Source organism: Sminthopsis crassicaudata, chromosome 5 (genome assembly GCF_048593235.1).
Source record: "Sminthopsis crassicaudata isolate SCR6 chromosome 5, ASM4859323v1, whole genome shotgun sequence".
Taxonomy (NCBI): Eukaryota; Metazoa; Chordata; class Mammalia; order Dasyuromorphia; family Dasyuridae; genus Sminthopsis; species Sminthopsis crassicaudata.
The window spans coordinates 299,394,868-299,445,588 of record NC_133621.1 but is presented as its reverse complement, the minus strand read 5'-3'; the positions used below and the strand labels follow the sequence as shown (position 1 = coordinate 299,445,588).

The 50,721-nt window shown below is 53.5% G+C and overlaps 3 protein-coding genes across 13 annotated transcripts; 1 reads left to right on the top strand and 2 right to left on the bottom strand.

The window, feature by feature from the left end:
* Positions 1-3,426: 3,426 nt before the first annotated feature.
* Positions 3,427-12,378, bottom strand: POLR2F (RNA polymerase II, I and III subunit F). The gene is made up of 5 exons (XM_074271686.1): positions 12,008-12,378; positions 11,147-11,216; positions 10,649-10,779; positions 5,529-5,600; positions 3,427-5,242 (listed from the first exon to the last, which is right to left on the bottom strand). The coding sequence occupies exons 1-5, from the start codon at positions 12,025-12,027 to the stop codon at positions 5,152-5,154; spliced, it is 384 nt and encodes a 127-aa protein (XP_074127787.1). The 5' UTR covers positions 12,028-12,378; the 3' UTR covers positions 3,427-5,151.
* Positions 12,377-17,627, top strand: C5H22orf23 (chromosome 5 C22orf23 homolog). 10 transcript variants are annotated; one of them, XM_074271684.1, is made up of 7 exons: positions 12,377-12,512; positions 13,635-13,743; positions 13,834-13,896; positions 16,017-16,193; positions 16,608-16,748; positions 16,998-17,098; positions 17,190-17,627. In XM_074271684.1, the coding sequence occupies exons 2-7, from the start codon at positions 13,644-13,646 to the stop codon at positions 17,265-17,267; spliced, it is 660 nt and encodes a 219-aa protein (XP_074127785.1). In that variant the 5' UTR covers positions 12,377-12,512; positions 13,635-13,643; the 3' UTR covers positions 17,268-17,627. The 10 variants fall into 10 exon arrangements, with proteins under 10 accessions (XP_074127785.1, XP_074127778.1, XP_074127786.1 ...); XM_074271685.1 differs by having other exon boundaries at positions 12,416-12,639; XM_074271681.1 differs by lacking the exon at positions 12,377-12,512 and adding an exon at positions 12,833-13,147.
* A 1,830-nt stretch (positions 17,628-19,457) lies between these two features.
* Positions 19,458-37,560, bottom strand: MICALL1 (MICAL like 1). 2 transcript variants are annotated; one of them, XM_074271673.1, is made up of 16 exons: positions 37,332-37,560; positions 32,814-32,862; positions 32,195-32,336; positions 31,488-31,582; positions 30,879-31,024; positions 30,191-30,609; positions 29,675-29,738; positions 29,066-29,427; positions 28,262-28,638; positions 27,489-27,656; positions 26,821-26,947; positions 26,481-26,571; positions 24,930-25,003; positions 24,100-24,214; positions 21,134-21,180; positions 19,458-20,543 (listed from the first exon to the last, which is right to left on the bottom strand). In XM_074271673.1, the coding sequence occupies exons 1-16, from the start codon at positions 37,475-37,477 to the stop codon at positions 20,422-20,424; spliced, it is 2,544 nt and encodes an 847-aa protein (XP_074127774.1). In that variant the 5' UTR covers positions 37,478-37,560; the 3' UTR covers positions 19,458-20,421. The 2 variants fall into 2 exon arrangements, with proteins under 2 accessions (XP_074127774.1, XP_074127775.1); XM_074271674.1 differs by having other exon boundaries at positions 27,489-27,623; positions 37,332-37,559.
* Between the last annotated feature and the right edge of the window lie 13,161 nt (positions 37,561-50,721).

Here is a 50,721-nt window from a genome sequence, read left to right as displayed (position 1 = left end):
TTCTTTCTTTCTTTCTTTGTTTCTTCTTTCCTTCTTTTTGGAGGCAATGTGATCTGCCCAAAGTCACACAGCTAGTAAAGGGGCCAGTTTAGAATTCAGGTTTCCCTGACTCCAAGGCTGGAATCCACCCTAACCACAGTGCCATTAGCTGCCTCTCCTTCCTCTGCCTTTAACAGTGCATAAAACTTTTCTCCTGGAATTTATCTTGCAAACAGATTGGTTTGGGTGCAGCTTAGGAAGTGTCTGTAGCATCAAAACGAAGAAAATACCCATTTGATAAGCTGGTATTTCATTTGCATTGGTTAATTATCCACATGAGTCAGGATAAAAGACAATAAATTGGGACAGCTAGGTGGCGCAGTGGATAGAGCACAAGCCTTGAGTTCAGGAGGACCCAAGTTCAAATCTGGTCTCAGACACTTAACACTTCCTAGCTGTGTGACCCTGGGCAAGTCACTTAACCCCAGCCTCAGGAAAAAGAAAAAAAAAAAAAAAAAGAGAAGAGAGACAATAAATCAGCTCCCTCTTCTCCAGAAGAGCCCTTCAAAGATGAGAAGATGGAGATCCCACCTCATTCACTCCCCATCTTGGGGATAAACTATCCCAATTTTTTGTAGCTATAGCAACTTATCTTGGGGATAAACTATCCCAATTTTTTGTAGCTATAGCAACTTATCTACATAACACTATAGTTTTAGGAAACCCCACCAAAAAATACTCCAATTAATGCTATCTCCAGTTTACAGGGGAGGAAACTGAGACTTGAAGTTAACCTGTTTGCTCAACTGAGACTCGAAATGAGGTCCAACATGTTCATCCTCCCCTGCATCCTAGGGTGAAATTTTCAACCCCTGCTCTGACAGCCTTATCCCCCTGCTCTGGGTTTGGGTCAGTTCTGACACAAGGATATGGAGTCAGGAAGAACTGAACTCAAATCCAACCTCAGACACTAGCTGTGGGATCCTGGGCAAATCACTTTACTTCAAGCTGCCTCAGTTTCCCCAACATAAAACAGGGATAAGAATAGCACCTACCTCTCAGGAGGGTTGTTGGGAAGATCAAATGAGATATTTGTACAGTTCTTAGCATATGGTAGGCATTTAATAAATGTTTGCTTTCTTCCTCCCTATTAGAGAGCTCATTCCAGGTTAGTATTGATCCATAAATATTTAAAACCGGAAGGAATCTAGCTCAACCACCCTGCTTTGTAGATGAAGAAATCAACCAATTAATAAGCATTTATTAAGCACCTATTATATGCCAGGCTCAGTACTAGAAATCAGCGATAGAAGGATAAAAATTAAAAAGTCCTTACCTTCAAGGAGTTTACAATCAACCAAGGGGAGTAATTCATAAATAGAGAAATATCCTGCAAAGCAACTAAGATAATTTTGTACTGGGGGTGGGACAGCTAAATGGTCCAGTAGTTAGAGTGTTAAACTCAGTCAGGAAGATCTGAATTCAAGATTAAGAGCCTTACTAAGGCTTTTACTAAGGAAGAGAGCCTTGCCCCAGTTGATAAAATGATCAAAAGATATGCTCTGTGTCCAAAAGGTTAGAAATTCATTTGTTCTCTTTGACCTAATAATACTATTAGGCATGAATACCAAGAGATTAAAAAAGAAAAAAGGAAACTGACCTATCTGTACAAGAAATATTCACAGCAGCTCTCTTCTTAGGCAAAAAAAATTGGAAATCGAGGGGATGTCTATCAATTGAAAATGTAGTACGTATTTGTGATGGATTATTGTTCTATGGGAAATAATGAGCAGGATGTTCTCAGAAAAAAAAAAAAAAAAACCTGGAAAGTCCTATATGAACATAACTCAGGTAAAATGAAATATCCCGTATACAGAGTAAGAGCGATGTTTTGGGATGACCACCTGTAAGTGACTTTGCTGTTCTCAGCAGTACAATCATCCATGACTATTCTGAAGGACGAAAAATCCTCTCTGTACCCAGAGAAAGAACTGAATGTATCTGAATACAGATTGAAGCATTCTCTTTTTTTCTTTATTTTTCCTGAAGGTTTTTATTTTCATTAGGGTGGGAGATCCATGTTTCCTTTCACAACATGACTTTTATGGAAATGTTTTGCATAATTTCACATATGGTTTCTTAATTATGGGTGGGGATAAGGGATAGAAGCTATAACTCAAAATTTATTTTTTTTATATTTATAATTTTTTCACAGTATATATGCATGAGTAATTTTTTATTTATAATATTATCCCTTGTATTCATTTTTCCAAATTATCCCCTCCCTCCCTCTACTCCCTCCCCCCGATGACAGGTAATCCCATACATTTCACATGTGTTACAGTATAACCTAGATACAATATATGTGTGTAAATACCATTTTCTTGTTGCACATTAATTATTAGCTTCCGAAGGTAGAAGTAACCTGGGTAGATAGACAGTAGTGTTAACAATTTACATTCACTTCCCAGTGTTCCTTCTCTGGGTGTAATTATCTCTGTCCATCATTGATCAACTGAAAGTGATAACTCAAAAATTTAAACAAACCATTGTAAAAAAAATTTTTTAAGTGTAACTGGGGAAAAATATTCAATAAACCAAACACAAAAATAAAGCCCATGGCCTTCAGCATCAGAACAAGCTGCCCTGGTAAAGAGATAAAGGACCGGGCCTATGTCCGTGAGCAGCCTCTCCCTAGCATTGTCACGGATCCATCCCCTTCTTCCTGCTGTGGTGTGAGGACCATCGTGATCCCGGCACCCTCCCCTTCTGGCACCCGAGACCAGATGTCCCTCTGGCTTGAACTTCTCCTGCCTCCGTGGGATTCATGAATTTCAGGCACTAGCTTCTCCTCTGAGCCAATTAAACTTTGTCACACTAAAGGATTATACCTTTACTAATTACCGAGTTTTGATTCTTTGGTGGAACTCTTAAAATCTCACACCCGTGGGGCTGGACTGGGACACTATATAAACGTACTATCACCTAACCCACATTTATCCACATGGACTCTGTAATAAACCTAAGACAGGCTACATCTATCATCTAACAGCCCAATAGAACATTATAGGGGACTCCACTAAGTATATGTTCATAATGAATCCATGCCGGCTCCCAATGACCGCTGCTTTCTTGAACCATCATGAATGTCACCTAGAATCTTGCTGAGTGATTAGTATTAAGCCTGTTGGTCTGTACTTTCTGAAATCCACTTTTTTTTTTCCATCTTCTTGAAAAATCAGACCATTACTCCATCCCGAATGCTTTAATGTCTCTCTTGGGCTCCATGATTTAATTACTGGCAATCATATTTTCAGTCTTGAACACGGTAATTATGCTATCCTGCTCGACTTTTCAGGCAGAGCACTTTCAAAGTCACGTAAACAAGCATTTAATAAAGGGATTTAAGTGTTGGAAGTGTTCCACCATAAGAACAAACTGTAGCAATTTAAACGTTTTGTTTAAATTTATTGAGAAATAAAATAGACAAAGCTTCTCAGATCCCATCTAAATTAACTGTGTTTCTCCCCCCAGTGAGATGGGGTAGGATGAGCCAGAAGTCCAAGTTTGCTGGTCTGGGCGAGACTGGAGGTGGCTGAGGACACGGGGTGAAGGAGAGGGACAAGAATGAGGCAAACAAAAAGTAAAGACCTGTCCCCGGGGACGAGGGGGTGGGGGTGGAGAAGGGGCTCCAGCGAGTTTCACAGGAGAGAAGAGTGAGCGAGTCTCAGATGAGAGGGTGAAGGGACCGTGGGCCAGACCCCAGAGGAGAGCCGACAGTGGCAGGGTCAGGAGATGCTCGGGCCACCACAGAAACAAGGTGGAGGGAGGACGGCAGTCTGACTTTCTGCTGGCCCCCTGAGGGTTAACCTCCCTCCCCATCTCCTCCAACCATCCCACCCCCCTGCCACCCCAACCCCACCTCCCTTTAATCACATCTGATACTGAGCAGCCCAGCAGGGAACAAAGAGGCCATTTAAAGAAATGGGGCAGAGAAAATGACCCCCGCACTCCGGGGCGGCGGCCCGGGATGCCTGCACAAAGGCGGCATTTCAGGACTGAAATTTCAGCGCCCGATGTGATTAAAGGATTCCATGAGCTTGGGGCGGAGGTGGAGAGTGGGTGATGGGGGGGGGAGGGCCAGAAAGGGCACAGCTTAGCTCCACAGATTAACCCTCTCCCACCTGGACAGCTATTGGCCGTCCCCCTCAGCCCAGGCAGGGGTGCCGACAACCTGGGATGGCTCATCCCTTCCCTGCCCATCCTGCTAGAGGCAGGCTGGGGTCCTTCCAGCTCCTGGGGTGAAACGAAGTTTGAGGGGACAGCCAAAAGGACCCAGGGATCCCCTCTGAGGCAGGGAGGGAGTGGGCTCAGTCACTCCTCATTACCTCTGGGGGAGATCACAGACATGGCCCTAGGAGCTGCAAAGGGAAGGCCCGCCTGACAATATAGAGGTTCCCTTCTGAGTCAGGAGCAAGGCCGGCACTCGGGGTCTACCCGTCCCGCCTTGGCCCAGAGAAGGTGCAAAGAGAAAGGGGAGGGCCGGAGGGGTGTGGCCAGGGCCCAAGGCCCGAGGGGGGGTACCTGGGGAAAGCGGGTGTCAGACCCTCTGCTGGGCAGCTGATTTGTCCAGGGCTCCCAACAGGGCCAGGTGGGGCTGGGGGAGGAGGGGGAAGGCTGACTCCAGTCCTGTGCTTCCTGCTGGTACACCGCTCCTGAAAGGGGATCCCGATGGGTGATAAGGGGCTTGGGGCAGGTCCTCAGGAAACAATGGGTGGCTTGATGAGACCTGCTCTGTGATACTCCTGAGAAGCCCCCGAAGTCAGTCCCCATCGGAGGAAATTGGAGGTTTCCATGGCAACCAGCTCCCTGGGCACAAAGGCCAGTCTGTGTGCTGGGGAGGCAGCTGAAGTGTCTCCCTCCCTGCAGCAGCCACGGTCTCTTGTGAGCTGGGCTGGGGGGGGGGGGGGGTGTGCAGGGGGCTGCAGAGGTTCTTAGAGAGCTGCTGGGGGGGCCAAGCCAGAGCCTGGCACCAGCTCCCAGGAGCCGGGCAGTGGCACCCAAAGGGGGAGGCAGCTGGAGTATGGAGAGCAGGAGAGGGTGAATAGGCTTTATTATCCATATAGAAAAACAAAGAGAACAGAAAAACTGCCAGCAGGCCGGGGCCAGGGCTCAGTCGGTGATGATGAGCTCGTCCACACCCCAGTCTTCATAGCTCCCATCGGGCAGGTAGCGGCGGATGATGATGGGGATTTTTCGAGCTCTGTGGGCAGAAGGAGAGGCTTGAGAGACAGCAAGCCTCCATGGGCACCTTCATGGGCAAAGGCAGGCACAGAAGGGTGCAGAACGAAAAGGTCTGCTTATCAAAGTGAAGAGGGGAGGCCGAGAACCTAGGAGGTTCGGAAAGGAGGCTCGAAAGCCCCTTCCTTGGAGGCAGCTTGGCCATGTAGAGGGCCTCTATGTGGGGTAGCCAAGAAGGCCGGGGGTACGGGGGGAGGGGGGGAAGAGGCAGGGCAGGAAGGTGAATGTGGGGCTCTCAGATAACTCACTTGAGCTCTTTCATGGCGATGAGCAGTGGGTCAGTCTCCCCTTCCAACTCCACCATCACAGGGGCGCACATTCTGCAGGAACAAAGGGACAACATGGGCACACTCCCTTTGAGGGAGGGAAGAAGAATGGGATGGGTTGGAAGGACAGCAGCGTGCAGAGACAGCTCTGGACATGAAGAGTCTGGATCCCTGAGCTGGCAAGGAGTAAGGAGCAAACCACTGGGCTCCCTGGCCTCAGGCCCTCAGATGAGGACTCTTTTTTTTTTTTTTTTTTTTTTAATAGTCATACTTTATTTTATGGTTCCAAGTGGATTAACCAAGTTTCATAATAATTATTCGATGATATTGATGAATATTGATAAGTGATTATTCAAAAGATTTGAATCTGAATGCCTTTTTGCCCTTTAAAAAAATATCATAAATCCAGGACGATTATCCACTCCTAAGGATACTCTAAGGAATTTTCAGATGAGGACTCTTAAATGCTCCACGGCCTCTCCCAGCTGGGACCGGATGTTCTAGAGCGGTTCTCAGGTCTGAATTCTGGGTGAACCCTCCCAGCTCAGCTGTTCTTCATGGCCCTGCTCTGACATTCTGTATTTGCTGATGAGAGAGATGACATAGGAAAGACCCTTCCACTGTACCCTGAGATATGGGCAGGGTTTGGGAAGATCAATCCAGGCCCGTGGACAACAGGAACAAGTTCATACTCCGATAAGGAAGTTAGCTCTGAAGGTTAAGGGTCTTGCCTAGGATGACCGAGCTCTGGGTGGCCTACACCCACATCTCTGGGGCTGGCCGGGCCTCTGGATTCCAAACCTCTTAGCCAATCCCTTCCTTCCCCCTTTCAGCCTCAGCCCCACACTTGACATCCTATTCCACAATGAATTCCAAATGGACACTCGACCTGAATATTACAGATCACACCATTAGCAAATCAAAAGCAGCACGGCTTCATCAGTCCTAGTCAGGGCCAGGAGAGCCCTCTCCAGGAATCCTGCCCGAGCCTCAGTTTGTTCATCCATCAAATGGAGGGCAGAACACCAGGGCCAGCTCCTTTGCTGAGCTGCCGAGGCCCCTACTTTATAGGGATGATCAAATGAAACTCATATCAATAGCACTAGAGACCATTAATGCCAGAGAGACCCTGGAATTGATCCAGTCGGGACTCCTCATTTCACTGAAGAGGAAGTTAGGGGTGGAGAGAGGAAGTCACCTGCCCAGGGTCACCAGGACTCGGATTCCCTTGGATCCCACACAAAGGCCGGTACAATCCACCCTTGTCAAAGCCGCCGGACACTTCCAGGGAGCCTTCTCTTACAGGGAGGGGAGGGGCCTTCTGTGGGCGTCCTCACCTCAGCTCTCACTCCACCAGATCACAGGAAACCTCAGCTGGAAGTAACCTCAGGAGACATCAGTCCAGCCAGGCCACAGCAAAGCCAAGAGGCCCCATGGCCCACGCTGAGTCAGCCCCAGGGCCTGGCTGGAGGAGAATGCAGGGGCCTGAACAAAATGCTCTGCGTGGTCCTGTCCAAGGCTGACCATGAGAAAAGCCTCAGGAGAATGGCTCTGGGTGCACTATCCCCTCAAAATTAGTGCCTGGAGAAACCACCTTCCTTCACACCCTAAGGGAGGCAGAGGAAAGGGACTCCCTCTGCTGGATGATGTAATTACCCAGCAGAGCTGTTGTGAGGGAAAACAGACAGGTGAATGAATGCTGGAGAAGCCTTTCTGCCTCAAGAGAGACTGACAACAGGCCCGGGGTCACCTGGGAAAGATGCCGCCCATTTCTTGTCTCTACCAGCTGTGTCAGGGCAGGGGCAGACCCTGTCTGGCCCAAGCAGGCTGTCCCTCTGAAGCTGTCTTCCCTGGAGAGGAAAGCTCGTGGTGAGGAAGATAATGGCTCAGGCTTCATCTTACAAAAGGTTCTCACTCAGTCTTCCATCTGATTATTACTAATGAACTTGGTGGCCTTTGAAATGGGGCCCGTAGGACTATTTCCCTTTTGGTGAAATGAGCGGTTGGGCTGGACCCCGAGGCCAGGGCCCTGGGGAGCTCTGACCCTCTGTCCTCTAAGGCTCTGCCTCGGCCACTCAGGCCAGGTGGGATGCTTCTCCAGGCCTTGGGTCGCGAGAGGAGTGGACGGGCCAAGAGCTGGGGTCCCATTCATACCGACCCCCCTCCCTCCGGGCTTTATTCATGAGGAGAGGTGCATGAGGTCTGTGAGGATACTTTTACAGGAGTGACAGCTGACTCTGTCCTGTAGGTCTCCCAGAGCAGAAACCATCCAATTCCTAAAAATCGGCTCCAGCCGCCTCTCAGCTTGTGATTTAGGCTAGCAAACAGGGGGACTACTTAAAAGGCCTTGATCCCAGGGATTCACGAAATAAAACCCTTAGAGGCACTAGTCTAACTACCCCCTCCTGTGAGATTTTCTACTTGGAAGCATCTGGACCCTGAAATGATCTCCGAGATCTCTTCTAGCTCTAAGTACTCAAGGCACAGAGGGAGGAGCCTGCAGTACGGGGATGTGGCCAGCAGGTGGCGTGGCACAGCCCACGTGGCCTTGGCGCTAGTGACCAGCAGATGGCGAGGCTGCAGCAGGAGCAGTCCTTGACCACCAGCCCTGCCAGCTTGGCCACTTTCCTGCCAAACCTCACCCAGGGCGGCTGTTAACCTTGAGAAGGGCTCACGAGCACACTGGGGCCCACTGTTCTGCTTCTACTTGAATTCCAAAATTAAATGTCAGTTTAAGCTAAGCTTGCTCGTGCCCTGATGGAGAACTTAGGGATCCTTCAATCAGCCTCTTCTGTGAACTCCCCCTACGTGGAAGGCCCTGTGCTGAATCCCTAAAAGGACACAAAGATGTTTAAAACAGAAGCTGTGGCTTCAAGGAGCCTGGAAAAATCTACGAGAAGAGGTGCTCAGCAAAGAATGATCTCCAATAACAGGAACCCCTGGAGCCCGTCCAGCCCTTTCGAAGTCATGAAGTCCTACTTTCACATACATTTCAGACAATCTCCCTTGCTGGAAGGAAAGGCCCGTCCTCCAGTCCACCCTGAGCAGGGTTCTCTCTGGCCTGAACCTACAAACCTCCAGGTGGAAACTCCTTCAGTAGAAAATTCTCCCTCTACTGAAAGCAGCAACGTGACTGTAGGAGCTCATAAGTCAGAAGACTTGGGTGTGAATCTCGCCCAATGATTACTATCCATTCCAACAAGTCTCTGGGCTGAGAAAAAGAAGGAGCAATTGGCCCCTGAGGTTCTTCAGAGCCTGACCTTTGTCCAACTCTTGATTTTACAGGAGTGCAAAGAGCCCCAGAGGCCCCTGGGCCCAAGGAGGAGCTGGGATCAGAGCTCCCCAGCCCCTGCTTCCTTCCCTGATGCTCCATACCCTGCCATCCTCCCTTTATTGAGCCAAAGTCTGCCTCTCTCTGTCACTGATTCTTCCTCGCACCACTACAAATTTTCCTTAGCCCTGTTCCTTCAAACAGATCATCCTGCACTTGCTTGTCAAAACTCTTCCTAAAACGTAGCCTCCGAATGCAGATGTGGCAGGCCCTGGGCAGAGGCTGCCGGACTAACCGTGTGCTCCCCCGGCTGGGGGCTCCCCCGCTGCCCTGATGCCACACCGGTAATGCCAGTGAAATCAGCGCGTTAATGAAATTGCTACCTCCCCATTTGTTCTAATGGCGTGGCTTAGCCACGGCCTCTCAGTCGGCTCGTGTTTAGCGCCAAGTCTGAACTTGCACACGGCGGGGAACATTCATTTCTTTCCATTTTGTCTGGTTAGCCACAGCCCATGGGAACACCGTCCCTCCCAGAAGTGTCACCTCCACCCCAGCCGCTGATAGAAAGGCCCAACAGAACACAGCCAGGAACGGACTGCTAGGCACTTCTGTCAGACCCAGAAGAGAAAGTTCCTGCCCCCCAAATCTCGGGACTGCCCAATCATTTAACATTAATCGCTGGTGATTTTACCGGTGGCAGTGACGTGAAAGAAGAGGCTAAAACATCTATTTTTCCCTACCCCCGCCAAGGACCCTGGGTCACGCCCACCTGACGGCCTACTGAAACCTTCCTTCAGTGCCGTCTCCTCCATTCAAACGTGAGCTCCTTCAGGACGGGGCTGACATTTCTACATGTCCCAAATGATTTGTTCAAAGAGCCGAACGAATGCTTCATTCACTCATTTCTACCACTTAGGTTCTGGGACACCCAGACTTCCCTTCGTCCCCTCTTCTCATCTTGGGAGATCCCAAATCAAACCCTAAAAGGAAAGCAATCTCTTCCTCAATGAATTTGTGCTCCTGGCTCTTTGCTGCATCTCTTTAATGCCCTAATACTGCTCATACCACTTCTCTGTGCACCCGCTCCACTTCTCACCACAGGCTCTTGCCATTCGAAAAATCTAACACTCTTAGCACCAGAGACATGAAGGGGAGGATCCCCAGACTGGAGGCTTAGGGGAGGGACTTTCAAGTCATCTTATCCATGAAATCCAGAGGAACAAAATGACTTTCAAGAAGTCAAACTGAGCCCTGGGCTTTGGATTTCTGCGTGACTTTCGCAGCTAGGGGGCACTGCAGTGGACAGAACATAGAGACTGGAGTGAGGCTGACCCGAGTTCAAATTTGGCCTCAGACACTTAGTAGCTGTGTCACCCTGGGCAAGTCACTTCACCCCGCACGCCTCAGTTCCTTTTCTAGAGTATGAGCCGAAGAAGGAAACGGACAACCGCTGCAGCATCTCTGCCAAGAACAGCCCAAATGGGGTCGTGAAGAGTCGGACGTGACTGAACAACAGTGAAACCTTTGATGTAACTGGGTCAATTTCCCAAGACCTCCGAGGTGTAGGAAGTCCTATCACAAATGCAGATTTCAGCCCATTAAGAGGTGAGTGGATCAGATCTGAGGCAGCGGTCACCAAGAGGATATCACAGAGTGACAGGCTTGGATGAAGGCTGTGAGGCTGCCCTTGGACCCAAGTTGTCCTGGCTCTCAAACTCATCATTTTCGCTATTCTGCCTGCTGCTTTTTAGAGAAGATACCTACAAAGTCTGCTGAAATGAGCTGTCGATGGAAGTGTTGGGGGAGGGGCGGGAAGGGGGTCCCCACTTACGCAATCTGAAGGGCCCGTGTGCCCAGGACCCGGGCTCGCTCGTACTTGGTCATGTAGGGAGTAGTGATCCTCTTCTGGTTTGCTTGCTGCCGTTCCCCAGAGGGGAGGATCTCCACATTCTCCTGGCCCTCCTAGAAAAGGAGAGGACACTGGGAAGTTTCCTTCTGGCTCAGAGTAACTTCCACCAGACACAATGGGGAAGTACAACTACAGGTTCTCCCAACAGAGGTCTTGGAGCACGGTTCCCACTTCCAAGTGTCAGAGTCAGTTTGGGGGAACAGAAGTTTAAAAGACTTTGCCTGCCAGGCCGAAATTCGGTGGACGGAAACACAGGCTCGTGGGGAAGCCCCCGTGGAGCTGCCTCATCCTTCTCCATCCCAGGAGTCCACAGTTTGACCGTGGCTCTCGCTGTGCTCCCAGGGGAGGAGAAGAGCCACGAGCTACCAGAGTGACAGGCTGCTCTGCACCCGGGGCTGGGGCAGTGAGAGAAGCACAGACCTCCTCGGGGTTCTCCAGGTCATCGAGGCCCTCGTCTTCCTCCACGTCATCGAAGTCATCTCCATCGTAACTGGACAGGAAGAAAGCACCAGCACCGTGACCCGGGGCTCGGAGAGCTCCCCGCGTCCAGCCTGGCGCAAACCGGAGAAGCTGGGGTCCGCCCTCACCGTACAGAGAGGCCCGTCTCTCCCCGCGTCTGTCCGAGTCTGACCTCGGGATCCCCAGTGCCGGCACGCGCTGTGCGCCAAAAGCCGTGCAGAGCACCGGGAACCGAGAGACCGCAGCCGCCCCGCCAGAGGCAGCGAGCAGGGCCAACAAGGGGAAAACCCCCGCAAGGTCATCTACGGGTCAGGGGCAGGGGCAGGACCGGAACCCGGGTTTTTCTAGAACATAATGCTCTCTGCCCGGATCTCTTTTCACCCATTTCTTTTAACTCTGAGCCCCCATCTCCTGGCCTCAGCCATCCTCCATCCTTCTCTTCTACTGACCCCTCGCCCTATCTCTCCCTTTCCTTCTCTGTCTCCTAGTCCTGCCCCCCCATCCCTCTCTCTACCTGTCCCCCTTAATTCCACCCCTCTATCCCCCTCCCCCTTCATTCCTCATGTCTATCTCTCTTAGCCCCGCCCCTCCATCCCCTCCACTTCCGTTCCTTCTGTACCTATCCCCGCTCTCCCCGCCCCTCCATCTCCCCTTTCTACCTAGCCCGTTAGTCCTGCCCCTCCATCCCATTCCCCCATTTCCTTCATTCTACATGCTTATCTCCCTTAGTCCCGCCCCCCATCCCCTCCACTTCCGTTCCTTCTCTACCTATCCCCGCTCTCCCCGCCCCTCCATGCCCCCGGCTCACTTTCCCGCACTCACTTGTCCTCGTTGTCAGACATGCCTGCGGATGCTCGGGCTTGGGCCGGATGGCCGCCTTGGCCAGGAGGAGCGGTCTGGAGACAGCGCCTTCTTCTCAGCACCCACTAGCCCCAGCCCCCGGCACTGTGTCGGGCGCTACCCAGACTCGCGCCTCCGCGACCAGCCTCACGACTGCGAGCGCCCACTTCCGGGTTAGCTCTTCCAGAATCGGCTGCGCCTGTGCAGTGACCACAACGTATACGCAATTTCCGGGACTAAAGTAGGGGCGGAACCTGGAGCTTCCGCCCAGAGAAAGGGCGGTAAAAAGCCGAGGGGTGGAGCCTGGTGCTAGGAGGGGGCGTGGGGCCGCCGTCGTTATGGCAACGGAGGAGCCGGAGAGCTCTGAGCTTGGCGCGCGGCCGTTCCCTCGGTAGACGGAGGTGAAGACGGAAGCAGAGCCGGAAGCAGAGCCGAGAGCGCTTGAGGAGAGGGCGCCGAGATTGTCCCGCTGCAGCGGCAGAGCCCGGTGCGCGTACTTTGCAACGGAGGCACTACTGAGAGTTACAAAGGGGAGGGAAAGTCAGAAGAGCGGATCTGGAGGGGGAGGAGCGGGTGTTGCCATGACACTTGGAGGCGGGGCCTAGAATCGGGAGGTGGGATACGTAAGCGTCGGTGAGGGGCGGGGCCTAAGGGGAGGGGTGTGGCTGAGGAGGAGGTGCCAGAGGCGGGTTCGTGAGAGGCGGACTCGGCCATTGCCATGGTAGCGGGGGCGGAGCTCAGCTCTCCTGAGGAGAGCTTGGAGCCCGAGCAGTTGTCTTGGCAGGGTAGGCGGGGCCTGCCCTTGCCGCATCGTTGCCATGGTAGCCCGAGGCGCCGGCTGCTCTGAGCCCCATGGATCCAGCTGCAGGACCGGAGTGGTCCGGAGCCCGTCCCTGGGGAAGAAGGAAAGCCCAGGGGCGGGTGGCCGTGGAGGGCTTGTCACTTGGCTCTTCCCCGACAAGGCCAGCCTGTCGCGATAGTTCTGCCAGCATAAGCGGGAAGTTTGGTCTGCCCTAGTGATTGCCTCTCCTCGTCGCCGCGAGTGCTCCGGGCACCTCTGGAGAGCGCGAGATGTTTCCCATCAGGCCTGGCCTGGGAAAGGCTGAAGCTAGACTGCTAGGGGTCAGAAGGAGGCCACGCCCCCCACTAGGAAACCCCCCATCTCTACATCTCGCACCTCCGAAAGCTGCCCCAGAGCAGAATGGGGGGCCCTGGGAAGTAGCGAGTGCCCTGTCACTGGAGGTCTGCGAGAAGAGTCTGAACGGCTGCGGTTCCAAACGGTGGAGAGATAGTTTCCATTTCCGGACCTATGCTGTGTGATCTCCTTCATCCCCGATTCAGTGATGAGTGATCCTCCAGCTTCCGGTGTCTAGTTAGAGGGAGTCCCAATGCGCATCCATCCCCCCTAGTTCCGCCAGACTCCCTCTGGCAGCCCGCAGAAGCAGCGTCCGTCCCCATAGTAACCTCCTAATGCAGGACGGCTAGCCCTTCCTCTCCCGGGAGCTCCACTCCAGCCGACACCTCCAGCCCTTTCCCACGCCATGGCTCAGCGTGAGCCCTTCCCCTCCCCCTTCCAGCTCCAGCTCCATACTTTGTTTTCCACCCCCAGGGTTTTGCCATGGCAGCAAAGGGGAAATCAGGAGCGGTGGCCAAAGGTACTGGCTTTTGGCAAGCCCCCCAGACTACCTACACCCCGGAGACCTGCCAGTTGCTGAAAGGTCAGTGGAAGGACTGCCAGCGGAAGGGCCGGTCAGGAAGGAGCCCGCGGCCGGAAGCCCCGGCCCTCACTACAACTGTTTGTCTTGCAGTGATGATGGAGGAGTCCAAACTTACCAATTTCCAGCAGCGGCAGCTCATGGATTCGGTGAAAAGTAATTGGAAGCGCCGCTCCTCCTCCTCCCCACCCCTCATTCCGATGGCACAGTCCGTCGCTTCTCCCTCCGGCCCGATCCCTGCTGCTGTGGCGTCTTTATATTACCGTGTGCCACCTGTGCACGCCCCATTTCCCCACCTGTGACTAGTCCTTACGGTCTCTTTTGGTGGTGGGGACTCCCTTCCCTTCACAGACTCATTTGCTTAGTTTCGCTGGGATGTTTGGGAGAGAAATCTCATTTTTTTAAGAAATTTTTTTTTTTGTCTATACATGGGCTTTTTTTTTTTTACATTTTCCTTATGAATCATGGTTGGGAAAGAAAAATCAGCAGGGAAAAACCACAGGGGAAAAAAAAAAAAAGCAAGGAAAAGGGGAAAAGTGAACCTAGCACGTGTGGATTTACGTCCGGCCTAGTTCTCTGTCTGGGTGTGGACGCGGTTTCCACCCACTGGCCCGCTGGGAAGGAGCGAGTCTCTCATAGTTGATTCTTAGAGTTCCTCTGTACAGCGTGCTCCTGCTTCTGCCTGATTCCTTCAGCATCAGTTCATGGAAACCTCTCAGGCCTTTCTACTATCAGCCTGATGGCCATTCTTATAGAACAATATCCCCTTCCTTTCATATGCCACAATGAACTTAGCCATTCCCCAAAGCTTGAGCATCTACCCCTTTTCCAATTCTTTGGCAGCACAGAAAGAGGTGCGCATTTTGCACGGGTGGGTCCTGTTCCCTCCTTTATGATTCCCTGGGGATACGGACCCAGTAACGGCGCCGCCGGGTCAAAGGGCATGCCCAGTTTGATAGCCCCTTGGTACAGTTCCCAATCGCTCTGGGGAGAGAAATCTTGAGGGAGCTCTCTTCTGCTGGCCGTAACTTTTTCGGAAAAGAATAGTCCTCGGAAAAGCCGTCCAACTGGAATTCTGCGGGAAATGTTCCCGAGGCCCGACCCTGGCTCTCCGCGCCCTTCTCCCCCTGCTCCCCTCTAAGTCAGCCTCCTCCCGCACCGAACGAGTTCCCCTTACGCTCTGTGGACGTTCCTCTTCGCCTCCAGTGGGTCTTTGCCCCACTCTCCTTATCCAGCTCTTGTCCATCTTTTGTGACCGCTCATATTCCGCCTTGTTGGCAGAGGATCTCCAGCCTTGTCTCTCTTCCACCCCGTGGTGGGTCATTCTTGGACCATTTCTAGGGGTCGGTACCGGGGCGGGGCCTGTGGTTTCATAGACGGACTGTCCAGGCGATAATACTCTGCTCTGCAATCAGAGGGCCGCCTAGCCAGGATGTTGAGTGTTACTGTCAGGCCCACTGTGCCTTGTCCCTCTCCCGAGCTGGAACCTCTGGAACCATCCATTTCAGTCCCCCCCAGTTAGCAGCCAAGCCAGGATCTGAGCTGGGGCACTCGGCTACGTCCGTAGCTACTCTTCCCGGCATCCTCGTACTAGCCGGTGATGGTCTCTCTTTTATGACAGACACTCTCATGGTCTTTTCACGAGACTTTTGTCTTGTATCTGTGGCTCTGCTCCTCCCCTCCCTCGGCTCATGCCGTAGCCATTCTTGGGGCCCGTTTACTGAGGACCTGTTACATGGAACACCCTGACCTGAGTGCTGGAAGCGGGACGTAAAGAGGTCTAAGTAGCCCTTCCCTCATAGAGGGCCACAATTAACCTGGCTAGACTGGAAGCCCATTAAGGAACTGCAAAGTTTACTGAAGACTAGGAGGCAGGAGGGGGTCACTTCCTTGGAAGAGCAATTCTGAGGCAGGAGCGAGTCCCTGGAGAGCACATCTTGCTTAGCTGCCATCTAGATCTTGGAGCTCTGGGGTAGAGCAAAGGCATTTCACCCCATTAGGAGTTTGTCCTTGCTAAGTCCTGGCTCTCCCTCCTTTGAAGGACTCAATCCTTCCCCTTCTCCCTGGACTTTCACATCTTCCCCCTGCCCCCAGCCCCATCTCCACTCTGCCACCCGGACAGTCCCCAACACTGGGGGGGATGTGCCACTTTATGCACTGGAGCCTCGGAAGCCCGATCATCCTCTCGGAGACATTGGGAAACCGAGGCCCAGAGGGACCAGAAGTGGGCTCCAGGGGCGTGGGCCTTTGCCTTCTTTCCACTCCCCTCTCCCCAGGAGGCGATGCCCTACCCCCTCGGTGCAGCCCGTCATCCAGCCAGAAGCCAACGCCCAAGAGAGTCAGCACCTTCTGCCTGCCACCCATCCTGGGCCCGAGGCCCCATCTCCGCCCTGCCGAAGTCTGCCAGGCTAACGAGGCCTACAGCCGAGACCAGTTCAAGCCGAGACCTTGTCGTGAGTGCCGAAGCCCCGGGCCGGGGGGAGCGGCCCCCCGCCGAGGATGGACGCCGGAACGGGGCGATGCTCCCCAAAACGAACCCCAAAGCTCGTCAAGGGATCCCACCCAAACCTCTCAGAATGAGCACAGCACAAAGGAAGAGGAAACAGGGTGTCCAACGGAGATTTATTGGGGAGCTCTGCCCTCTCCCATCCCCTTCCTTCCTCCCTGAGCTTCATCATGGAGGGGGCTTCCCACCCCACCTCAGCTCCTACAAAATGGCCCTTCCCTGTGTCATCGCCATTTTGGCCCCGCTCCCTGCCCTGTGGGTGCCCAGCACAGAGCCCTTCCCCTTCTCTCCGTCCCAGAGACGCCGGGCCTTGGGTCTCCCGCCCCTCCCCCTGACTTGGGTTCTTGTTGGGATCCTGCAGGAGACACAGAGAAGGAGAAGGAGCGGCTCCAAGACATATTTACTAATGGGAAAGAAGCCATTGAGAAGAGGAAAAAGAAGCAGTCTGCTCGGCAGGCCAAGCCTCTGCCTTCGGACCCAGAGCCAGATAGATTTGAAGAATGTAAGGCACTAGGGGCCCGCTCGGGCCTGTGGGGGGTTCCTGGCCCCTCGCCTGGGCCACCGGGGGCTTCCATCCCGCTCAGAACCCGGGGCGGCACAGGAGAGGGGGCAGGGTGTGATGGGGCCCCCCTTCCTCCCCAGCGGGGGTCCTCCCCTGCCTCCAAACAGTTCAGGGCAGGCCCTGAGAGGTGGCCCGGATTGGGGAGCTCCACCCCCACCTGCCAACGAATGAGTCTTGTCTCCTCTGCAGTGGTGAAGGAAGTCCGAGAAAGGCAAGAGTTCTTGGCTGAAATGCAGGCCCTTGGCCAGGGCAAGCAGTACCGAGGAATAATCCTTACTGAAATCTCACAGGTGGGGCGCCCCCGGACCTCGTGGCTCGGGGGGCACAGGCGGCCTCTTCGGCTCTCTCCCTTGACCGTCCTTTCTGCCCCGCCTTCTGTAGAAACTGCGGGAGATGGAAGACATCGACCAGAAGAGAAATGATGAGCTTCAAAAGGTGCTGGCCAAAGCCTCTCCTTAAGGAGCCCACCCGTCCCTGGGGGCAGGGGCAGCGGCCCACTAGCTGGTGGGCGTCAACCACCCGCCCTTTTGTAGCCCTGCCCGCCGCATTTCTGGAAGCCCGTCACCGGTGGGGGCGCAGATCCCCCCTGATTAGAGAGGCCCCGCTTCCAGAGCGCCGGACAGAACCCAAGAGACAGTGCCCAGCCCCAAGCCGCCACTGCCCATGGCGCAGGAGGCCTCCGTGCTTGAAGAGACCGCGGCGGCAGGGAGCTCACATTCCACTGGCCCCACGCTCTCAGGAACTGTCTCCCAACGGGGGGCCGGGGTCGCTTAACCACCAGAAGGGGAGGGCCAATAAAACTGTGTTGGGGAAACAGCAGCTTTGTTTCTGAAGGACAAACCTCATTTAGCACCCTAGAATCTGAGGGCCCCGAGTGCTTGGGAGCCAGGAGCTATAGCTGCCCTTTGTCAGCACTCCAGGGTTTGCCCAACATCATCTCTACCCAAAGAACACAGAATCAGCCATGTGGCCCAATTCATTCACCACAGGAGTCCTGCCCTCCCCCAGGATCCAACAGATCCAGCCTTAGCTTGAACACCCTCCCTTCCTAGCTCTGCCTTCTAGGGCCAAAGTGGGGCTGACCCTCCCTCCAAAAGGCAGCTTCTGCCCTGGTGGGCTTCCCTTACTCGGCCTAATCGGCTTCCTCAAGGGATCTCCCCCTGCCGTAGACTCTAGGCCCTCCCCCATGGATGCTGCCTCCTCTGGACACTCCGGCCAGGATGGTGTGCCCAGGGCCCAGCAGCCCCTCGGCCTGAGACAGCCCCGGCTCTCTCAGAAGCCACTTCACATGGCTGACTCGTGGAGTTTGCTGTCCGCTCCAGCCCCAAGAGCTCAGAACAACTGCTGAGCAAACTTCTCCTCCTCTGGTCCTTCTGACATCAAGTGTAAGACATGACATTCTCCCCCTCGTCTCACCTTTCTCTAGTAATGGGCCCATGTTCCAGCCTGGATCCCACATGAGCTGTACCCCCACCCCATGGCCCCATACATGGATGAGCTCACTGTCCAGCTTTCACAGAGGGCCCAGATTGCTGCGGATCCCCATTCGGACCCTCTCAGCCTAGGGAGGGAGGAACCAAGTGGATTAGTACTAACTAAATGAAGCCCAGCATGGTTTGGCCTCTGAGGCAGGATGCAAAAGCAAGTCACCCTCCCGCCTCCGGCAGCGTCCCCTCACACCATGCTCTCTGCCCCATCACTCATCCCTAATGGTGAAATTTCAAGTATTAGTAGCAGTTTACGGGTCACTGAGTGCTTTCCACAAAGCTCCTTTGATCCTAGAAGCAGCTGCCAGCCCCTTTTCCCAGCTCACGCTGAAGGGATACTAGGCAGTGTCACTGGGCAATGGATGTCCCCAGGCACTAGGGACAGGAGCTGGGATTCCCAGCCATGAAGTCCAAGGGCTTCCCCCTGAAAGGCTGCCAGTCACATCTCCAATCAGGATGCCACGGAGAAGACGCAGGCGTCCTGGCCAGATGGGCCCGGCAGGACGGGCGCTGGAGATGGCACCTAAAGACCAAGTTCAGGTTCACATCCCGGGAATGTCTAAAGCTCAAGCAAGTCACCTCTCGAGCCTCAGTTTCCCCTCTCGAGAAAATGGGAATGTAGTCTAGAGCAGGGCTGCAGGCGGTGTGGCAGTGGGGGGTAAATGCCATCTTCAAGGACGATGGGAGAAAATCTATTGTTATAGGAAGGGATCAGACACCAGTCGGTGCCAGAGGGGTAGATTTAGGCTGGAGATGAGCCTCTGAGAAGGGCCGGCCCAGAAGGCGGTGATTGGAGAGGAGGGGTTCTCCATCAGCTTTGGATAGGATTAGATGGTCTCCAAATTCCCTTTCAGTTGTGACATCCTAAGATTCTGGGCTCGGGTATCTCCGGGATCCCCAGTTAGTGTGAATCTGTTTCCTCCCAATCCTGCCAGGCTGAGCCTTTGATCAAAAAAGGTTGGCCCACAGGTAAGGGAACGAAGCAACAGGAATGCCCGCTTCGGATGTGGCACCGGAGCTTGCAGCAAGACTCAGGCTGGCACGGTCAGGACAGCCGTCTCGGCTTGAGATGGGGGAGGGCAATAAACACCGTTGAGCTTCCTTAACCACAGCTGCCCAACAGATGGCCTGGTAGACAAATCACCAGCGGGATTCAACTGGGGGCAAATTAATTGGGTTCAATTTATTTGGGGGAAACGCACATCCCCAAGATGGCTACAGCAGGGTCTTTCACTGAGCTCTGGGACCACGCCAGCCCGGCCCCAGAGGTCACTGGGCCAGCCCAGGGTGGGAAGTGAAGACGCTGGCCCTGGAGGAGCTGCGCAGGATGAGCTGGGATCTCAGGGTCCAGGGGACTTCCCCTTCCCCATTCCAGAAGCTCCCCTTCCCCACATGGAGATGGAAACGAGCCGTCCGCTCTCCCTGTGCCAAGTGACAGGTGCTGGAGCGCGCTGGGCTGGGAAGTTAGCGGGAGAAGGGGAGAGGGATGGCGGCTCCTGCTGCTGCCCGGGAGGAGCCACTCTCTGCTGCCTGTCAGGGCTGTGGGAAGGACACTTCTGGCGGTAATCCCTTCTATTCTTCCCCTGTGAGACCAACTGAGGCAGCCCCATCTGCAAGTCTGGACCAATCTCCACCCACTGATCATTTAATAAATAGCTCCTGGGGGGAGGGGGATACAGAAGCCACCTCAATCACAGGAAGCTTTCTAGAAGTGGAAAGAGTAAAGAGGGGACAGGGTTCCCACCCCCAGATCCTTTACTACTCAGTTAGTCAATAATAACAACCGTGAAAACACCGCTGAATAAATAGTCTACTTTCCTGCTGCAGTGCTTCCTGACGTCCACAGCCAGGGAAAGGGGAGGAACTCTTTGGCCCTACTCAGCTGGAGGATGCAGAGAAGGGGGCCGCCCCCTCCTGGAAGCCCTCTCATTGGTGTCGGAAGCCCCCCTCCCCAGAGAAAAGAGGGGCCACAGCTCCCATTATCATTGAGGAGACCAAGTGTGGGCCCAGCCCAACGCAGGAGGAAGCCCACAGGCAGGGAAGAGCGGGCGGCCACGTGGAGACGGGCGGCCACGTGGAAACAGGAGGCCACCCGGAGACGGGCAGCCACGCGCTCCATGGGGCTCTTAGCTCTTGTCCTTCGAGGACTTGCTTTTGTGATCGTGCTTGTTTCCCAACAGCTTCAGCACCTTCATGCTTTTAAATTTGCTTTTCTTCTTTATTCCAGGTTCCGCCTCCTTGTGAAATTCTGCGGGAGGGAGGGTAGAGACGGGGCAGTTGGCTACCAGTGGTGTGGACTCATGCAGCGCCTCCGCTGGCATCGGAGGCCAATAAGCCCGGACAGAGACCCCTTCGCTTGAAGGCTACCCCCCGCTGGCTCAATGGACCCACGGGCACCACAGACCCCAACCCTAATTATGTCATTCTATTTGTTACTTCTCCATATACTTGTGTGTCTGGATATGGGGGGAAAGGAAGGGAATCAGTATTGATGTAGCACCTACACGTGCCAGGCACTCTGCTAAGTGCTCTACAAATATTACCTCACTGGATCCTTACAAGAACCCATTATGAGCCCATTTTATAGATGGGGAAACTGAGCTGCCTGAAGCCAGCAGGTCTTCACTGTACCACTCAACAGATGTGTGTGCATGTGTGTGCGTGTGTGTGTGTGCGTGTGTGTAGATGCTGATTCATGCTCCCCACATCCATGACCTGTGACCACCCAAGGGCCAATGGAAACACCAGCCTCAGGCACCAGCTTCCCCTGGAACAAGGACAGAGAACAAGACCCTGGGGCTCCTGACCAGGGAATGGCAGCCTCGGACATCTACTCACCTTTCTTCCTGATCATGGCTTCCAACATTTTGTCTTCCTCTTCTTCCCTGAGATCAATGAGAATGACAAGGGGTGAGAGAAAGTCAGCAAGGAAGAAAAGGAATAAAGCCATCTGATGCTTCTTCCAGGTGCCTTTTTTTTAAAACCTTTTTTTTGTTATTGTTGAGGCACTTGGGGTTCAGTGACTTGCCCAGGGTCACACAGCCAGGAAGTGTTAAGTGTCTGAGGTCAGATTTGAACTCGGGTCCTCCTGAATTCAAGGCTGGTGCTCTCTCCACTGCGCCCCCTAGCTGTCCTCCCATGTGCCTTTAGAAACAAGGTCTCAATTGTGCCTACCCAACTATCCTGTGAGAGGGGGCAAATAGGGACTCTATCCAGCGATTAGGGATAGGGAAACTGAGGCTCAAAGGCCCAGGGTCAGCCACCAGCTAGAATCAGAAATGTTGGAGCAGGAGGGCCCACACTACTACCTAAGTCGGGGGCTTCTAACCTGGGGTCCAGGGCCTTGCTTTTCAAGGACATACAGAAAGGTAGAAAGAGACAAACAGAAAGAGAAATGGATGGTTGGGAGGGAGAGAGACACTGAAACAAAGAGGGAATGATGGATGGATAAATAGACAGAATGATGGATGAATGGGGGGGGAGAAAGAGAAAATAATAGATGGATGGACAGACAGAATGAATGGATGGATGGAGAGAGGAGATAGAAAGACAGGCAGACAAAAAGACAGAATGATAGAAAGATGGAGATAGAAACAGACAGACTTTCATAGAATTGTTTTCCTTTATGCTCCTCTTCTACTTTCCTTTTGTACCCTCCAGCTTACCGTTGTTATTACTTAACCACCCCATTTCCCAAGCATCCTTTCCTTATCCTCTCCCCCTACCCTTTCACTCCTTTATATCTTCCTCATTGATATTTACCCAACTTATCCCACTCCCATTAATCTACACACCCCGTCTTATCCTATTCCCTCCTCTTCTTATTTGTTTATAAATTCTGGAAGGTTTTACACCTTCTGGATATATTCATATTATTTCCTCTTACTCTCGATGTAAGTAGGATTTCAGAGTTATCCATCCTCCTCCCCCGTCTAATTCCTCCATGTCAGTTCCTGCTCCGGCACCTTATTTGTATAACATTAATTAATTATTTGTATGACATTAATTAATTAATTATATAGCATTAATTAGTGTTTTTACCTTTTCCTAAATGATTTTACTTTTTATGGAATCACATCATACTCCGCTCTGCCCCAATCCTTCTTTTGAACTACCCAGTTACTAATGACAGTCTTAGACCTACGGTTGACATTTCCACGTAGAAAACACGAACTTTGTTCTTGATAAGTCCCCTGAAATTTGTCTTTGATTTGATTCTTATGTGTCACATTTTTCTATTAAGTTCACGTCTGTTTGCCACAAAAATCTGGCAATCCACTGAGTGTCCATTTTTTTCATTCACTATTAAACTTAATTTTGCCGGATACGATATTTTTGGCCACAATCCAGGTTCTTTAAGATCTCTGATATACAACGTTCCAAGATTTGTTGTCTTTTATTATAGTCGTTGATATGTCTTGTGTGATTCTGACTGTGCTCTGTAATCTCTCAAGTTTTGTTTTTGTTGCTTGTAAAATTGTCCCTTTGATCTGAGGGTTTTAAAAGTTAGCAATAATGTTCCTGTAGGTTTTCCTTGTGGGATCTCTTCAGGGTGATTAGTGGATTTTTCCATTTCTACTCTTGCTCTAACACTTCAGGACAATTTTCTTTAATTAGTTTAATTTAACTAAAGATTTATTGTATTATTATATCCAGATTCTTCTCTTATAATCCTACAAAATAAATCTGAGAACCTGATTCGGAGGGATATGTAAGTATCACCAGTTTGCCAGGAGTCTAGGACCCTAAGAAGAACCCCCGATCTTGTCCAACCCCTTTGTTTTACACAAAAGGATATTGAGTCCCACTGAGGTGATACATAACTTGCCCAAGGTCACATAGATTACTCATTCAATCAAAAAGTATTCATCGTTGTCAGTCATTTTCCAGTCATGTCGCATTCTTCATGACCCTTAAAAATCCCTTAAGAAGGTGGGGATCCTTAGCAACAGACATTTCCTTCCCCAGCTCATTTTACAGATGAGGAAACTGAGGCAAACAAGGTAAAATGAATTGCCCAGAGTCACAGAGCTAAGAAGTGTCTGAGACCAGATTTGACTTCAGGAAGAGGAGTCTTATTGACTCCAGATCCAGCACTCAAGCACCTAAGTGCCTTTCAACAAATACAGAATGTCCCAAAAGCGTTAGTGTAGTTTTAAACTATAAATCACAGGACTTAGAACTCCACATTAACGTTCAAGGTCATGCATTCATACAATCTAACAGATCAGGAAACCGAGAAACAATGCCCAGTGTGAAGAGCCTGTAGCTGGTGTTGGCCGGAAGTCTCAAGACTACCCGGAAGTGCCCTTGCCGGTGAGCTGGGAGCCTCTGAGACAATTCCAGGAGGCTCCTGGGAATCAGTGCCCTCTCCCTGATCTCCAACACTCAACCTTCGAGTAATGAGAGGAAGGAGCCCTTCCTTTCCCTCCCTCTGCACCACAGACTACCTTCCTCAAGAAACCATGGCCATAATGCAGAGACAAAAGACTCCCTGGAACCAGGAAAGGAACCAGATGTTCTGTTGCTCCTAATCGGTCCGTGCCCTTTCAGTAAATGCCTTTGCACTGAGCCTGCCGTCACCTCTGACTGACGGAGGCAAGAGGCACATGCCGCTGGGGGCTCAGGAAGTCTAGTTTTAGCATTGTGGAGCCAGAGAATTTCTTGAACCTGGAGGAGCCATCCCCACTGGGTACCAACCTGCAGATGCAAGTACCTGGCAGTAGGGGGGATGAGAGAAAGGGGAGGGGCTAAGCAAACCCACCCCCCTCATGGGGAACAGAGGCCTCCTCTTGCTCACTCACCTCTGCCGGTCTTCATCCAAGCAGTTGACGATGGCGTTGCGCTGCTCGATGAGGGTCACCAGCTCCTGCATCAGCACCTTCTCCCTTCCCCGGTCCTCCTCTGTCCAGTCCTTATCTGCCCATGGAGGGAAGAGAGAATAACACAAGCTGAGACCACAAAAAGACATCTCTCATATTCCCTGGTCTAACCCACAGGGAGCCCTCCAGCAACATCTCCTGCCGGCACTCTCTGGGCCTGCCCTTGGATACTTTTGTCAATAGAGAGCTCACTACCTGCTCACAGTGTGGCTGAGAGGGAAGACCACCGGGCAAGGGGGAAGTGAGGAGGCCACCCGGGCCCTAGCTCTGGCTACCACTGGACAAAAAATGGCTTGACTCACAAACTGCATTTAGGGGCCCCGGGCCTTGGAGGGAGTCTAATTCAGCATTAGTGAGGAAACAGCCCCAGAGGGCAAGGGACATGCCCAGGGTCCCATCAGAAATGTGAGTCCAGGTGCTCCAGATTTGGGAGTCCGGTGCTTTCTGTGCTGTACCAAGCCTAGTTCCGCCCATCCTTTTCCCGTTAAAGTCCCAGAGCAGGAGGCTGCAGCCGGGCTTCCCACTTATTCTGTCCTGCCCACGCTGCCCTCCCCATCCTGGGAAATGGGGGGGGGGGGAGGAGGATGGGGGGGGGAGAATGACCCAAGGGATGACCTGGGGGGGTGAGGATGACAGAGTGGGGGGAATGACCCAAGGGATGACCCAGGAGTGGGGAAGGATGCAGGGGGAGAGATGATGGGAGGGCGCCCCAGGCAGGAGCGGAGATGGTGAAGAGGGCGATAACCACTCACCTGGCTTGTTGAGAAGGCAGCGCAGCTCATATTCCACGTCGGCCTGGCGCTGCTCCAGGTTCTGCTGCTTGAAGCTTTGGGGATACAAAAAGAGGCTGAGAGCTGGAAGGGCTCCTGAGAGCGGGAGCCAACAGGGACGAGAGCCCTGCGGCTTCCCTCCTCTGCAAGGGTGGGGGGCTACGGGTGCAGGATGCTATAGACACACCCTCAGGCTCCTTATAAGGTATAAGAGGCAAGGGAGGTGAGGGAGGGTGAAGGAGGAGGGGGAGGAGGGGGGAACCAGTCAGGAAACCTGAGCTTGGCGCCTGCCTCTGACTCCTCAGGGACTGCACATTCTATGGCTGGAGGGTGCCAAGGGGAGGGAGTTCCCTACCCTAGAAAAGGCACAGACCCAGTCCCCATACAGGGCCCGGCTCTCTGGGAAGTATGTGAACATAAAGAGAGACGAAAAGGACCAAGAGCCGATCTACACGAGCGGAGTTAGGGCACAGAGATCCAGAGAGAGAGACAGCGGTGGAGACTGACCTCTGCTGCTTGCTTATTGTCTGTGTCAATGATTCTCTCCTTCTCTCTGTCTCTCTCTGTCTCTCTCTCTTTGTGTCTCTCTGTCTCTGTCTCTCTCTCTGTCTCTCTGTGTCTCTCTCTCTGTCTGTCTCTCTCTGTGTCTCTGTGTCTCTCTGTCTCTGTCTCTCTCTGTGTCTCTCTGTCTCTTTGTCTCTGTGTATGTGTCTCTCTCTGTCTCTGTCTCTCTGTCTCTCTCTTTGTGTCTCTCTCATCTCTTTCTTCTCTCTCTCTCTCTGTTTCTCTCTCTGTCTCTCTCTCTGTCTCTCTCTCTTTGTGTCTCTGTCTCTCTTTCTTCTCTCTCTGTCTCTGTCTCTCTCTCTGTCTCTGTCTCTCTCTCTCTCTCTTTCTGTCTCTCTGTCTCTGTCTCTCTCTGTCTCTGTCTCTCTGTCTCGTACTCTCACTCTCTCTCTGTCTCTCTGTTCTCTCTCTCTCTCTCTCTCTCTCTCTCTCTCTCTCTGTCTCTGTGTCTCTCTGTCTGTCTCTCTGTCTGTCTCTCTCTCTCTCTCTCTCTGTCTCTCTCTCTGTCTCTCTCTCTCTCTCTGTCTCTGTGTCTCTCTGTCTCTGTCTCTCTCTCCTCTCTTTCTTCTCTCTGTCTCTCTCTCTCTGTCTCTCTCTGTCTCTGTCTCTCTCTCTCTCTCTCTGCCTCTCTGTCTCTCTGTCTCTCTTTCTCTTTCTCTTTCTCTCTCTTTCTCTTTCTCTCTCTGTCTCTCTCTCTCTCTCTCTCTCTCTCTCTCTCTCTCTCTCTCTCTCTCTCTCTCTCTCTCTCTGTCTCTGTGTCTCTCTCCTCTCTTTCTTCTCTCTGTCTCTCTCTGTCTCTCTGTCTTTCTGTCTCTCTCTCTCTCTGTCTGTCTCTCTCTGTCTCTGTCTCTCTCTGTCTCTCTTTCTTCTCTCTCTGTCTCTCTCTGTGTCTCTGTCTTTCTCCCTCCCTCCTTCCCTCCGGGGAGGCCCCAAGGAAGCAGGGAGCAGCCCCCTCATCTGTGAACTCACACGTAGATGAGCTCCGACTCCCTCCGGACCAGCATGTGCTTCTCGTGAATCAGCTTGAACCAGTCCACCAGCAAGTCATCTTCCCGCCCGTCTGCAAGGGGAAGCGCGCAGCCTGAGTGGGGGCCGGCCCTGAGGCCCGCGGGGGGACCCCCTGAAAGCCCCCAGGCCAGCTGGGCTGTTTCTGCCCCCCCCCCAGAAAGGAACTGCCCAGAGCCAGATCCCCAGCCGTGGGCACAGCCTCCTCCCCGCCAGGATGCGGAATCCAGCGGCCCCGGAGCTCCCGGGAACGGGACGCCACCACAGCCCGCTTCCCGGCTCCTCCCCCGGGCGCCCCGCGTACCCGTCTGCCCACTGCGGAGCTTCTCCTCCAGGGCCACCCCACGGTGCTCCAGCTGGTCCAGCTGCTGCTCGATGACATCCATCTCCCCGTAGAGATCCTCCTCCGGGATGTACTGGTCAGCCTGGACCTGGACAAAGGCACGTGGGTGAGGGCCGAGACGAGGCAAGGGGAGCCCGCGGGCAGCCAGCCCCGGGCCCGGGCAAGCCTTCTAAGGCCACAGACACGGCCGGCCCGCACCGGAACCAAAGCATCCTTAATGCAGGGAGAGGGAGAAGAGGGGAGAGGGGAAGGGAGAGAGAGGAGGGGAGGAAGGGGGTGGAGGAGGGGGAGGGGAGAGGAAGGAAGAAAAAAAGGGGAAGAGCAAGGAGAGAGCAGGGGGAAGGAGCAAAGAGGAGACTGAGTGAGAGGCAGCGTGGGCCAGTGGGGAGAGCGGAGTCGGGACGGCCCGAGTTCGAACCCAGCTTCCTGCTCCGACAGCAGCCCGTGGGCCCGTGGGCCGAAGCTGACCCACAATGCACAGCACAGCGCCGGGCCCACAGGAGGCGCGCTCCCATCCACCCGTCCTTGTTTCACCCCCGCCCGGAGACCCTCAGAGGTCCCACCCGCCTCACAGAGGACTGAATGGGAGGCAGGGCTGGGTCGGGGAGCCCCAGGGGACGCCCAGGTACCTTCCGTTTGATGAGCGGGAAGCCGTGTCCGGGCGCCGGCGGCCGCGCGGGCTTGGGGCCCCTCTGGGTTTTCTTCGTTGTTGGGGAAGACATGGGGGACGCCTTCCGATTAAAGGGGTTCTCTTTGCAGGAGGACTGAAAGCCAGCAGAGAGGAGAGAAGAGCCGGTCTGCAGCGGAGGGCGCAGACCACGACCCGACATGCAAACTCCCCCTTCTGCAGAGATCTGGGGGCGTTTTCCAGGGCTAACACGGTCACTCCCTCACTCAGTAAGCTGCAGTGACTCCCTAGCACCTCTGGGTGCTGATGTCTTCTTCCTCCCCTGATGTGCTCCCCCTCCACACAGCCCACGCCCAGCCCCCCGCCCTCTCGGGGACATCCCCCTCTCAGGGGAAGGCCGTCTCCGGGAGGCTCTCCACCTGGGGCTCCCTCACTGCCGCCAGGGCGACCCTGTAGGAGGAAGGGCTTGGGCTTATGACCTCGGAGTGCCTCCGGAGCAATGAGTCCGGCCCATGGGAAGGAGCACTCCCTCCCCAAAGATCTCCCCCCCAGGGGAGGGGCAGCATCTCCCAGACCCAGCACTGGGGACCGGGGCAGCAGCTGCCCAGGGAACTCGTCACAGTGTGGGGGCACAGGAGCGTGTGCCAGTAGTGCCTGGGCGCACTCCCCGGCTGCCCACCCTAGGTATTCCCTCATGCTCCCTCGGGGCATCACTGTGGGTACCGGCCATGGGGAGGGGGGAGGGGGAGAGGGGAAGGCCAGGGCCGCACTCACCTTCACCTGCAGCTGCGGGGACGGAGGGCTGCTCTCTCCCACCAGCAAGAACGGGGTGGGGGTGGCCCCGACGCAGGGCTTGGCGGGCAGGGGGCTCAGGGGCCCTTTGGCACGGCTGGGGGAGGGGCTGGCGGAGGCCTGGTCCTGGCGCGGAGGGGCCAGCTCTTCAGAGGAGGAGGCCGAGAGGCTGGCCGGGGCGGGGGCGTGGACGCTGGGCTCGGAGGAGCTCTTGGGCACGGCGGGGGGCTCGGGCTCCCCAGGGGCTGGGACGGAGCCCTCCGACGAGAGGCTCTCCACGCTGAGGGCCGGAGACGGGGTGGAAGAAGGCGGCTCTGAGTGCGAGAGGCGAGGCGTGGGGGGGCCGGGAGGGTGCAGGGCTGTGCGACAAGGAGGGGGCCATGAAGCGGGCAGCAAGTCCGGGTCCGTGGCAGCAATGCCCAGAACCTGCGGAAGCCGCCCGCCTGGCTGCCTGGCCAGTCCTGGGCCCTCCAGTGAGCCCAGTCTGCCCGGCAGGACGCAGGCCCGAGATCGCTCATGGGGGGAGAGGGTGCCATGGGGGCGGAGCCCGGATTGGGTGTGGTCCAGGGGCGGAGTCCATAGTGGACACACCCGCTGCCACGGGGCAGAGCCCAGACTGGCCACACCCGCTGCCACGGGGCGGAGCCCAGACTGGCCGCACCCACTGCCACGGGGCGGAGGAGCAGAGGCTGAAGGGGAGCAGCTGCCGGGCCGGGCCTGTCCCCTCTGAGGCTAGGCCGCCAGCCAGGGCCACAGGGGAGGGAGGAGAGCGGGGGCGGGGCTCACCGAGGGGGGAGGCGCTGGGGGCTCGCGGGGCCGGCCGCTTCTTGGTCCGGGGGCTGCTGTTGGGGGTGATGCCGTACCAGGGATGCAAAGTTTTGGGGGCCTGCTCCGCAGGGTCCGGGGGGCCCGGGGCTGCCTCCTCCTCCTCCTCCTCCTCAAAGGGGTTGTAGGGCCTGGGCTCGCCCCGAGCGGCCGGCCGGCCCTCCTGCTCCCCAGCGGCGCTCTCTCCTGGGCTCTCCCCCCCCTCCGCGGCCCGCGAGGGCGTCTCCGGGCGGCTGCCGGGCGGCAGCGGGGCCGGCTTCTTCTTGGGCTCTGCCTGAACCAGGGCGATCCACGGGGGGTCCTTCTTCTTGGGCGCTGGAGCTCTGGGGGAAGCAAAAATCAATCCGCCGGTCAAACAGCACGCGTTAAACACCTGCTGTGTGCGGCATTCGGCACCGAGACGCAGAGGGATGTCGCCCTCCCTCGGGGAGCCTGCGTCCGCTGGGGGTGCGCCCCGTGGGATCTGGGAGCTGGCCTCGCCCCGCCGCCCGCTTCACTCAGTCCAGAAGGAACCACGGACTCGGCGGGACCCCAAGTCCCTCCCAGCCCTGGCCAGGGGAGAGAACTTACCGGTCGGAGGCCCTGGGCGGCCCTCGGGGCTTGGGGACCGGGGGGCTGGAGTCGTGCAGCCGGCCTGGATGGAGAGAGAGGGGGACGGCCTCGTTGGTGGCCGGGGAGGTTCGCCCCGGCGCCCGGCAGCTCCCATGGGGCCTCACCGGCTGGCCGGCCCCGGGGGAGTCACTTCTCCCTGGCGGCCTCGGTTTCCTCCTCTGCAAAATGGGGGCACTGGACCACTGGGCCCACCCTCCAGCTCCCTCAGTCATGGAGTTCCCGGGGCCCTGGGGGGGAGGGGGAGGCTTCAGAGGCTCCTGGGCCCACCCCGGACGCCCCCATGGAACAGACTGTGCTGAGTCCACCAGGGGGCGCCAAAGCCTGCTACAGTGCAGGGCCGCCAGGGCCTGGGGGAGCCCGGGTGGGAGGACGCGCCCCCACAGCCCAGGCCCCTCCTGACCGGTCCCTCCCCTGGCCGCTTCCCCCCGGGGCCGGACCCTCTGTGAGGTCCTGGGCGCCCCCGGCACCACTCACCGTTCACCAGGCAGCCGCCCTGCTCCCCGGGGCTCTCCCCCTGCACGCTGGAGCGCGGCCGGGGGACGGGCTGGGGGCTGGCCGCCGAATCCGAGACCTTCCTGGGCGCGGGGGTCGGCCGGGCGGCCGGCGGGGAGCCCAGCTCCTGAGGCTTGCTGGGAAGGGGGGGCTTGGACAGAGTCTGAGGCGGGGGCTCTGAGCCGGGCTGGGGCTCCCCCTGGCGCCTCCTGGATCCGGCAGCCTCCTCCCCGTCCTCCACCGGGCCTGAACCGTCCGGGGGCAGCAGGGCCGCTCGGGGCCTGCCCTCGGCGCCCCCCAGGGGGCCCAGCTTGCCCCAGTGCTGGGTGCACACAAAGGTGCCCGCCTCCGGCCCGTTCTTGTAGGCCCCGGGGAGCAGCGTGCTGGAGCACTCCTTACACCTGGGGGGGAGACGGCGGTGAGCGGGTGGGGGTCCCGAGCAGCGGGGGGGGGGGGGGGGAGCCCCTCACTGAGCAGGGCCCCCACCCAGAGGGCAGCCTAACCCTCCACCTTACACCTGGGGAAACTGAGGCCCAGGGGAGGGGCCGACCCGCCCAGCAGGGCCAGGAGGAGAGGGCTCAGAGCCAGCTCAGCCCTGACCGCAGCTGGGAGCCTCCACCCCTCCCGCCCAGGCCCGCCCAGAGCACCGGGGGCCACAGGCCCGACTCACCTGAAGCACTGGCGGTGGTACAGCTTGCCCTCCACCAGGTACCGCTGCACCAGGTGGACATGCTGCCGGCAGGACGCGCAGGTGCTGCTGGGGATGCCGCGGGAGCCCGCCTCCGCCAGGCTTTCGGGGGCCGCCGCCTGTTCCTCCTGGAAGCAGAGCCAGCCCCGGGCCGGGGGTCAGAGCGGCTCCCAGACCCGGCTCTCGGGGGCCACCACCACAACCAGGCCTGGCTCCTGGATGGGGACTCGGAGCCTCCAAGGAGACAGGAGCAAACCGGGGCCCCCCGGGGTTCTGAACTTGGAACCCGCTGGAACCTTTCACTGCATTTCAGTGGGCTCTAAAACCACGGCCCGAGGAGGGCTCGGCCAGCTGGTCCGCACAGGGAAGGTCAGGCCTGGTCACGGGAGAGCCCGCCACCAAGCCACGGCCCCCGTACTCGGCCTGCTCACGGCCCAGAAGACGCGGATGTCACGGCCTGAGCTCCCGGCCCAGCCTTCACCTGGGGGTCTCCTGACCTCACGCCACTCCCAGGGAGCCCCCGTGAGACTCGCTCCTTCCCTCTGACCCCGACGGCCCCAAGAAAGCCACCCCTCACCCGGGGGGGCCCACCTGGATCCCGCCACCGTCAGCATCAGCGAGGGGAGCTGCCACGGATGAGGAAGAGGAAGGAGAAGCTGGGAACTTCCTGGGTGGAGAGACGCCGGCTGCAGAAAGACAGAGAGAGGGCACCGGTGGCTGGCAGAGATCTCAGACTCCTGCTCACGGCAGGGCCCAGCCCCAAGGGCTGGGGGTGAGGATGAGCCCCCTCCTCTCAGGGGCCCCAAGCTCTGGGGATCAGGATGCACCCTTCCTCTCAGAGGCTCCAAGTTCTAGGGGTCAGGATGCCCCCCTCCTCTCCCTTTTTGTGGTACTTTGAGAAGTGGAGAAAGGGGACAAAGCCCCCCAACAACAAAGAGGCTCAAGCGATGGATTATTTGTTTGCATGAGGGGAGGGAACTTAGGCTTTGGACAGGGGGCTGGACACAATGACCCTGATGGTGGCTGCTCCCAACTCAGCAAAGTATCAACGCTTCTGACAGCCTCAGCTCCTTTTGTGCCCTTCCTTCCCCCTCCCCTCAGAGATCAGCACAGTGCCTGGCACATAGTAGTTACTCACTAAGTACCTACTGACAGATCAGCCCCCACCCTTCCGGCTCAGCTCCTCTGCAGGACCTCCCCTCTGGGCCTGATATTCCAGAGGGTGGGAGGATCAGAGGCAGGACAGGACCCCTCTGCCGGCAGGCCCCACCTGGGAGGGCGGGAGGCGTGGGGCTCACCTTGGCTGGGGTTGGTGAAATGGTTATAATACTGAGACACGTAGGTCATGATGCTCAGGCAGTCGGGCACGCTCATGGAGACCATGTCGTTGGGGTCCAGCAGGGCCGGGATGCCCAGCTCACGCTCCGCCACCTCAAAGGCCTGGGGGGAGATGGGAGACGGCATGAAATGGGCGTCCTGGGCACAGAGAGAAGGCATGAAACAGGGGCTCTGGGCACAGAGACAGGCAGCACGAGGCTCCTGGGACGGGGACCAGGCTGGAGGGGAGAGTGAGCACTCCCCCGAGGGGTGATTCCTGCCAGGTCTCAGAGAGGATGGGGAAGATGGCTTCCAGGAGGGACGGGACGGCTTGGTTTCCTGGACACCAGGCAGCACGGGGCCAAGGGGGGTGGGGAGAAAGGAAGAGCAGGGGGGAGGGGAGGCAAGCTGGGCAAGTGGGATGGGCACCAGGCCCCCCAGCGGCTGGCGGTTCTCCCCTGGTGTCCGGAGCCGGGCTGGGCCACGGGCCGCCCTGTCTGCCCTACCTGGGCAACGGCCCGGCTTACCAGAGCCCAGCCCCTCCCCGGGCACCCGCCTTCTGTTCCCACTTTTGTTCTAGGCCCATCTGTCTGGACTCACCAGGCGGTTATTTTCATAAACATTGTCCTTGGAGAGCGAGTCGAAATCTCTGGAACAGACAAAGACAAGAGAGTAAGGGACGGGACGGACGGGGCTCAAAGGGCCGTGGGGAGGGGGAGGCAGGCCCCTGCCAACCGCAGCGGGAGTGCCTGGCGCTCACTGACCCTGCCCCTCCCCTTTGTTCAAAGCCTAGGGGAAGGACCCTGGGTTAAACACACAGAACTCAGGTTAGCTGGCTCCTAAGGACAAGGATTAGACTGGAGAAGAGCTCAGAACAGGGGATGTCAGAACTGGGAGGGGGCCTAGAACAGGGGATGTCAGAGGGGTTCTAGAATGAGGAAGAGCAGAGGTGAGAAGAGCCTGAGAACAGGGGGTGTCAGAGCTCCAGGAACATGAGAAATCACTCTAGTGTTTCAGACACACATGATGGCGGGGAAGGAGCTGCAGAGTGGGGAGCCGGTGTCTGGCCTGAGCCAGCAGCAGAGCAGGACCAGGACCCTAGAGTCCTGGCTGGCCCTCTGCCCAGCACCCCGCTGGGGGCCCGAGCCCATCCCCTTCCCCCATGTAGCACTCCCTCCTGCAGTTGAGGAAGGGCTGTGGCTCTTTACTACCAGGGGAGACACAGATTAGGCACCTAGGGTGTACAAGGCACTGCCTGGGCCTGGGAGACCCTGGGATGACGGAGGCCCGGGCCCCTGACCGGAGACAAGCCAGACTCCGACAAGCCGAACTCCACTGTCTCCCCTTCCTAGGCCTCGGTGTCTCCATCTAAGGAGCCTGAGAGGCCATTTCCAGCTCTAAGTTGATCTATGATCCCAGGAGAGAGGGCTGGGCCCAGTGAGAAAGACTAGACAGCTTACGTCCCTTAACCTCTGTCTGCCTCAATTTCTCCAACTGTAAAATGGAGATCAATAGGCACTTATCCCCCAGGATCCCTGTAAAGGGTCTAGCACATAGTGGATACGTAATAAATGCTTCTTCTCTTCCACTTTGGTTCCCTAAGCGCCTAGGTATGGTTCTGCTTACAGGACCAACCTCTCTGTGCCTCAGTTTCCCCCTCTGTAAAGTGAGGGGGGTTGGATTTGGCAGCCTGTGGAGATTCCTGCCAGGACACTAGGTCCAAAGCTCTGGACTCAGCTCTCTAGGAAATCTGGAGGAGGGTCACTTTTAACTGGGGGATGGGAGGAGTAATCCAGGAAGGCTTCAAGGAAGAAGTGGCAGCTGAGCCATGCTCTGAGGAAGGGATTCTCATAGGACTTGGAGCCATTTTTACAGAGGGAGAAACTGAGGCCTGGAATGCTTCAGAGATGGAAAGCACAAGAAGCAGGCTCTTCCATCTATTTTTAAAACTACCTCCAAAAAAAAAGTGGCCTTAGACGGGTTACCTGGCTCGGTTCTGCAGGGAAGGGAGGGAGAAGGGGCCGGAAGCACCATATGCTCTAAGGAACTGGGGCTCAGGGGGGTCCCCCAGCGGAGCCAGGCCGCCAGCCTGGCCGCCCCAAAGTGGGCTGCCCTTGAATGCGGGGCCCCTCCATCTGGCATTCTCTGACTTGTGTGTCTCCTCCTGTCTCCGCAGACTGGCGGGCAGAGGGCTACACGACTCCTGGGCACCCGGGCCTGTGGGCAAGGGCCCCCCGCATGATAAGAGCCCCATCAGGCATGAGCAGGACCACGTGGAGGGGGGGCGCGAGGGCGGGCCCAACCACAGAGGCAGGCCCAGTCCTGACTGTGCCCTGCATCGGCACTGAGGGCTCCTGGCTCCCAGCCAGGGTTGGCTGGGCTGTGGCTGGCTCAGTCTGGGGCTCCTGGCCGCCCTCCTGGCCGCTAAACCATAAATATGACCAAGAGCTCACACAAAGGGTGGTGAAGTACTCTCCTGGCACCGGCTCCGTGGCGGGCAAAGGGGCCAGAGCGAGCCTCCAGGAGGACACTCCTGAGCCCGAGATCCCAGACAGCGGCCGGCCCAGCCCTCGAGGGCCTGGGAACCCCAACCCTGCAGGGGCCCACTTAGAACCTAGGATCTCAGATCCAGATCGGGGCAGGGGAACCCTTAAAGTCTCATTGTATAAATGAAGGAAACTGAGGGCCACAGAGGTCACACAGTGTCTGAGGTGAGACCAGAGCCCCGGTCTTCGGAAGTCCAAGTCTAGTTCCTTATACACTTCACTACAGGGCTTAGAATATTTTATACAAGGGCCAGGAAGGAGGGAGGGGCCTTAGAAACAATCTTTTCCAAGCACATTTTACAGCTAAAGATACTGAGGCCCTAATGTGGCTTCCCACCCCTCAGCCCCCCTGCACCGAAGCCCGCACCCCCAGCTCCTGCCGCATCCTGTGGCTTTGGGCCTGCTCAGTGAGTCTCAGTTTCCCCACACATCCAGGAGGGTCTGGGAGACCCCCCTCGAGCCCTTCCACGTTAACGGAGCTGGCATTCGGAGAATGCTTCTGCCAGCCCTGGGAGGGGCCTGCACACCTCCTCCGAGCCTGTTTTTCCAGCTGTGACCCAGGGCCTCGCTCACCTGGAGTTCCTCTCCCTGCCCGCAGCCCAGCTCCCCCTTTTCTCTGGATCCCGGGCGGCTGAAACCAGCCGAGGCAGCCCTTCCCCCCGCCAGGAGGCAATGCCCTTGTAAGGGGGCCTGCGAGGTTGACCAGGCTGCCCAGAGATGGGCACGGAGCCAAGCCCCAGGGCAGCCCCATCCATCGCCAGGGAGGCTGGCTTCCTTTCCTAAATTGGGCTTGGCTTTTTGTTTTGCTTTCCAAGGAGAGGAGGGCTTGTCCGTAGCTTCATCAGTATTGGGGAACTCATCCCAGTATGGGAGCTCCCTTCACTGGGCTCAAGGAGACTCCTGTCTGTGAGTTCAAATCCAGCCTCAGACACTTCATAGCTGTGTGAGTCTGAGCAAGTCACTGCTGAGCCTGTTTCCTTAATCAGCTAGAGAAAGAAATGGCCAACCCCAGTGGGGGTCGTCCAGGCCTCCCAAGTCTCCCTCGTGCCCTAGCAAAGCCAGCTTCCAATCCCTGCGGGAAGGAGGAGCCTCTCTGTTCTGAACGGGTGAGAATGGGCAGGGAGGGAGAGGAGGTGTGGCTATCTGTGCCCTCTGCCCTCTGCCCTCACAGCCTGGCTGAGCACCTTTAAGCAGATGTTGTAAAACGCACACCGGAGACTAGGGCAGAAGGGAGAGAGAATCCCGAACTGTCGGGACAGAAGACCCTCAGAGATCATCCCCGTTGGCGTACCCGTGCGGGGGGTGCCCCAGCTCTGAGGCTTCCCGGGCCCCAGGAAAGGCCCCCAGGGTCACCCCTCTCACTGGGGGAACAGAGGCTTCCCCCCCTCCAGAATTCTGGGCCTTTCTCCTTGCCTTTGCCCCGGAGAGTGAGGACGGCCGAGGACCAGGTGGGCCAGAGGGGCCGACTCTGCCAGGATCTCAGGATCAGAGCGGCCGGGACACCGGTGGGGTTTTATTCCCCAGGGGGGGAAGCAGCAGGCCAGTGGTCGGCCCGGGGCCCTGACCCCCATCTCTGCCCCAAGAACCTTTTTCCTGGGCCCCAGAACGTGGTGGGAGCCCCGGGGCCTGACCCAGGGCGCCCGAGGGACTGCGGGCACAGGCCGGGGCTTGGTGCGGGAAGGGGCCCGGGGCCGCCTCGCCCAGGCCGGGGCAGGGGAGGGGAACTCGCCCCCCAGGCAACAGGACTGGGAGGGCCTTGGAGGCCGGGGAGGTGCCGCTGGCTCCCACCGGCCATTGTGGCTCCTCAGCCTCAGTTTCCCCCTCTGAAACACGCTGCCCCCCCCCACTCCAAGTCTGAAACTCCCGGGGCCAAGAGCAGCCTGGGGCCAAACCGGAGACTGCGGAAGCAGTTAACAAGAGACAAGAAAGGCAGAAAAGGGCAGATTTTCAGAAGCCCACAAGAGGCCCCCCTGGAGCCGGGCCCAGGTTCTCATCTGCAGATGGGGGGGCAGTCTCTGAAGCCCCCCAGGGCTGGGGATCTGGGAGCCGGCCAGGGATCTGCCCGCGAGCCGGCCTGAGCGGTGACCTCTGGGCAGGGGGGGGGGGAGGAGCGCCTGAGGCGGAGCGGGGCTGGGGGCTCGGAGGCTCCCCCTCCCTCCCGCTCCCCGGGCCACACTCCTGGCTGGCGCTGCCCACTCGCACTGACTACAGGCACACTCACACTCACCCCCACGCTCCAACACAAACTTGCAGCCCCGCTCACACAGCTCAGGGCCCCGCAGCCCAGAGGCCGGGGAAAGACCCCCGGCCGGGGGAGCCCCGCTCGCGGTCAGAGCCGTCCCAGGCGGGGCGGGGCCCCTCGGGCCGGGAGCTCGGACCCGCCCCAGACTCTCTGACAGATCTCTGCTCCGGGCTCCCCCACTTCCTGTGTCGGGCTGGCGGGGTCTCGGGGTCGGCGCCCCTCCCCCTCCCGTCCCCGCGGGTCCGCAGCGCCCATCTCCCACCCCGATCCCCCTCCTCCCTCCGCTGCCCCTCCCTCCTCCCTGCCCCTCCCCCTCCCCCTGGCACTCACAGCAGCTCGGGCCGGTGGCTGTGCAGGAGGGCGCAGAAGGCCAGGCCGTCCCGGAAGGAGCCGCTCAGGTCCCGGATCTCCACACCGGGGTAGCCCCGGCACTGGCTGCGGCACCAGGCCAGCAGCGCGCCCCGGGGCCCCGCCATGGTCCCCCCGCCGCCGCCGCCGCCCCTGCTCGTCCTCCGGCTGCGCCCCGCGGGACCCCGGCTCCGGCGGCTGCGCTGCGGGCTGGGCTCGGGCTGCTCCTCCCCTCCCTCCTCCTCCCGCCCCTCCCCCCGGCCCTGCTCAGACCTGTCCAGCCTGCCCCGCCCCGCCCCGCCCCGCCCGGCCCGCCCGCCCGGCGCTTACTCACTCGCCCTGCCCCGCTCGGCTCCTTAGACGGGCCAGGGCGGTCCGGGATGTGGGGGGAGGAGGCGCCCGCCCCCCGCCTCCCTTCCTCCCTCCTCCCACCCTCCGGACCCCCGTACGCCCAAAGGGATTCCCCCTCCGGCATCCCCCCCCCCGCGGCGTTCTAGGGCGGCCCCAGAAGCCCCCAGCGCACGTGCTCAGGGGATCCCCCGGGGCTACTGCAGATAGACATCTCCCGGGCTCCCACAGCCCAGACCGCCTCCCCGCGCCGGCAGCCCGGCTCACTCTGGGCCAGAGCCCCTTCCCAGAAGGAGCCCCTCCCCGGGATACCCCTCCCCGGAATGCCCCTCCCCCAATACCCCTCCCCCAAGCCCGTTAGACCCAGCCAGGTGAGCCAGGCCCAGGGACCGAACCCGCCGCATGTCCTGCCCTGCTCCCCGACCCCGAGCAATCCCGAGACCCGGGAGTCAAGCTCCGGAGATTCTCCTGGCTTCAGGAACATCCTCTGCAGTTCAGCCCTATCCCATACCTGCCCCTAGAGAAAGGCCCCCGGCTGGGGGGCTTAGAACCCACCGGAAATGGGAGCTTCTGCACCAGTGAGAGCCAGGGCCAGCTGGCTGTTTACTACAAGCCTCAGTTTCCCTATCTGCACCATGAAGACCGCCTGCCTCTGAGATCTCCGCCGGCTCCAGACCCTTACCTGCGTCATCTTGGACAAGTCTCTTTCCCCTTCTGAAAGTCAGTTTCCCCATCTGTAAAATAAGGAGATGGCACTAGATGAATATTTTTTTTGCTGAGGTGATTGGGGTTAAGTGACTTGCCCAGGGTCACACAGTTAAGTGTCTGGGGCCAGATTTGAACTCGGGCCTCCTGAATTCAGGGCTGATGCTCTGACCACTGCACCACCCAGCTGACTTCTCAAGGTCCCTCTCAGCTCTAAAAACTAGGACCCTCCAATAACTAACTGCCCCATCCTTCCTTACTATGTGCAAAGCCTTGCATCCACCCAAGGGAAAGCCAGCAGCAGGCCTGGTCCTCAGGGAGTTTATAGCCTAATTATGGGAAGCAATAACACACACTTGAATTAGGATAATATGGAATGTCCTAAAAATCTTATTGCAATTTTAAGTTCATTAAAGTGTTGGTGCAATTTCAACTCATAACAAAAAAAAAAAAAAAAAAAAAAGCACTTTATCTGCACTCAGTATGTTGGAGATATAGACAAAATCCTTCTTTGATTGAGCAGCCGGCTTCAACCAAGAAAGACTTCCTGGAGGAGGTGGCCCTTGACTTTTGGGGAAGAAGTCATCCCAGGCCAGGCTAAGGGTGGAGCACTTTTCTAGCCTGAGAGAGATAAACCGTGCTTGCTTGGGCAAGATAGGATAGAGAACATTGTGAAATAAATCTGGAAAGGTGGCCTGGAAATCAGGCTAAGGTTTTTGTATTTTCACTAACCCATCCCTGTAATTTTCTGACCCAGAGTTCTCCTCTTTGACTCTGATTGGTCCATGGCCTCCCCCTATCAGAATATAAACTCATGAGCTCCCATATTGTCTTTGCTTTTGTATTTATACCCCCCAAGTCCTCAGCACGATGTTTGGAAGATACTTTAAGCTTAACAAATGCTTTTTCTTGAGTTCCTCCTTTATCTTGGGGGCAAGAGGGAACCAGTGAAGCTTCAGGAGCTGGGGGATGCCCTGGTCAGATTCATTGGGGGCAAAGCACGCTTCCTCTATGACCGGGGGATGGTTCTGGAGAGTCCCTGAGAATAAAAAAGGGACCCCCCTGCAGTGAGTCCGGCCCTTGCCTCTGCACAATGAGCAAGACTGGGCTACGGACTTCCCTCACACGCTGTCGCCAGAATCCTGCTAGAGGTCATCATTCTTGGTTTCTCCCTCCCCCAGGTTTATAGGGAGCTTCAGACCACCATAAAGCAACACTCCTCTGCTACTAGAAATGGCCAGGGTACATCACCACCATTTATAGCATTTCCACAGGGCTCAAGCAGAAGCCCGATGTTAGGATAAGAAATCTACAGCTGGAAAGGCCCTCAGAGTCCAACACCCTCAGTTTACAGAGGAAACCGAAGGGATTTACCCAAAGAGATGGAGCATAGGGCCTGGAGTCAGGAAGACTCAAGTTTGTGGGTTCAAATCTGTCCTCAAAAACTGTGTGATCCTCAGTTTCCGCATCTGTGAAAAGTATTGGAGAAGGAAACGGCAAACTATTCCAGTGTCTTTGCCAAGAAAAGCCCATGAAGAAGTCACTTCATCTTTGCCTCAGTTTCCCCACCTGTAAAAAGTGGGGGGGGCAGCTAGGTGGCGCAGTGGATAGAGCACCAGCTCTGAATTCAGGAGAATCTGAGTTCAAATCTGACCTCAGACACTTAACACTTCCTAGCTGTGTGACCCTGGGCAAGTCACTTAACCCCAGCCTCAGAAAAAGAAAAAAAAGTGTTGGAGAAGGAAACGGCAAACTGCTCCGGTGTCTGCTGAGAAAACCCCAAATGGAGTCATGAAGTCACTTAACCTAGTTTGCCTCAGTTTCCCCACTTGTAGAAAGCTCTGGAGAAGGAAAGGGAAAACCGCTCCAGTGCCTTTACCAAGAAAACCTCAGATGGGGTCACAGACAGTCAGACATGATTGAAAACAACCGAACAACAACCTGGGATTAGCGCTCAGACCTTCTGATTCCTAAATGAGATGTTCTTTCCACTACACTAACTATTATATTATTATCACCCCAATGATGTCATTCTGACGGGTCTGCACAGCTGGGCTCCCATCCCTAGTTGAGCTGCTCTTTTGGGCAGGTAGCTGAGTCAGGGAGAAGTTGGCCAAGTGAACACTACACATGGATTGGCCAGAGAAGTTTCCCCCCAGCAATTATCCCATTTCTGAGGTCTTTAAACCCAACATGACGTCACTACCCAAAGGGCAATAGGACTTCTGCAATCCATCCACTGACACTCATTAAGCTTCAGGATTGTGCCCGGTGCTATGCTAGATAGAGGAGAAAGTGACCCGGTCCCCAGTGGGGAGTTTAAGCCAAGCCTAGATGCCCCCCAATAAAAAATCCTCTGGGTGCCAGTGCCCAAGATCTTTCCACTGTGGCCCAGATAATGCCAGTGTGTTTTACAAAGTGATTCATAGATGTGGTACAGTGGAAACAGTATTTTCATTGAAGGCAGAGGACCTGGATTGAAATCTTCCTTTTTGATCTTCTATAAGTTACTTCACAGCTCTGTGCCTCGGTTTCCCTATCTGTAAGTGAAAGGGATTAGACTGGAAGCTTTCTGAGGCCTCTGGAATCTTGTGGTTCCTCTGTGCCTTAGTTTCCCATCTGTAAGAAGGGATTAGAGTGGAAGCTTTCGGAGGTCTCTTCTAGTTCTAAGATCTTATGAGGTCTGTGCCTCGGTTTCCCCATCTGTAAAAGGAGAGGGTTGGACTAGAAGCTTTCTGAGGTCTGATTCTCTTTTCCCTCCTTCAGATACCTATGAGATTACAGGCTCATGTCCCATAACCCTTCAGGAGTAGGTAACCATCTACCTCCTTCCGGTCTGAATCTGTCACTGCCTGAGGGACATTATTAATGTCCCATATGACCCAGCTGTGTGGCCTTGGGCCAGCTTCTTGATTCTGTGACCTTCTATTGCTTTACCTATAAAAGAACAAAAGGTTGGGCAAGGTGATCCAGCTCCAGGATGAAGCAATGAAGGGCGATTTCTGTAAAATGGCCGGCTGAAACAATGCTAATGGACACCGATCCACTCCAATCAGCACTGAGTAGGTGTCTACTGTTTGCTCTTTAGAAGTTGGAGAGTAGATGCTGGTTTATTTGAAAATAGAGATTCCTCACTGAGAAAAACAAAACAAAACAAAATCCAGGTGCCAGAGACAAAAACTAAATAAACCTTAGTCCCGGCTTTCAGAAGAGCCTTTGGAAAGTTTAAAGGGCCACTGAAATGGAGTGGGGGTGGTTCCCATCTACTGTCCCCCCAAAGTGGAAGGGAATGAAGGAATTCATTCCAAAGGAGCCTGAGAAGTGCTCTAGTCTAAATGTTTTATTTTGCAAACAGGGAAACTGAGGCTCAAGGAGGCATAAGATCTTAATGGCCAGAAGATGCTTCAGAAGTTCTTTACTCCAACTCTCCCATTTTACAGACAGGGAAACTGGGGCCAGGGAGTCTCATATTCCTCCAGTCCAACCCTCTGGATCTCAGATCAAACAGAGCTTTACTCTTATCACTCTCATGCATCAGAGGCGGAATTGCAGTCTGGATCTCCTGACCCAGAGGCAGGTTTTTTGTTTTTTGGGTTTTTTGGTTTTTTTCCCATGGCACAATTGAATTGAACTAAATTCAAGAAGTAGTTACTTTGAGTGGCTGTCAATGAGAGAAGGCGTGAGATGGTAGTGATTTGGAGGATACCAGGTCTGCCCACCTGCCCTGGAACCCCGACTGTGTTCACAGCACCCCAAGGCCTCTCTCAGGAGGAGACCAACAAGGGGTGGGTGGGCTCCAGGCCGTTGAAGAACACAGGTCTCCTTACCTACTTGTTTAGCAACCCATTAACTTGGTACTTTGTCCTGTCCAGGGCCTCCGGGTAAAGCTGATCCTTATCAGGGAAATCACTTTGCAGTCACACAGAGAAAGGGGGACAATGTGACATGGGAACTCAGTCTCCTGTGGAGCACTTCAGGTCTCCTGGAGGCAGTTAGCTCAGTTTTCTCTCCTTTGGATACCTGTGAGATTGCAGAACGAGGCTCCTTCCCACAGTCCTCCAACAGCAGGAAGCCTTCTACCTCCCAGGGACGGCCCTCTGAGCAAGACTAGCAATAATAACATACATTGGTGGATGGCTTCTGTTCATCATCACTTCTGAGCCGGGCAAGAACTGACTTTCCTGGCTAATTCGTACCTTCCCCTGTCCCCCCTGGAACCCGTGACCATCATCATCGTCACCATCAACATTTACGAGCACACACTCTGCACCAGCCACGGCTCTATGGGATGGACCAGGGTTTTGCTCTAAATCCCAGGCCACAAAGCGCCACTCCCTGCAAGCCATTGGCTAGAGAGCTGGCTTCCAAGTCTTCCTGACTGCATTCAAGATCCTAGCCATGTCTCTCAGAAACCTCAAAAACGTCTCTAAGATTACAAATAGCAGAGGAGTTCCCAGAAACTCATAATCCTTATAGTCTCCAGGGAACTCCTCACAGGAAAGTCATAGGTCCAGCCATGACAATTATAGCCAAATAAGGAAACTGAGTCCCCGAGCTGTTCAAAGGGACATACCCTCTTGGAACATTGATTTCTGAAAGGATCAATACCTGCGGAGAAAAAGTAAGGTCCTCTGGAGCCCAGAGGACAACCACCATTAAAACCATCTATATGGGGTTTGTTTTAAAAAAAAAAAAATAGCAATTTAATGGAACTCAAGCTTTTCCTTGAATGATGGCCTTTAAATTTTATTTATATTGCAAGATTAACCCAAGAATTATGCATTAATCCTTTCTTTTTAAAATATGGCGAGAACTTATAAAACTGGAGAAGAAAAACTAAATAGAGAAAATCCTAACACTCCATCAACTGTGAATGTGTTACCTTACCTGGTTATTGGCAAAGTAAATTTAAATTTGTTAAGACCAATTCTGTAACAAATTTCTAGTTGGAGAAGAACTGAGATTGAAGCCATTGGACTGTTTTTAGCAGAAAAGAATCAACTACCTTTTTTTTCCCCTTTTGTCTTTTATCTGTGAGATCTTTTTATCAAAGGGGATAGCCCCCTTTGATTTTCCTCAAAGTGCCATCCATATTTCCCTTTTCCCTCTCACATTCCTCTTCATAAGTCGCATAGTTAGAAATTCTTTTTTTTTTCCCCTGAGGCTTTGCATAGTTAGAAATTCTTTTTTTTTTTCCCCTGAGGTTTTGCATAGTTAGAAATTCTTTTTTTTTCTTCCCCTGAGGCTTTGCATAGTTAGAAATTCTTTTTTTCCCCCAGAGGCTGGGGTTGAGTGACTTGCCCAGGGTCACACAGCTAGGAAGTGTTAAATGTCTGAGATCAGATTTGAACTGGGGTCCTCCTGAATTCAAGGCTGGTGCTCTATCCGAGCTGTCCCAGTTAGAAACTCTTGATGAAATGTTTGATGGACATTTATCCACAATTGTCTTTGGTCTAAAAGAGAGGGAATGACCACCTACTTAATACTTGTTGACCTTGTTAATAAAGTGATTAAATTTCTCCCCCTCCCCCCAAATAAATTCTCATAACCCTATGAATGGGATTCTACAAAATGAAAGATTAAAGAGAAATAATTTAAGGTATAAAGAAAAATAATTGGAGAGAATAAAAGTGATTCATCCAAGGAAAGGGTGGGGAACATCCAGCCCTCGGGCTATGTAAGACCCTGGAGATTCCTTGCTAAGGTAACCACAGGAGATGATGAGCTCCATTGCTCAAGTTCTATAAGATCATGATTTTGTATGGTCCATGAAGGATGTTATAAATACCCAAATGGCCATTGGCAGAAAGAAAGCTTCCCACCCCTGAGCTAATGTCTTTTAGCTATTTCCTCAAGGCCAGAGTCAGGATTAGAAACCAGAACCTGGGTCAGGGCTTTCTCTGCCTCTCATTTACTCTTCTACCTTCCTCACTAGAAGATACAGAGTTTAGGAGATCTCCACTTGATAGACACCATTAAATACCTTTGAACCTGGAAAATGGAGAAGGAACTTAAGTTAGCTGCCTCATAGGATTATGGGGAATAAAGTTCCTAGGATCCTCCATAATATAAATAAAATCAAAATGTCCTTCTACTGACACACACCTTTCTCTTTCTACCAAAAATTAAACTCCGTCTCCAGACTCCAGTCTCCTCTCTGACCTTGTCCCATCAATCACCAGCTTTGGGCTGGAAGAAGGTGAGTCACAGTAGACTTACCTCATTTCCCTTTTTGGCTAGGTGAGTAAAACTGCTGCATCAGTGCATGTTGTCATTGTGATTTATCCAGATTTCAGCCGAGCATGTGATGAGATCTCTGGTGCTAAACTTGGGAAGAACAGATCGGTTAGAAGATAAGATAGTTAACCTGGAGCTAGATACGGGACTCCGCCCAAAGATAGTCAGTCATTAATGGGTCAATATCAATTTAGAGTGCTTTAGGGAGCCAGCCTTGACCCCTACTTTTTTTGGAAAAATCAATGATTTGGATGAAGGCCTATAAGTTATATTTGTCACATTTGGATACAGCTCAAAGCTAGGAAGGGAAGCTAATGGTGGATGATAGATATGGTCAGGAGCCAGAAAGATCTGGGTCAAACGTAAGAAAACGAAATTTGACAGGGACGGACAGAAAATTCAATATTTGCGTTGAACGAATGAACAGATGGGTGGGAAAAGCGTTTATTAAGGACTTAGTTTGTGCCAATCCCTGTTAGCAATGGACACACAAATGCAAAAAGCAGAGCAGTCCCTGTCTTCCAGGAACTTAGGGCCTTTTCTCTGACTGTCCCTCATGCCTGGAATTCTCTGCATCTTTGTTCAGACTACTGACCTCCCCATCTTCCTTTAAGCTCCAACTAAAATCCCACCTTGTGAGGATGGCTTGGCCAACTCCTCCCGGCTCCAGTGCCTTCCCTCTGTTAATTATTTCCCCTTTATCCTGTATATAGTTAACTTTGTATGTATTTGTTGGCAAGTTTTGTCTCCCCCTAGATAGTGAGCTTGTTGAGGGCAGGAGCTGTCTTTTGCTTCACTTTGCATCTTCAATGCTTAGCACAGAGTAGGCACTAGACAAATGTCGATTGGTAAATCAATTGATAGCAAAGGAAGACAACAGATAAATGAAAGTGGGAAGGGAAGCCGTTGTGATCTAGACTATCACAGGGAAGGTGAGGGCAGCCTTGACCATCCTTTCTAGGAATGGCAGTGTTGATTTGATTAATGTTGGGGGGGAAAGTGATTAAAGATGGCTGGAGATCATATAGTAGGTTTAGATTAAACTAAAAAGGGAAAACTTTCACCAAACAGGAGCTTGGACTTGTAGGTGGGATCAGGAATGTTGGGTTGAAGGACAAGACTGGATCCAGTGGGTCAACAAGCATTTAAAATTTTTTTTTAGAATTTTCTATCTTTATTTATATATCTGTCTAATTTTTTTTGTCCTTCACACCTTTTTTAATCAATCCCTAACCAGATTTCCCAACATATATTTCATTGTTCTTCCCTATGCCCATATTTAGAATTTTCAATGAACAAAAATCTATTTTCTCTCCTTTCCATCTCCCCCTACTGCCATTCCAACTGAGAAAAAAAGAAACACAAAATGTTTGTAACACATATTTAGTCAAGTATGGCAAATTCCTGTATTGACCATTTCCAAAAAAAAAATTCAGTTCTCTAACCACTCCATAAACTGCCACTTATAAAGCACTAGACTGTGTATTATAGCTGCCTGGAGGATAGGGACCATTTTCTTACCTATTTATATTAAAAATACTTTGCAAATAATAAGCAATTAATCAATTTTTTAAAGTCTTTTTCCTTTTCTTTCTCCTTTTTTCCTTCTTTCCTTTCCTTTTTTCTTTCCTTCCTCTCCTCCTCCCTTCCTTTCCCCCTTCTTTCTTTCTTCCTTCCTTCCTTCCTTCCTTCCTTCCTTCCTTCCTTCCTTCCTTCCTTCCTTCCTTCCTTTCTTTCTTTCTTTCTTTCTTTCTTTCTTTCTTTCTTTCTTTCTTTCTTTCTTTCTTTCTTTCTTTCTTTCTTTCTTTCTTTCTTTCTTTCTTTCTTTCTTCCTTCCTTCCTTCCTTCCTTCCTTCCTTCCTTCCTTTCTTTCTTTCTTTCTTTCTTTCTTTCTTTCTTTCTTTCTTTCTTTCTTTCTTTCTTTCTTTCTTTCTTTCTTTCTTTCTTTCTTTCTTTCTTTCTTTCTTTCTTTCTTTCTTTCTTTCTTTCTTTCTTTCTTTCTTTCTTTCTTTCTTTCTTTCTTTCTTTCTTTCTTTCTTTCTTTCTTTCTTTCTTTCTTTCTTTCTTTCTTTCTTTCTTTCTTTCTTTCTTTCTTTCTTTCTTTCTTTCTTTCTTTCTTTCTTTCTTTCTTTCTTTCTTTCTTTCTTTCTTTCTTTCTTCTCTCTTTTCCTCCTCTTCCTCCTTCTTTCTCTCTTTCCTTCCTCCCCTTCATTCCCTTTTTTCTTTTCCTTTCTATCTCTTTTGTTTCCTTCTTTCTTTTCTTTTTCCATCCTCTTTTTCCTACTCCTTTTTCTCTCTTTCTTCCCCTTTCTTTCTTTTTTTTTTTTTTTCTTTCTCCTTGCATCCTCTGTTAGGGTGTACACTCTGTGAAGGCAGGTACCACATCTCATTTAAACTATGGAATTAATTGATTGATGGATATAGAATGAACCCTATCCAGTAGCAATGTCCTGGGCTGGACTGGTCCAGGGGGGACAAGGCAGGAGAGAATTTCAGTTAGAAATCTTTAAGATGAGGGGGTTGGAGAAGCTGCCCTGTGGGTCCCTTCTAGGGGAACTTTACAAGGTCACTTCTTCCTGGGGCCATGGAGCAGACTTCCCTAGCCTGTTGGTTCACAGCATCCCCTTCCCAGGGCAGCTGTGGAGCGGGCAGAGGTGCCCCAAACAATGGAGGCATTGTGGAGTCCTGGGAGCTTGGGGGAGGAGGGCTTCAAAGGCTGGAGAGACAGCAGGAGATGTCCTGGGAGCCTCAGGAGGGCTGGACTAATACAACAGGCAGTTTCCTGCCATCCCCGCTGGGATCTGAAAGGACAGAAAGTCCTGACTATGCAAGCAATAAGAAATAAGGTCAACCTTGAATCTTAAGGTGGGGGTGGAGGGCAGAGTTTTGTCAGCATATGAAGTAGTCCCCTCTAGATCCTCAGCTGAGCAATCCTTATTTTGAATTATGGAGTCATAAAAGTCAGGGCTGGGAGGGAGCTTAGAACAGGGGATGTCAGAGCTGGGAGGGAGCTTAGAACAGGGGATGTCAGAGCTGGGAAGGGGCTTAGAACAGGGGATGCCAGAGCTGTGAGGGAGCTTAGAACAGGGGGTGTCAGTACTGGGAGAGAGCCTAGAACAGGGGATGTCAGAGCTGGGAGGGAGCTTAGAACAGAGGATGCCAGAGCTAGGATGACTATTAAAACATAGATGGTCAGAGCTGGGAGCCTTATAATAGGAAATGTCAGAGTCCCAGCTCTAACAGTCTGAAGGACTCTTAGAATATAGAAGATCAGAGGTGGGAAAAAAATCTTAGAACATGGAATGTCAGAGCTGGGAGGGAACCTTAGAACATGGAAGGTCAGAGCTGGGAACCTTAGAACAGAGGCTCTAAGAACATAGAAGTTTAAGGTCAGAGAGATCCGGATTGATAGCTAACAGAACTCCTAAGTCCTGACCTTTATTACAATGTACACTGGTAGTTTTTGTTTTTCTCTCACTTTCACTAGTGAATCTCTTCCTCTTTTTCCAATGAGACCCTACCTTGAAACAAAGAATAAGACAAAAGGGAAGACATAGAAAAGCACCAGACTTTTGGATAAATTTCAGGGAGCTCTGTGGATTTGGATGGGGGTAAAAAAAAAAAAAAAACAGCTTTATTTTTTTACTAACCTTTATCTGAAATTTAGCAGTTCCTTTAATAAAGGGAACAGAGTTCTACGAAGGGGTCCAGAGACCTCACCAGACCGATGGCCGGAGGAGTCCAGGACACAAAAAAGTGAAGAACTCCTGTTTTGGCCCAATCCCCTCATTTTGCAGATGGGGAAACTGAGGTCCAGAGAAGGGGTCTACACCTGTTATTGGCAGAAAGCAGGAGCACACTTTCCCTCACCTGTGATACTCCTTTGATGGGCACATAAACACCCCCTGCTCCAACCTGAGTTCCTTTCCTGTGTGGCCCTGGAAGGTGCTTGGGTAAAGACACCTCCCTTCTCCTTCACCTCCCTGCATCCCACAGTTCATCAGCCCTCAGGGAAAAAGAAACCCTTCCATTACTTACCATTATCCCTCAGTGAGTGTCTCCTGCTGAACCCCAATAAAATCCTTTGAAGTCCCAGAATGCCCCCTACACAGCAGGTTCTCAGCACGAGCTGCCTCCAGCTAGGGAGGTAGACAGAGGGAGAGGCTTGCCTCGGGTCCCCCAACAAGTTAGCCAGGTGCACCTCAGGCTGCTCCTAGCCACTATTATCCTCCTCCCAGGCCTGGGCTTCCACCCTCTGAGTGTTTAACTGCATCTAAAACACAGGGTGGGAAAAATGATGGACTGTCCTCATCAGCTCCAAGGAAGCAAGGTCAGGAGCAGAGAGGAAGGAGGGGGTCCAAGGGCGACCTGGGTGGTCCAGGAGGAAGAACGGAGGTCACAGCCAGAGACCTTGGATTCTGCCATTTCCCAGAGTGTGCCCTCAAGCACTACAGAGACCTTGCTGTGCCTCAGTTTCCTCATCTGTAAATTAAAGGCCTTTCTCTCAATTTTTAGAGGAGAATTAGTAATAGTAATGCTAAAAAAAAAAAAAAAAAAAAAGGGTTTATGTGTTACTATAAAATGCCCAGAAGAAAAATAAAGGAAACATAAACAAGCTTTGGAAATTAGAACTTATTATAGTTCTCTATATATAGATAATTTTTTTTTTTGGCAAGCTAGACTAGGTGACCTCCAAAATGTCTTCTAGCTCTAAATCTATGATTCTATGGAAAAAGGATAATTTTAAATCTCTTAAATTTAATTTTTTTCTTATATACATAAAATAAAATCAAGAATAAAAGGAATGCATAAATTGGGGAAAAAAACTTTCATGGATGGTCTCTCAGATAGGATGTGAATGGGTAAGAATATTGCTGTGGTACAGGAAATGATGAGCCAGCTGAATAGAAAAACATGGAAAAACTCAGACTTAGGAAGGAAGAAGCTATCCTAGAGAAACAGATGGTAGGAGGAATTACACATACATATGTCTGTCTATATATTTATATATGCTTATAGAGATCTATGTATATGTATATATGTATAATTTCCTATATTTATGTGTGTGTGTGTGTGTGTGTGTGTGTGTGTGTGTGTGTGTGTGTTTGTGTGTCCATGCTTAAATGAAGCCTTCTTTAGACTGGAGAAGGGAGGGAAGAGTATACTTATTTTTTTAAGGGAAGAGTTCACAGTAGAGAACAAAAAAAATCAACAAGGAAGCTTTGAAAATTATGTGTAGTATTTATTATATAAGTTTTCTTGAAATGGAAATTTATCATTTTATATTGGATCTTTCCTTCTGATCTGCTATATACATGGCAATGTTTTTCTTTTCTCATTTTCAATAATTTTTTTTTTCCAGTTTCACATAAGGATAGTTTTAACATTCTTTTTTTTTATTATAGTTTTTTATTTACAAGACATATGCATGGATAATTTTTCAGCTTTGACCCTTGCAAAACCTTCTGTTCCAACTTTTCCCCTCCTTCCCCAGATGGCAGGTAGTCCCATACATGTTAAATATGTTTGTTTGTTTGTTTGTTTTTCTGAGGCTGGGGTTAAGTGACTTGCCCAGGGTCACTCAGCTAGTAAGTGTTAAGTGTCTGAGACCAGATTTGAACTCGGGTCCTTCTGAATTCAAGGCTGGTGCTCTTTCCACTGCACCACCTAGCTGCCCGCTATGTTAAATATGTTGAAGTATATGTTTAATATTCATTTTTATAAGATTTTTAAATGTCAAATTCTTTTTTCATTTTGTATTTAGGATGGAAATCCTATTCCCAACTGAAATCATAACTATGAATGTGAATGGCACGAACACTCCCATAAAACAAAAGCAGATAGCAGAGTGGATTAAAAACCAGAATCCTATAATATGTTGTTTGCAAAAGAGGAATCAGGTAAGATGGCTTAAAGTTTTTTCCTGGCTAATTCTTTGGGAAAGTCAAGAATCACTAGTCAACCTTTGAGTGGGAAGAATCTGAATCTTTCTATACCAGTTTGCTGAAGGGAGGGCCCAAGCCATTAGGCACAGGAACACGTCTTTCTGTGAGTTTTCCCTCTTGAAGTGACAATTTCTAAA

Coding starts and splice junctions, on each gene's coding strand:
- C5H22orf23 (XM_074271675.1), top strand. CDS start 13,097: ATGTTTCCCATCAGGCCTGGCCTGGGAAAGGCTGAAGCTAGACTGCTA. Junction 13,148..13,634: donor CTGAAGCTAGACTGCTAGGG/GTCAGAAGGAGG, acceptor TTCCACCCCCAG/GGTTTTGCCATGGCAGCAAA. Junction 13,897..16,016: donor GCTCATGGATTCGGTGAAAA/GTAATTGGAAGC, acceptor CCCTCTCCCCAG/GAGGCGATGCCCTACCCCCT.
- MICALL1 (XM_074271673.1), bottom strand. CDS start 37,477: ATGGCGGGGCCCCGGGGCGCGCTGCTGGCCTGGTGCCGCAGCCAGTGC. Junction 31,583..32,194: donor TTTCACCAACCCCAGCCAAG/GTGAGCCCCACG, acceptor GTCTTTCTGCAG/CCGGCGTCTCTCCACCCAGG. Junction 21,181..24,099: donor TTGGATGAAGACCGGCAGAG/GTGAGTGAGCAA, acceptor CATTGATCTCAG/GGAAGAAGAGGAAGACAAAA.
- POLR2F (XM_074271686.1), bottom strand. CDS start 12,027: ATGTCTGACAACGAGGACAA. Junction 11,217..12,007: donor ATGTCTGACAACGAGGACAA/GTGAGTGCGGGA, acceptor CTTCCTGTCCAG/TTACGATGGAGATGACTTCG. Junction 5,601..10,648: donor ACACGGGCCCTTCAGATTGC/GTAAGTGGGGAC, acceptor TTGTTCCTGCAG/AATGTGCGCCCCTGTGATGG.